Source organism: Grampus griseus (genome assembly GCF_964374135.1).
Source record: "Grampus griseus genome assembly, chromosome: 5".
Taxonomy (NCBI): Eukaryota; Metazoa; Chordata; class Mammalia; order Artiodactyla; family Delphinidae; genus Grampus; species Grampus griseus.
In genome coordinates, this window is record NC_138998.1 from 132,130,109 (window position 1) to 132,200,809 (window position 70,701).

Sequence of the window (70,701 nt, forward strand, 5' to 3'; positions counted from 1 at the left end):
ATGTGGGATCTTTTAGTTGCAGCATGTGGACTTAGTTGCGGCATGAGAACTCTTAATTGCATCATGAGAACGCTTAGCTGTGTCATGCATGTGGGATCTAGTGCCCCAACCAGGGATCGAACCCAGGCCCCCTGCATTGGGAGCGCAGAATGTTACCCACTGGACCACCAGGGAAGTACTTGGGGTTTTTTTTATTGCTGAATAATTTCCGTTATACAGTTAGACCAGTTTCTTTATCCATCCATAAATTGATGGGTATTTGGGTTGTTCCCATTTTGGGGCTGTTACGAAGAGTGCATTAGTGCCTCCTTTTTTAAAATATTTATTTATGTATGTATTTGGTTGCACTGCGTCTTAGTTGCAGCATGTGGGCTCCTTAGTAGCAGCAGGCGGGCTCCTTAGTGTGACATGCATGTGGGATCTAGTTCCCTGAACCCGGGCCCCCTACATTGGGAGCGCAGAGTCCCATCCGCTGCGCCACCAGGGAAGTCCCAGAGCCCACTTTTGATTCACACACAACCACTTCCCAGAAGGCACCCCACAATGCGCTGGTGGTCGTGTCCCTCATAGGTTGACCCAGACTAACACTCCTCCCCAATGACTTAGGCTCCAAGACCACTGTTCAGATCCCCTCGGTCCTAACCCCTTCACACACCCGGCCCTTAAGGTGAATCAGGACCCCCACTGATCTTTCTTCCATCAGCCTCAGTTAAGCTTCCCCACCCTCCATGCATCAGATGGGCTCCAGTAACACTGAACTTCAAAGCAAAACAGTAGAGTCCCAGTCACTCTCTCTCGGAGCCTCCTTGGCGTCTCAGTAAATCTGCATCTCCCAGGTTGAGGCATCTCCTAATTTCCCCCACTGACTGCATCTAAGCCCCAGGTCCTTGTCCAGCCCTAACGGTCCTGCCAAGGTCCTCTCACTACCATTAGCATAATCCTCGGGAGTTTGCCTTGCATCTCTGTACCTTGCAACCTGACCTCAAAGTGGACCTCAAAAGAAATTCCAATTTCCACTACAAAAGGAGAAACTGATCCAGCCCCTAATCTAGTGCTGGTTTGGCTTCACTAATCTTAAGATCCAGCCTCCTGCCCTGGCCCACGGGAGCCCTGTCACACATCTGTAATGTGACCTTGTGACTTCAAGAGAAGACCATCTCAGGATGAGAGAACCTGGGACTGTCCCCCAAAACTGGAGAGATCTTAGTCTTGACTTCTGCAAATCGTTTGACCAGAGCACAAGATAAGGCAATCACTCATCCCTGTTTACCCGGGACTTTCCCAGTTTCAGCACTTGAACTTCCCTCTTCTGAGGAAATGCCCCATCCCTGACTAACCAGGACGGTGGGTGCCCCTGCAGAGCCTGGTACATTTCAGCCACAACATCGGCTAAAGACTGAGATGCAATGAAGCTTTGGGAAGGGGCACGCAATCCAGGCCGTGAGGAGGACAGCAGGAGATCAGCTGGGGTCACGTGGTGCCAGGAGGTTAATTGCCCTAATGCATGTTAGGATCCCTATTTCAGAGACCAGCAAACTGTGGACTGGGCTGACTTGCAAGGCTAGTGAGTAACAAACCCTTGAAGGGAAGAATGCAGAGTCCAGCAATGGGCAGCACCCAGCATCATTTTGAGCTGTTTTTTGTTTGTTTTTTGTTTGTTTTGGCCGCACTGCACAGCTTATGGGATCTTAGTTCCCCAAGCAGGGATTGAACCCAGGTGCTCAGCAGTGAAAGCACGGAGTCCTAACCACTGGACTGCCAGGGAATTCCCTGTTGTTGTTTTTTTTAATTGAGATAAAACTCATATAACATAAAATTAGCCATTTTAAAGTATATTATAATTTCAGTGGCATTTTGTATATTCACAATGTTGTACAACCACCACCTATACCTAATTCCAAAATATTTTCATCACCCCGAAAGGAAACCCCGTACCCGTTAAGCAGTCACACCACACCCCTCCTCCCCGAGGTCTCCGGCAACCACCAATCTACATTCTGTGTCTTTGGATTTGCCTGTTCCGGACATTGCATATAAATGGAATCGCACAGTATGTGACCCTTTGTGCCCGGCTTTTTTCACTTAGCATAATGTTTTCAAGGTTCATCCATGTTGTAGCACGTGTCAGTACTTTGTTCCATTTCACAGCTGAACACTATTCCATTATATGCATAGACGTTTATTTATCCATAGTTGTTATGTTGTTATTGAAGGTCTGAGCTGAGCTCAAACTTGCCCTGAGCCCCTCCGGGGAACAAGGTCGACCTCAACAAACACCTGTTCTGGCTGTTGTTTTTAACCTCACAAGTAGGATATTAATAGGTTCTCATTGTAAAGCAAACAAAACTCAAAACAATACTCATTAAGCGATGAAACACCCGTGCTCTGAATGCCTTCCAGCAGTTATGAAGCGCGACTAGGTCTGCATACCGGGCACGGAGAGAGCTTGGTGATCACTCTCACGTGTTCGGCATCTTTAATCCCTCCTCCACTGGTTCCTTCTCCACATCTATAAACATCCTCAGGTCTTCCTCTACGTAAGAAAAATGACACAAATTTCCTGCAGCCCTACCACTTCCTGGGCTCACCACCGTACCTCAGCACCACACTTTTCTCGGCTTCCTCACACCCACTCATTGGTGAATCCCTCTCAGTTTGGCTTCCCTGCCTGCTGCTCTCTGAAAGCCACTGCTGTCCCCGGCAACCACACCCCAAGATTTGGTCCAATCTCTCCCATCTTTTTGCTCTGCAGCGGTGGACCCTGTCGACCAGCCCCCTCCTACTGAGAACTCTCTTTGCTTTCCTCCTCCTCTGCCTTATTTGAATTCCCATCTTATTCTGCTATTTGATTGCAAGATCCTGGAGGCAGAGTCTATGTTATCATTTTATGTCCTTTGGAATGTCACATGCCTAGTCAGTTCATCAGTATTTGTTGATGTGAAGTCGCTTGAGCTGTTTGTTACATCTATTTCCAGAAGGAGACAGAGTCCACCCATCCTTCTCTAAACTACCCTGCATCTCAGCGACATGATTAAAAACCTCTCTATCACTCTTCTATGGGACATTAGAATGTACCAAGTATGTATATACAATGGAAGGGTACTCAGCCATAAAAATGAACGAAATAATGCCATTTGCAGCAACATGGTTGCACCTAGAGATTATCAGACTAAGTGAAGTAAGTCAGAAATATGTGGAATCTAAGATATGGCACAAATGAACTTATCTACAAAACAGAAACAGACTCACAGACATAGAGATCATACTTGTGGTTGCCAAGGGGGAGGGGAGGTGGGGGGTATGAATTGGGAGTTTGGGATTAGCAGATGCAAGCCATTACATATAGAATGGATAAACAACAAGGTCCTACTGTATAGCACAGGGAAATATATTCAATATCCTGGGATAAACCATAATGGAAAAGAATATAAAAGAGAATGTATTTATGTGTATAAATGAGTCAGTTTGTTGTACAGCAGAAATTAAAACAACATTGTAAGTCAGCTATATTTCAATTTTAAAAATTAAAAAAAAAAGAATGTACCAAGGAGACTCGTTCACCAGGGTCTGATTCCTCGGCACCCTGAGAGGGGGTTTCAGCACATGCAAGAGCACATGACCTTGATCTGAGAAGGACGTATTTGATTTTTGTGCAGTACTGGATGTATTCAAAAGGCTTCGAGGAATAGTCTCCTAAGTTTCTTGATGTTTGCCATGCTTACTATTACTTTCACACTTAGCTAAGTAACCTTTGATACTGTGTGGTTATAACATAATAACCACATGTCACTTTGTCTTCTCAATCAACGGTGAAAAATCCGAAGGGCTTTAACCACTGGTAAAAGTGTCTTCTCACATCAACCGCATAGCAGCACACCGTATGACGTGAACCAGATGGCTATTTTCACTAAGCGAGTTGTGTACAAATTACAAGGCAATTGCAAAATTGCCTGGGCTCCGCTGAGTGTAGGCTAGCCAAAAAACATTGCTCTGGGAAGCTAACTCTCCTCTATCGTCTCTTTTCTGTTATTCTTAAGCAACCCCGGGGCTGATTCCAGGATCTGAATGATGATGCCATTAGGAAAGTCCAATCTGTGTTTACCTAAGCATGTTCAGGGCCTTCCCAGCTGCAATCATGCTTTCTTCCTTTGCCATCTGTCCTTTCCCCAGCTTTAGTGGAACATGCTCCTAGGAGGGCAGGTCCTGCCCAGTGGGCGTGTGGGGCAGGGAACTGGCCACCAGTATCAAGGGTTTGGGCGCACCTCCAGGCCACGACGCTTCTCTCCTCTCCTGGCAGGAGCCCTCCCTGCCCTGAGAGTCTACCTTCCCCAGGGGACCTCAGCCCAGGCCACTTCACCACCCTACAACACCACCTCTGGGAAACTCGCTCTCCTCTCCTTCTGGCCCCCAACGGGGGTGACTCCTCTGAGTGAACTACCAGCTGAGAAACTCGAATCCCCTCCTTTACGAGGCATCGCTCTCATTCGACTCCTCTCCCCTCCTGGGAGAATTGTTGAAATCCTCAATAATTCCCAGGCTTTGCTCTGCCATTGTTGTTGGCGAAACTGACCCCAGAGTTACACTGAGAAATCTGTCCTGGGGGTCCCCCACGCCAGCCCGGAACCTTGGCATCTTTTCAGGGCCCCACCCCCTTCCAGGCAACAGTTAGGACTCTTCGGAATCCTACTGCTCACATACCACATCCCTGTGGGGTGGCCCTGCCAGCTCTAAGGGGAGATGCTCTATGTAAACAGTACCATTAACTGGCAACCAAGCCACCCAGTCTAAATCCTGTCCAGGGCCCGGAAGATAGAGGAGCAGCTATCTGCTCAGGGGCAGGCTGGGTAAGAAGGCAAGATCGCGAACGCTGACCGCGCTAAAGCCTTAGCCCGGGTCCACCCACCAACCGAGGTCGTGCCGCTGTTTATAAACACCAAAGCATCACCAGGGTCTGTGCATTTTTAGGTCCCTGGAAACAACACCTCAGAACATGGGCTCCATCTGAATGGTGTGTGATGGCAGGTGAAAGAGGAGGCAAAATCATTCCCGTAGAAGATGATGTGAGAGTGAAGGTGAGGAACCGAAGACCATCAATGGGAAAGGTATGAGAAACAAACAGGGGATTTAATCATGGAACACCTTATGAAAGTAAGCTATACAAAGCAAATTTCCTGCAGAGAAACCAAAACCAGTCCTACAGACATCATGGCTACAATGGAATACTATTCGTCCATTAAAAAGAAGGAGAGCCTGCCACTGATGACAACATAGGTGAACTTTGAGGACATCATGCTAAGTGAGATAAGTCAGAGAGAGAAAGAGAAATACTGTATGATCTCACTCACCAGTAGAATCTAAAAACAAAAAACAATACAAAGAAGAAAAAAGACCTCATAGATACTGAGAGGAGATTGGTGGTTGCCAGAGGCAGGGGGTGTGGCTGGGGGCAAAATGGGTTAAAGGGGGTCAAAAGGTACACACTTCCAGGTATAAGAAGAATAAGTCCTGAGGATGTAATGTACAGCATGGTAACTATAGTTAACCGTACTGTATTGTACATTTGAATGTTACTAAGAGAGTAACTCTTAAAATTCTCATCACATACACAAACAAAAATTTGTAACCATGTGTGGTGATGAGTGCTAACTAAGCCTATGGTGGTGACCATTCTGCAATATATACATATAACAAATCATTATGTTATACACCTAAGAGTAACACAATGTTATATGTCAATTATGTCTCAGTTTAAAAAAAATTACTTTCAATACCTATGCCTTCTTTCAGAAGCACAAACACATTCAAAAACACTGCCTATCAGAAAAATAAAATAATATAATGAAAGAAAAGTTCTCTTCTACAATCACGGCAATAACACATCAAAAGATGAGAAGCAGGAACTTCCCTGGTGGCTGAGTGGTTAAGAATCCACCTGCCAATGCAGGGGACATGGGTTCGAGCCCTGGTCTGGGAAGATCCCACATGCTGCGGAGCAACTAAGCCCGTGTGCCACAACTCCTGAGCCCGCGTGCCACAGCTACTGAAGCCCGCGCACCTAGAGCCCGTGCTCTGCAACAAGAGAAGCCACAGCAATTAGACGCCTGCGCACGGCAACCAAGAGTAGCCCCTGCTCGACGCAACTAGAGAAAAGCCCGCGCACAGCAATGAAGACCCAACGCAGCCAAAAATAAATAAATAAATTTTAAAAAATAAAATAAAAAGAAGTTCTTTAAAAAAAGAAAAAGATGAAATGCTGAGGCATAAACTTAGCAAGAACTAGAAGGGATTATTTTGAGGAATATAAAAGAAGATGAATAAATAGAAAGGTCCACTTGGTTGTAAAATATGTCAATTCTCACCGCGTGATTTTCTAAATTCAGGACTATCCCAATTAAAATGTCAACAGGAAGAAAAGGACTGAGATCCTAACTTTATTCTTTACATAAATATGAATTACAATTAAATAAATATGAAACGAAGTCCTAGAAGAAAACATGAATGGATCTGTTAACAATGTTAAACTACAGAATCTCTTTCCTTCTAAGGAAAAAAAAATTCAGAAGCAGAAAGGGAAGTAATTATCACTTTAATTACATTAAATAATTGATTAATCGTTTTTTTTGGAAGATAACACATCCACAGTTCACAAAATTCAAAAAGAACATTTGTCTTTTTTAAAGGGTATATATACACACAAAAGCAATGCATGTTCATGTATTGAACCATCATTAGTGTTTTCCTGTGTATCTTTACGGAATATAGAGTACATGCACAACCATATTTTTTAAATAAGAACGGGAGTGCACTAAACACACTCTCATGCCCCTAAGATTTTTCACTTGCTCCAAACAAGAGATCAACCTCTATCTGTCAATTTGGTTCTGACTCATTCATTTCCAGTTGTATAATATTTCATTGTTCTGCATAAAAAGTATTAATTTCTATATGGGAAAAATGACCACAAACCAATTCAAAAGACAAACTACGATCTGGGGGACATATTTGCAACACACATGACTAAAGAGGGCTAATAGCACTAATACAAATCAACTTTAAAAGGGACAATAACCCACCCAAAGAGAGGCTAAAGATGCGATCAGACAGTTCATAGAAAAGGACACTCAAATGTTCTTAAACAAAAGGTAGTCAACCTATTCATGGTCAAAAGATACAAATCTCACAAGTTTTTTTTTTCCTACCACATGGGCAAAAATCACCCAGTTTAAAACCTTGGTGCTGGTGAGGCTGTAGGAAAAGAATGTGCCCAGTAGAACTGCCCACAGGTGATGTGAAAACCCTTCCTGTCCATGGGGCCCCCAGGCCTGGTTTCTGGCTCTTCAAGGATTCTGCTTCCTGATACCCTTTCAGACACTTGTTTTCTACTTGAACTAGCTAGGGTGGGTTCTGTTGTTTCCAATCTAGACCCTGACTTCCAATGTAGAGTAAGAAGGTAAGAAGGGGATACCAATTTCCTCTTTACAAGTTGGTTGACAAGATTCCCCAAGATACCAGGTACTGATGCGTGGTCACTGGGAGTGGTTATCAGCACAGAAGCGCAACCTTTTACCTGGAAACCTTGGGCCAGTCATATTTTGCAGTATGGGGTTTTAGAAAGGTGACATGCTGCAGGTGATATCATGTAGCCCCTGCGGCAGTGTATGGGCCAGCACCCTGTAATCATACCATTGATCATCCTCAAGGGAAACGTGTAACGTTCGCATTTTATGGCATAATTAAAGGGTATATATAGCTTCATGTTAACTCAGGTCATAAGTTACGAAAGCTTGTGATTTTCAGACTGTTTGGATTTTGGAGTTGTGGATTGGAACTGTGCACCTGTATTGTATCTACTATATTTTCCCATGGCCGAATTATTTTGTTCTGTGATACTTGGTTTTTTTAAATCCTTCAACACCAGCCTGAAATATGACACATCCAATTCTCAGTGGAGACAACTCTGGCTTCTTGGCACATTTTCACTTCTTATCAGCCCCAGTGACCTTTGGCCAGGCAGGTGGAGTGAGGCCCAGTTTGCACGTGACATCACTGTGTTGTTGGTATTGCCAAGTCCAAAGTGACACTGGAGTCTCCCCAGTGTGGAATCACCTTAGGAGATCAGAGCCACTAGCATTGAATTGGGATCATTTTCTATATGGGTCCTGGTCTCATTTCCAAGGGAGAAATTCCTAATTCACATTAAGGATGGAATATCTTTACAGTTAAAATTCTCTCTCACTGAGGTTTTCTAAAAGGTAGAATTTGACTCCTGGAATATATAGATTGATCTGATGCCTCGATAATCATCGACTAACCATTTTGCAACCCTATTTTAAGATCTTACACATGACATGCAATTTTTTTGTTTCTTTTTTTGCAGCTTGATTGAGGTATAATTGATATGCTTTTTGCTGTACACATTTGAAATATACCTTTGGATGTGTTTTTACATATGTGAAACCATCACCACAATCAAAATAACGGATATCCATCACCTCCAAAGTTTCTTCATTGTGCACAGTTTTTAAGTAAGGCATGTTGAGATTATCAAGAAATTTAAAGTTTTCCCCCTTAGCAAACGCTTGCTTGTAAGGGACAAATCCAGGTGTTTGTCTTTATGATCTGGTTTATTTTCAAAAAGCAAACAAAACAAAAAGTGCCCAGATTTCAATGGTACCAACAAGAAACCATATAACTAACTCTACACTTTTTGTAATCCTATATCTGCCAGTTCAAAACGAATCCAGTGTAATGTAAGGTGGTACCCTGGACTTGACTCCAGGAACAGAAAAAGAACATTAATGTGGAAACTGGAGAAATCCAAATAAAGTCTGGGGTTTAGTTAATATTAAGGTGTCAGTTTGGTTTCTGGGTTTTGACAAATGTAAGATATTAACCTTAGGAGAAACTGAAAACAGGATAAGTGACATACAGAATACTCTGTACTATCTTTGCATCTTTTCTGTAAATCTAAAATTATCCAAAATATACACTGTATATAAAATGAATCCAGTGATAGTTACTCAGAAACCACGTTTTAAACATAAAAGATTTCATTGTACCTCTTGGACTTTCCTGGTGGCACAGTGGTTAAGAATCTGCCTGCCAATGCAGGGGACACAGGTTCGAGCCCTGGTCCGGGAAGATCCCACATACCGCGGAACAACTAAGCCTGTGCGCCACAACTACTGAGCCTTCATGCCACAACTACTGAAGCCCACACGCCTAAAGCCCGTGCTCTGCAACAAGAGAAGCCACCGCAATGAGAAGCCCGCACACCACAATGAAGAGCAGGCCCCACTCGCTGCAACTAGAGAAAGCCTGTGTGCAGCAAACGAAGACCCAACGCAGCCAAAAACAAATAAATTTATAAAGAAAAAAAAATACTTGCATATGGAGGAGGGATACTTTGGGAGCATGGGATTAACAGATGCACACTACCATATATAAAATAGTATACACCACCATATAGTGTATTTATTATTCTAGGCTGCCTTAAAATTCTACAGAACGAGGTATGGAATTTTTTTTTTCTTATTGAGTTCTAGAAATCAGCTGATGTTTCATAGGTCCTGCCCAAGCTAAGCCAATATGCTGATCCAGGTGACGCATTATTACATCAAACACCAGCTTTTCCTGGAAGTCTCAACTCTGGCACAAGCCTTTTTAAGGGGAATGTGTACCCAGAAAGAATTGTTAGTGTTGAGGAAGGAGATAAATGAAGAAGCCTGTTGTTCCCAGTAACGCTTTCTCTTCCCTACCAGTACAGTAAGTCCCCTACATACGAACGAGTTCCATTCCGAGAGCACATTTTTAAGTCCAATTTGTTCGTAAGTCCAACAAAGTTAGCCTAGGTACCCAAATAACACAGTTGGCTGTATACCCACTGCATTTACTCTTGCTTCCAGACATCCTGCGCTTGAAACAAAGATACTGTACTACTGTACACTATACAGTACTGTAAAGTACACAAAAGCACAACCACTTGTAGAGGAGGCACGCACGTGACAAGGTACACCAGACACATGAACTTACGTGATTGGACATGCAAATGCACATTCGCATCTTTGAAAGTTTGCAACTTGAAGGTCCGTAGGTAGGGGACTTACTGTAGACTTAATGACTGGCCAGCACTACCCACATCATGGCCCAATGAATGCTCTTTTGCAAACAGAAAGTCATAGCCTATTTCACAAATGAGTGTATACAGATTACTGGAGAAATGCAGCCAATCCTTTCCACTCTCACCTGCTGTAACCCCAAGCTCTAGAAAACTAGGTTAATTCTTCTATCCCTTCTTTTTTTAAGGTAGGCTTTTACACCCACCAAGTTAACGGTGCACTGAGTTTAACAAGAAGAGGGTGAACGCCAGTCTTAGGAGGCAGAGTCCTGCAAGGTCCACAGCTTTCAGATTTTGAGAGAGAGGGAGTGTGGTGTAGTGGCCAGCCTGGGGATGCCAGGATTTAGAGGTGTGGGTGTGCTAGGTGAGGGGGCGTGCAAGGCTGAATTGGTGCAAGAGCCCAAAGCAGAGGTGCTAAGAGCAGCTACCCACCTGTCTGGTGTCATTCCGTGCAGCTCCTCTGGTGTGTTCAGTAATGGCCCCCGAAAGTGTCCACATTCTAATCCCCACAACCTGTGAATATGTTACCTTACTTGACAAGATGGACTTTGCAGGAGTGATTAGATTAAAGATCTTGAGATGGGGAGATTTTCCTCCGTTATATATGTGGACCCAACGTAATCATAAGGGTCCTTATAAGGGATAGAGGGGGCAGGAGTGTCAGAAAAGAAGATGTGTCCATTGATGGATGAATGGATAAGGAAAACTGCAGTATATATACAACAGAATATTATTCAGCCATGAAAAAAGAAGGAAATCCTGCCATGTGTGACAAGGATGGGCCTTGAGGGTATGATGTTAAGTGAAATAAGTCAAACAGAGAAAGACAATTACCATATGATCTCACATATATATGGAATCTAAAAAGAAAAAAAAGGAAAAAAGGAAGAAAGAAAGAAAAAGCTGAACTCATAAATACAGAGAACAGATTGGTGGTTTTCAGAGGCAGGGGGTGGGGTGAAATTTGTGAAGGTGGTCAGAAGGTACAAACATCCAGTTATAAAATAATTAAGTCCTGATTATATAATGTACAGCATGGTGACTATAGTTAATAATACTGTATTGCAGACTTGAAAGTTGCTAAGAGAGCAGAACTTAAAACTTCTCATTACAATGAAAAAAATTTTGTAACTCTGTGTGGTGATGGATGTTAACTAGACTTACTGTAGAGATCATTTTGCAATATATACAAATATTGAATATTATGTGGTACACCTGAAACTAATATAATGTTATATATCAATTATATCTCAAATTTATTTTTTTATGAAAAAGAAATTTTTTAATTTTTGGCCACACGGCAAGGCTTGTGGGATCTCTCAGTTCCCTGACCAGGGATTGAATCAGGCCCCAGCAGTGAAAGCCCGGAATCCTAAACACTAGACCACCAGGGAACTCCCGCAAATTTTAAAAAAAGAAAAAGAGATGTGATGACAGAAGCAGAGATTGGAGAAAGAAAGGTTGAAGGCACTACATTGTCGGCTTTAAAGAAGAGGAAGCGTCCACAAGTCAAGGAATTCAGGCAGACTCTACAAGCAGGAAAAGGCAAGGACACAGATTCTCCCCTAGAGCCTCCAGAAGTAAGGCAGCCCTGTCAACCTATTTTGGAATTCTGGCCTCTAGACTGTAAGAAAATAAATAAATAAATAAATAAATATATTTATTTATATTTATATATATATAATTATATATAATATATATATAAATATAATTTTTTTCTTCGTTGCTGCATGTGGGTTTTTTTGGTTTTTGAATTTTATTTTATTTTTTTTTATACAGCAGGTTCTTATTAGTTATCCATTTTATACATATTAGTGTATACATGTCAATCCCAATCTCCCAATTCATCACACCACCACCCACCACCCCACCCCCACTGCTTTCCCCCCTTGGTGTCCATACGTCTGTTCTCTACATCTGTGTCTCAATTTCTGCCCTGCAAACCCGTTCATCTGTACCATTTTTCTAGGTTCCACATATATGCATTAATATACGATATTTGTTTTTCTCTTTCTGACTGACTTACTTCACTCTGTACTACAGTCTCTAGATCCATCCACGTCTCTACAAATGACCCAATTACGTTCCTTGTTATGGCTGAGTAATATTCCACTGTATATATGTACCACATCTTCTATATCCATTCATCTGTCGATGGGCATTTAGGTTGCTTCCATGACCTGGCTATTGTAAATAGTGCTGCAATGAACATTGGGGTGCATGTGTCTTTTTTTGTGTGTGTGTGTGGTACACAGCCCTCTCACTGTTGTGGCCTCTCCCATTACAGAGCACAGACTCTGGACGCGCAGGCTCAGCAGTCATGGCTCACGGGCCTAGCCGCTCTGCGGCATGTGGGATCCTCCCAGACCAGGGCACAAAGCTGTGTCCCCTGCATCGGCAGGTGGACTCTCAACCATTGTGCCACCAGGGTAGCCCCATGTGTCTTTTTGAATTATGGTTTTCTCTGGGTATATGCCCAGTAGTAGGATTGCTGGGTCATATGATAATTCTATTTTTAGTTTTTCTGAGGAACCTCCATACTGTTCTCCATAGTGGCTGTATCAATTTACATTCCCACCAACAGTGCAAGAGGGTTCCCTTTTCTTCACACCCTCTCCAGCATTTGTTGTCTGTAGATTTTCTGATGATGCCCATTCTAACTGGTGTGAGGTGATACCTCATTGTACTTTTGATTTGCATTTCTCTAATAATTAGTGATGTTGAGCAGCTTTTCATGTGCTTCTTGGCCATCTGTATGTCTTCTTTGGAGAAATGCCTATTTAGGTCTTCTGCCCATTTTTGGATTGGGTTGTTTGTTTTTTTAATATTGATCTGCATGAGCTGTTTATATATTTTGGAGATTAATCCTTTGTCCGTTGATTCGTTTGCAAATATTTTCTCCCATTCTGAAGGCTGTCTTTTGGTCTTGTTTATGGTTTCCTTTGCAGTGCAAAAGCTTTGAAGTTTCCTTAGGTCCCATTTGTTTATTTTTGGTTTTATTTCCATTACTCTAGGAGGTGGATCAAAAAAGATCTTGCTGTGATTTATGTCAAAGAGTGTTCTTCCTATGTTTTCCTCTAAGAGTTTTATAGTGTCCGGTCTTACATTTAGGTCTCTAATCCATTTGGAGTTTATTTTTGTGTATGGTGTTAGGGAGTGTTCTAATTTCATTCTTTTACATGTAGCTGTCCAGTTTTCCCAGCACCACTAATTGAAGACACTGTCTTTTCTCCATTGTATATCCTTGCCTCCTTTGTCATAGATTAGTTGACCATAGGTGTGTGGGTTTATCTCTGGGCTTTCTCTCCTGTTCCATTGATCTATATTTCTGTTTTTGTGCCAGTACCATATTGTCTTGATTACTGTAGCTTCGTAGTATAGTCTGAAGTCAGGGAGTCTGATTCCTCCAGCTCCGTTTTCTTCCCTCAAGACTGCTTTGGCTATTCGGGGTCTTTTTTGTCTCCATACAAATTTTAAGATTTTTTGTTCTAGTTCTGTACAAAATGCCATCGGTAATTTGATAGGGATTGCATTGAATCTGTAGATTTCTTTGGGTAGTATAGTCATTTTCACAATATTGATTCTTTCAATCCAAGAACATGGTATATCTCTCCATCTGTTGGTACCATCTTTAATTTCTTTCATCAGTGTCTTATACTTTTATGCATAAGGTCTTTTGTCTCCCTAGGTAGGTTTATTCCTAGGTATTTTATTCTTCTTGTTGCAATGGTAAATGGGAGTGTTTCCTTAATTTCTCTTTCAGATTTTTCATCATTAGTGTATAGGAATGCAAGAGATTTCTGTGCATTAATTTTGTACCCTGCAACTTTACCAAATTCATTGATTAGCTCTAGTAGTTTTCTGGTAGCATCTTTAGGATTCTCTATTTATAGTATCATGTCATCTGCAAACAGTGACAGTATTACTTCTTCTTTTCCAATTTGGATTCCTTTTATTTCTTTTTCTTCTCTGATTGGCGTGGCTAGGACTTCCAAAGCTATGTTGAATAAAAGCGGTGAGAGTGGGCAGCCTTGTCTTGTTCCTGCTCTCAGAGGAAATGCTTTCAGTTTTTCACCATTGAGAATGATGTTTGCTGTGGGTTTGTCATATATGGCCTTTATGATGTTGCGGTAGGTTCCCTCTATGCCCACTTTCTGGAGAGTTTTTATCATAAATTGGTGTTGAATTTTCTCAAAAGCTTTTTCTGCATCTATTGAGATGATCATATGGTTTTCATTCTTCAGTTTGTTAATATGGTGTATCACATTGATTGATTTGCATTTATTGAAGAATCCTTGCATCCCAGGGATAAATCCCACTTGATCATGGTGTATGATACTTTTAATGTGCTGTTGGATTCTGTTTGCTAGTATTTTTTTGAGGATTTTTGCATCTATATTCATCAGTGATATTGGTCTGTAATTTTTTTTGTGTGTGTAGTATCTTTGTCTGGTTTTGGTATCAGGGTGATGGTGGCCTCATAGAATGAGTTTGGGAGTCTTCCTTCCTCTACAATTTTTTGGAAGAGTTTGAGAAGGATGGGTGTTAGCTCTTCTCTAAATATTTGATAGAATTCACCTGTGAAGCCATTTGGTCCTGGACTTCTGTTTGTTGGAAGATTTTTTAATCACAGTTTCAATTTCATTACTTGTGATTGGTCTGTTCATATATTCTATTTCTTCCTGGTTCAGTCTTGGAGGGCTATACTTTTCTAAGAATTTGTCCCTTTCCTCCAGGTTGTCCATTTTATTGGCATAGAGTTGCTTGTAGCAGTCTCTTAGGATGCTTTGTATTTCTGCGGTGTCTGTTGTAATTTCTCCTTTTTCATTTCTAACTTTATTGAACTGAGTCCTCTACCTCTTTTTCTTGGTGAGTCTGGCTAATGTTTTATTAATTTTGTTTATCTTCTCAAAGAATCAGCTTTCAGTTTTATTGATCTTTGATATTGTTTTCTTTGTTTCTATTTCATTTATTTCTGCTCTGATTTTTATGATTTCTTTCCTTCTGCTAACTTTGGGTTTTGTTTGTTCTTCTTTCTCTAGTTCCTTTAGGTGTAAGTTTAGATTATTTATTTGAGATTTTTCTTGTTTCTTGAGGTAGGCTTGTATTGCTATAGACTTCCCTCTTAGAACTGTTGTTGCTGCATCCCATAGGTTTTGGGTCATCGTGTTTTCATTGTCATTTGTTTCTAGGTATTTTTTTTATTTCCTCTTTGATTTCTTCAGTGATCTCTTGGTTATTTAGTACCGTATTGTTTAGCCTCTATGTGTTTGTGTTTTTTACGTTTTCTTCTTTGTAATTGATTTCTAATCTCATAGCATTGTGGTCAGAAAAGATACTTGATATGATTTCAATTTTCTTAAAATTACTGAGGCTTGATTTGTGACCCAAGATGTGATCTATCCTGAAGAATGTTCCATGCGCACTTGAGAAGAAAGTGTAATCTGCTGTTTTTGGATGGAATGTCCTATAAATATCAATTAAATCTATCTGGTCTATTGTGTCATATAAAGCTTGTGTTTCCTTATTAATTTTCTGTTTGGAAGATCTGTCCATTGGTGTAAGTGAGGTGTTAAAGTCCCCCACTATTATTGTATTACTGTCGATTTCCTCTTTTATAGCTGTTAACAGTTGTCTTATGTATTGAGGTGCTTCTATGTTGGGTGCATATATATTTATATTGTTATCTCTTCTTCTTGGACTGATTCGTTGATCATTATGTAGTGTCCTTCCTTGCCTCTTGTAACATTCTTTATTTTAAAGTCTATTTTATTTGATATGAGTATTGCTACTCCAGCTTTCTTTTGAATTCCATTTGCATGGAATATCTTTTTCCATCCCCTCACTTTCAGTCTGTATGTGTCCCTAAGTCTGAAGTGGGTCTCTTGTAGACAGCATGGGTCTTGTTTTTGTATCCATTCAGCAAGCCTGTGTCTTTTGGTTGGAGCATTTAATCCATTCATGTTTAAGGTAATTATCAATATGTATGTTTCTATTACCATTTTCTTAATTGTTTTGGGTTTGTTTTTGTAGGTCCTCTTCTTCTCTTGTATTTCCCACTTAGAGAATTTCCTTTAGCAGTTGTTGTAGAGCTGGTTTGGTGGTGCTGAATTCTCTTAGCTTTTGTTTGTCTGTAAAGCTTTTGATTTCTCCATCAAATCTGAATGAGATCCTTGCCAGGTAGAGTCATCTTGGTTGTAGCTTCTTCCCTTTCATCACTTTAAGTATATCATGCCACTCCCTTCTAGCTTGTAGAGTTTCTGCTGAGAAATCAGCTCTTAACCTTATGGGAGTTTCCTTGTATGTTATTTGTCATTTTTCCCTTGCTGCTCTCAAGAGTTTTTCTTTAATTTTTGCCAATTTGATTACTATGTGTCTCGCCCTGTTTCTCCTTGGGTTTATCCTGTATGGGATTCTCTGCACTTCCTGGACTTGGGTGGCTATTTCCTTTCCCATGTTACGGAAGTTTTCGACTATAATCTCTTCAAATATTTTCTCGGGTCCTTTCTCTCTCTGTTCTCCTTCTGGGACCCCTATAATGCGAATGTTGTTGCGTTTAATGTTGTCCCAGAGGTCCCTTAGGCTGACTTCATTTCTTTTCATTCTTTTTTCTTTATTCTTTTCCACAGCAGTGAATTCCACCATTCTGTCTTCCAGGTCACTTATCCGTTCTTCTGCCTCAGTTATTCTGCTATTGATTCCTTCTAGTGTATTTTTCATTTCAGTTTTTGTATTGTTCATCTCTGTTTGTTAGTTCTTTAATTCTTCTAGATCTTTGTTAAACATTTCTTGCATCTTCTCGATCTTTGCCTCCATCCTTTTCCTAGGTCCTGGATCATCTTCACTATCATTATTCTGAATTCTTTTTCTGGAAGGTTGCCTATCTCCACTTCATTTAGTTGTTTTTCTGGGGTTTTATCTTGTTCCTTCATCTGGTACATAGCCCTCTCCCTTTTCATCTTGTCTACCTTTCTGTGAATGTGGTTTTTGTTCCACAGGCTGCAGGATTATAGTTCTTGTTGCTTCTGCTCTCTGCCCTCAGGTGGATGAGGCTATCTCCGGGTTTTCTTTAGTTGCAGCAAGCGGGGGCTACTCCTCCTTGCGGTGCACGGGCTTCTCATTGCAGTGGCTTCTCTTGTTGCAGAGCATGGACTCTAGACGTGCAGGCTTCAGTAGCTGTGGCTCACGGGCCCTAGAGCGCAGGCTCAGTAGTTGTGGCGCACAGGCTTAGTTGCTCCATGGCATGTGGGATCTTCCCGGACCAGGGCTCGAACCCATGTCCCCTTCATTGGCTGGCAGATTCTTAACCACTGCACCACCAGGGAAGCCCAAAATAATATATTTTTATTTTAAGCCATAAAGTTTGTGATAATTTGTTACAGCAGCAATGGGAAACGCATGAAGCCCCCAAGAAGAGGGGGTCCCAGGCAGGCCTCCACAGGGCACACGGACAGGAGGGTCCCTTGGTTCAACCATCTGAGAGCTGAGGGTTCCCAGCCTGGGTCTGAGCATCACTGGGAATCTTTGATGGAAGGAATGAAGGCCCCCAGATTTGTCTCAACAATTCACAAAGCCCCAGAGAAGTCATTAATTTGCTCCCAGTAAGGCTTTTCAGGTGGTTTAAAACATCAAATTTCTTTACTTGTGGGTGGAATTGTACTCCTGCCATGTGGCAATATGGTTCTGCCATCAGCAATGCTGACTAGCAACTTCTGAGTGACCGTAAAACAGGAACTGCATTATCCGGGACTTAGTTATGCGGGGAGATTATGTTCTGACAGTACAAGCACAGACTTTTCAAAATGTGACTCTTGCTATTCCGTAAACAATATCTCCATAAAGTGAGAGGATCATCCCTCAGACTGAGGCCAGGCAACTTATTCAGTTCAGTTCCTAACACCTGTTTTATGAGCTTTCTTATACACATTGTCATAGCCAGAGATCAAGACCCCTTGTCTTAGCTCGGGATGCCATAACAAAATACCATAGACTGGGTGGTTTAAACAACTGAAATTATTTTCTCACAGTTATGGGGCTGGAAGTCTGTGACCAGGGCGCCAGCATGGTCAGGTTCTGGTTAGAGCTCTCTTCCAGGTGTGAAATGTGAAATAACATGGAGTTATTTATGTCAAGGGTTTTTTTTTTTTTTTTTTTTTTTTTTTTTTGCGGTACACGGGCCTCTCACTGTTGTGGCCTCTCCCGTTGTGTAGCACAGGCTCCGGACGCGCAGGCCCAGCGGCCATGGCTCACGGGCCCAGCCGCTCCGCGGCATGTGGGATCTTCCCGGACCGGGGCACGAACCCGTGTCCCCTGCATCGGCAGGCAGACTCTCAACCACTGCGCCACCAGGGAAGCCCGTCAAGAGGTTTTTTAATGGAGGCAGGAGGCCATTAAGGAGGTTGGCCTTTACACACATCCTCACCAGGTGGAACCATAAACTTTTGAATTGGGCAAACAATATAAATATGCTAACGACTCTGCAAGAACACCTGAAACTTGTCACAGTGGAGAACTCTTGTTTAGCCAAGACTAGCTTCTGCCTCCACTTCTAATTAAACTTCTTTGTAATGCAATCTTCCTTCTTTGCCTTTAAAAGTCCTTGACTTTCAGTCTCTAGCGGGAATCTGTATGCTCTGAATTGCCAGTCTTTGATCCCAAATAAACACTTTTTGCTGGATTATTGACTCCTAGGTTTATTTAGGTTGACACTGGCTTGCAGAAAAGTCGCTAATCCCATCAGGGGGGCCATGTCCTCATGACCTCATCTAACCCTAATTAGTTTCCAAAGGCCCCACCTCCAAATTCCATCACAGGGGGCGGGGGGGGGCGGGGGCTAGGGCTTTGACATATGAATTTGGGGAGGACATTCAGTCCATAACACCCCTCCAAACACACACACAGGGAAGGATGATCCTTGTTTCTCCCAGACAAACAAACATACAGTATACATCTGACAAGAGGTTCCAGTACACATGTTCCAAACACAAAGAGTAACAGTAATCAAATTAGAATGATGTTTGAAAAAAAATTCAAGTATATGTTTTAAAACAAGGGAAATCTCAGTAAACAAGGAAAAGAATATATCTGAAAGGATATTCTATAAATGCTTGCAAAGAAAAAGAGTTAGAATAATATGTTCGTTTTGTTTTGTTTTTTTTAGTTTTCATTCTAAAACTTTAGTCAAACACCAGGCAAAATACAAAACTCACTAGTTTATAAATATCAGTTGGAATAAATTGTTTACTCACCCTGAAGTCTTTTATTATTTGTGGAAGTCTTTCAAAATCTGTATTTGCCTTTGGCAAGCAATTTTAAGGAGGCTGTGATTATTAAAATTTGGGCAAAAGAGTCCTTTTAGCAATTTGTGTTTTAAAAGCCTCTTTTCCTTTTTTCTTTTTTTTTAGTTTTTTTTCCCAAAAGATGTATTACAAGGACAATAAGCATTTATGAGTGTGAAATAATGAATTCTAAAATAAGTAAGAATAAAGTAAAGAACAAAACCTTTTGGTGACTCAGTTATAGGCCAGCTAGGTGGAATAATACGTGTTTTTAACTTTTAAGATACATAACATAAAATTCTTTTGATTATATGGGACTAATTTCCCTCATGAGAAATTACTGAAGAACCGGAGTCTGAGAGGGAACTCCTGGTGGTTCTTGGAGGTGAAATTTTTCATGATTTTTGGCTCAGAGAAGGTGTCTAGTGATGGAGGCTTGACTCAGGCTAAGTAACAGGGCTGTGAGGGAGGCTGGGACCTGGGGTTTTCTGGAAGGGGGAGAGCTCATAAGGCTGAAAAGTCCCCAGATATACCAAGGGTGCTCAGAAGGTGCTGAGCAAAACAATCACTGCCCTGACCTCATAGGCTTATAATGAGGTGGAGGGATGACCTAGGGCAGGGTCTCTTACAGGAGGGTGTAGGCTTGACTCCCGCTTTGCTAATGGTGCTTGTGGTGACTCATCAGAAGCTCTGCCTGCCACTTCCCAGCTGCACTGAGCTACTGCCTAGTCTGAGTCTGTCTGTTAATGAACCACTCTTACTCATGTACAACCTGCCAGGTTTTTCCTGGAAGTCTACAGGACCCAGATGGCAAATTTAAACCCAGAAGGATAATGATATGATCTTAATCTCTACAGAAAACAGGACTCCTTTTGAGTTCCTCTGAATTAATCACACAAATCCTGCCCTGAGAACCCGTGAAGACACCTCCCGCCTGCCCCTGGCAGTTCCCACTGGCAGCTTCCTGAAGCCCTGGGCCCCTTCCCTGGAACTCTAGGGGCTTTCCCAGGGGACTCGCCAGGGGCAGGAATATTAAAGCTTCGGTATTTACCTAACATGTAGCCATAGTGTCTGTTTCTATAGGGGTTAAAAGGACCTGTAAATTTCCTTCTCTCTGCCTACTCTCTCTCTTCTCCCTGCCGTACTTCTGGATATTAACCATCCCCTGTTTTACAGAGGAATGAAATGCAGAATGTCATGTTTTGAAATAGTTACTCTTGCAAGGGTCCTTCATAGGGAGGACTAGAGGAGAAAATAGTATGATTTTTTGAATGGGGCTTTACGGTGCCCCACTGGGGAAGCACAAATGCAACACTTGCATGGAATTGAAAGGAGGGCGGTATGGCCTGTGATAGACACAGTGAGGAGACAGGACCCTGTCCCTAGAGACCTGCGGTGAATGTGTCCTTTGACTTATATGCCAGTCCCTCCGACCTTGCTGCTCGAATTTCTTAGAACACCCCATCAAGGCCCCACTTAGCAATGCTCAGGGCCTATTTTGGGTTCAGAGCTCTTGCTGCTCTGTTTGAATCGATGGGGGTCACTCATCTACCTACACTTTGGGGGCGCCCATCTCCGCAGAGATCAACGGTGACATGAGATGGTGTTGAACAGCAGAAGATGGTAATCTGGGACAGCGACACAATTCTCAGGAAGTGGAAGTTCAGACAAGAAATGGAGTTTTAGAATTGAGATTGTGGGTTTGGGGAGTGGGGGAGTTGTGAGAGGTGAAGGAAGGAAGAGGGGTATATGGGTGGGGTGAACTGCATCAGAAAAGAACTAGCACATTCATGGCTTTCGTGAAGTACATCTTCAAAGACTCATGGATGGTGGGGGGATAAATTAGGAGAGTGGGATTAACAGATATGCACTACCATACAGACAACAGATAAACAGAAAGGATTTACTGTATAGCACTGAGAACTATATTCGATATCTTGTAATAACCTATAATGGAAAAGAATAGAAAAAAAGAATATATATACACACTATATATATACATATATATATATATATCTGAATCACTTTGCTGTACACCTGAAACTAACACAATATTGTAAATCAACTATACTTCGATTTAAAAAATCCTTAAAGACTCACAGATGGAACAGCAGGGTCCTGTTGGAGAGCCTCAGAAAGTATGATGGGGCGAGCAAAGCCGGGCCTCATTTTAGGGGGAAACAGAAATGTCAAGATAAGAAGTTTGGCGTGAGTTGCAAGGGGCTTTGGCGCTAGACAGGGCTGGCTAGGAGCTCACCACACCATGTATCAGCTGTGCAGTTTGGGGTATGATCAGTCAGATTTTGATCAGAGAAGCAGAACCACTGTGGAATTTGTGTGTGTGTGTGTGTGTGTGTGTGTGTGTGTGTGTGTGTGTGAGATAGGGATTTGACCCTAAGAAATCATGGGAGTCGGCTACACAGTCTATGTGAGACCCTTTTTTTCTATGGCTGGTGCTGGAGCCTGAAGTTCTCAGGGCAGGAGGTGGGGAAGAGAAGGTGGACGAGCGGAAGAGGATGCAGGGACAAGCCGGAACCGTGAGTCTCTCACCACCTCCAAGCCTCCAGCAGGGTGTCCTGCAGGAAAAGCTGGTGTCCTTTGCCGGGGAGCTAAACATGCACCTGGCCCAGGAGACAGGGAAGCTGTAGCAGAGGATCTGGCAGGTGCTGGAAGAGTCTCAGGCCTGGCTGCTTCCCCGCCCTCCAGGCTGCGAGCAGATAAGCCACAGTGTTGTGAATTGCAGCAATGTCCCACTCCCTGCCCCAGTCTCCCGAGAGTAGAGGAATGTGGCTGCACCTTCACTTCTTTTTTTTTTTTTTAATTTCTCTTATTTATTTTTGGCTGCGTTGGGTCTGCTGCGTGCAGGCTTTCTCTAGTTGCAGCGAGCTGGGGCTACTCTTCGTTGCGGTGCACGGGCTTCTCATTGCGGTGGCTTCTCTTTTTGTAGAGCACAGGCTCTAGGCACACGGGCTTCAGTAGTTGTGGCACGTAGGCTCAGTAGTTGTGGCACACGGGCTTAGTTGCTCTGCGGCATGTGGGATCTTCCCAGACCAGGGCTTGAACCCGTGTCCCCTGCATTGGCAGGTGGATTCTTAACCACTGTGCCACCAGGGAAGCCCCTGCACCTTCACTTCTACCTTCCAAATCCTGTAAAAAAAAAAAAAACCCTTGGCCCATGCTAACTCAGAACTATGCAAGAAGGGAATTCTAGGAAATGCAGTTATGACTTAGCTAAATTGATACCCTACAAATCCACCGCAGGGCGAGTTACTAAATGCTCTGAGCCTGGGTCTCCTCATCTGTGAAACAGCAGTCATGAGGGCCCTAAGTGTGAGGGCTGAGTGGTGTAACACATGCAGAAGTACCCCTGGCCATCAACCAATGTTGACTTCTTTCTCCACCCCTCATCCACCCTCCTGAGGAAGGGGAGGGGAGCATCTCTAGATTATTTGCATGAAGATCAACTAGTCAGAAGGCAGCAAATTAACGGAAAGGAATGGGGTGATTCAGGTTTTGTAAGGCTTAAGTTTATGTTTATATAAATTTGTAAAAGACTACACAATTAAGAGCATAAAATTAGATACAAAAGTATTCATTTAGGGCTTCCCTGGTGGCGCAGTGGTTGAGAGTCCGCCTGCCGATGCAGGGGACACAGGTTCGTGCCCCGGTCCGGGAAGATCCCACATGCCGCGGAGCGGCTGGGCCTGTGAGCCATGGCCGCTGAGCCTGTGCGTCTGGAGCCTGTGCTACACAACGGGAGAGGCCACAACAGTGAGAGGCCCACGTACCGCAAAAAAATTAAAAAATAAAAGTATTCACTTAGAATGAGAAAATAAATCACAAGTTACAAATTTTTAAAAGCTGCCCAATACCACTAACATTGCAAAATTCAGAAAAATAAAATATTTGTCTTAGCTCACTGCCTGACAAACCTCTCTAATATTCTTTACCTACATATTTGATTGTGTAATCTTTGCGTCTACATACAACCTTTTCAAATCTGCTCTAGGGAATTCCCTGGCAGGCCAGTGGTTAGGACTCTGTACTTCTGTTGCAGGGGGCATGGGTTTGATCCTTGGTCCAGGAACTAAGGTCTTACAAGCCACTCAGCACAGCCAATAAAATAAAATAATATTAATAAATTTAAAAATACATAAAATATGCTGTAGAGAAAGAATAGAAAGTTAATTCAAACTTTCCTCTAGAATGATTTATCAAAATGTTTCTTCTTATTGACAATTTAGAAAAGTGTCTTTTAACTTCACAGTCTGCTGTTGCTATATCATGTCAAGACATTTCTCGAAAACACCAGAGTCACCCCAACACAGCCATACAGGAGAAGTGTGTTAAAGGAGAAGTCGAAGAGGAAAGAGACAGAGGTCTGAATGACTGTGGTTAAAATCTCTTACTTGGCAGATTTCACAAAAGCATATGACCATGTGAACACAGTGTGGGGAGCCCCTTCCATGGCCGTGGAAGAGGTTGTGTTAAGGAGAGTCCCTTTCACACTTTTACTGAGGTGTAAGCTTTCAGTGGTTTCTCAGTGAATCTGCCTCCAAAGGGGAGCAGTTACAGAAGGGAACCCACTTACAAAGATTATTTGCAATAAACGGAGCTACTGCATGGGCTCTGAGGGGGATAGATGGAACCAGACAAAGGGCAGTGGGTGCTAGACATCCTTCATCAAAAATGCCAGTGAGACTGTCTTCCTGTTCTCTTCAGACTGAGGATTCCGTAGAAAGCAGAGTCATCTATCCACGACTTCACAGTCTCTCAGCCAGGAGGAAGAGGAAAAGGAAAGGCCAACCACAGAGAGAAGTGGCCTTTCTATGGAGAGCTGCCCTGGAATCGGGGGACAGTTACTTGCTTTGGGGATACTCTGCCTGAGGTGACCGCAGGATGCCCACCCAAGTGGCAAACTGGGAAGGGCTCCTTTTAGTACTCTGCCAGGAACTGTAAGGAAAATGTAAACCCCCTACGTTTTAGCAGAGAAGAGCTCTGGAAGGAGATTCTCCAGCTGAGGAGAAATACTCTGGGGGTTTTCAGGTACCCCTCGAGGACCACAGGCTTCATTGCCGCTGCCCCTGAGAATTCTACATCAAGGGAGATCATAAGCCCTCCCTAGCCTGGGCTGAGACACATGAACTTGTGTCCTTTTCTTTAACTTGACTTTTTTTTTTTCCTGATCATAAAAGTAAAATATGCCCATTGGGGGAAAAAGAGACAAGCATTAAACAAACAAACAAACAAAACCTGTTACCATTCATAATCCCACACCCTATTTCACATTGGCGTTTAGGCATATTCCCTCCAGTCTTTCTCAATACGTCATTTTTGCAAGGACTCTGCTTTTTTTCACAACATACGAACATGCCTTTGTCTTAAAAAACTCACTCAAAGTACCATTCAAATACTGCTAGATATTTCATCACATGTGTGAGCAACAGTGGCTGTAGAACTCCAAAGAGTTCTACAGTAAGGAAATAAAATGCAGAAAGTCCAAAAGTAAAGCTGGATGTTGCCAAACACTACGTGGCCAACTAGCCCAGCAGGGCCCCCCAGCGGGACCGACAACCCTCTTCCTTCACTCTTGGTCTCCCCGCCCCGTCCCATCCCCTCAACTCCCTCCCTTTTTTGCCCCCCTTCCTTCCCTGCTGAACTTGCTTTATGGCTCATCCTGGGAGAACAGCAGAGACTCAAATCCTTGCTGGCATCAAACTGGAAACAGCGCAGACTCGGCCTGAGGGCAGGCCTCCCACACACACCCCCGCAGCCCCAGAGCCTGCGGTTACTTCCTCATACACTCCTTCACAGCCTGAAACTGGGCCAAACCCACAGGCCGTTTTGAAATGTAGGACATTTCTCTCCCACTCCGCGATACTGGGCGCCCATTAGCCCCGAAGCCCCACTCCTTCCTTCTCGCAGGCTCTTTCAATCCACTATACCCTTAAAACCTATTTTCAAAAAAGGGTTCAAAGCTGAGTAGGTACTTTAGTGACTAATAAGCAAGCAAAAGCTTCAGCTCAAGGGAGGAATGCTCCAACTGTGCAACCCCTGGAATCAGGGAGCAGTGGGAGAAGACGGGGTGGGGTGAGGATGGAGGGCTCCGCGCGAGGCCCACCGAGGGCCTTGGGTTTCGAGGGGGTCGCGAGGCCCCCGAAGGTGGCGTCTGGCAGGGTTCCCTCTCCCCCCCCCCCCCGCCCCCGCCGTCCTCTGTGCCAGGCGCAGGCCTCGCTTCGGGAGACCCCAGCTCGGGCGGCCGCAGAGGTCGGGATCGGGCCGCGCTGGGCGCTTCGGCCGCGGGTAGACGGGGTGGGGTGGGGGGGCCGGGAGGCCCCGGGCCGCGGTTCCCGGGAGCGCCGGCGCGAATGGGGGGCGCCGGGAAAATCCCCGCGGCGGGCGGGGCGCAGGAACTTGGCGGCCTCGCTGGGCGGGGCGCGGGCGCCGGGAGGGGCTGGCCTGGGCGCGGCGGCCGAGCCGGGCTCTCCTGCCGCCCGGGACGCGCCGCCGCCGCCGCCGCTCTGGAAGAGGCAGGCCCCAGCGCCCTGCGCTCGCCATGGCCACCTAGGCGGCGACGTGAGCGGCTTGGCGACCCCGCGCCGGGGCCGGGCCGCGCCCAGAGTGCCGCTGAGGCCGCAGCGCCCAGAGCCCCGGGCCATGCGGCCGCCGCCTCTGTTACTGCTGCCGCTGCTGTTACTGCTCAGTAGCTGCGGCGCAGCGACGCCCCCGGCAGGTAAGCGGGGCCTGGGCCCCCCACCCACCCAGAGGCCGGCCGGAACCGTTGTCGCACGGGTGGGTGTCAGCGGGGAGCCCGGAGTAGGTGGGGTGCCCACGGGAACCCCGATAGGTTGGGGGTAAACGGGGGTGACCCTAGCGGCTGGGATCCGCAGGGAACCTGGATCGGTTGAGGGGCTACAGGGCTGCCCCGATCGGGCGGGGTCCGCGGGGAGCCCGAAGTGGGTGTGGGGTGGTAGGGGAGAATTCCGGGCAGTCTCGGGGCGTGGAGCTGGCGCAGCGGGAGGAGCCGCTGGACGCCGTTCGCCTCTCCCGGCGCCCTGGACATCGCTGGCAGGAAGGAGGGGCCCAAGCTGCCCCTGCCTGAATCTGGACACACTCTAGCTCCTTCTCTCCCACCCCCGCGCCGCCGCCCAAACTCCAGCGCGGCCCGACTCCGAATGTCTCAAAATGAACAAAGGAAAAACCGAATCCAGGGCTCGAGGAAAGGCCGCCTCTGCGGGCCACAGAGTCTTCTCCTGGGCCGCCTGAACGTAGCCCCGTCTGGCACGTCCTCCCCAGTGGCCTGAGCTGGAAGCAGGTCCCAGGCCTGCCTTCCTGGCAGCTGCGTGCCGTGGAGGCCAGCCACCGGCAGGGACCTCCGTCTTGGAGGTTGTGACTGTAACTCAGTCTTACTGTGGCCGGGTGTGTTTGATATCGGTGTGAAACCCCGATGGGGAACGGTTAGATGGGGGGGAAGGGGGCGGGGCGGGGCTGCGCTCAGGGCGGGACCCAGAAATGTCGCGTTGCGGGTAAGGAGGTCGGTCAGCTGAACCAGACTGTTAATCCCAGCTCCGTTCCCATCTGGACGGCCCTTTACCTGAGATCGGCCATCTGCTTACCTCTGACATTAACTGACCATACTTATGAGCGAAAGAGAAAAACTACAAAAAAAAGAGAGAGAAAGAAAGAGAAAACAATGACAAAGGTGGATGTGTGAGAACATTCTGTGCATGTGCACGTGTTTGTGTTTTGCTGGGTTCTTTCCTGTAGAAAAGCCGGTATCATAGATTGGGTAACACTTAAGAAGTCTCAAGAATTTAGAAATTTCCTCCCACTTGAATTCTCAAGGTGTTGTTTGCGTTTGTTTCTTTTATCAGCATCCCTTGCTAAAGCCCTTAAATGCCGTAGATCCTGGCTGAGGGGAGCCTTGCATATGGGGATGTGTGCTCCTGGTTAAATGGCTGTTTCCCCTGGGAGTCGGACAGATGGGTTTGAATCTCGACTCCGCTCCTCCCCAGCTTCAAGCCTTGAACAACCTATGTCTGCCCCTTCCCTGCTTCCTTCACATGAGATTTGGGCACTCGTAAAATGTTAGTAATTGCCCAAGGTGGTCCTAGGTCCATCTTTCTAGTGATTATCTTTGATTGTATTCTGCAAAAGTTTGGGTCTCTGTGATGCATTGGAAATAAACTGGTCCTTCACCACAGATTCTTTGCAAAGCAGCACCACATTATACTAATCTGTTTTTTGTGACTATTTGAAATTTTGCATAATAAACAATTGAAAACTAACCAGGATATTTTTAAGAGAAACTCTTTGCTGGTCAAAACACAAAGTGAAAAGATTAACGATTATATAGTAAACGGGTAGTAAGTAGAAAAATTTCCAGACTTCTCCATAATTTACAGGTGTCCTTCAGTAGTCACGTAATTGCTTTTATGGTCAGAGGGGGGAAAAATACAAGTACTGGAAACAAAATTTTTAAAGGGGCACTTGCAATATCTACCCCTTCGAGTTGTTAGAAGGATAACATATGTAAAATACCGGACCTGACCCAATCTGTAGTAGGTGGTGCTTTAGATAGAAGCTAATCAAAGCATTAAAGTGCAGTAAGTCAACCCACTCTTTAGTAATTTAATTACCCGAATGTTGAAGAATTAAGGCTTCTATTTGTAATTGTCAGAGCTGCTGCTTATTGTCTAGCAGATTGGAATGTCCTTAGGCCACAAAATTTTCTCACCATGACTTGCTGGCTTGAACATCCAAAACTTCTGAGAGCTTAGAGACCACTGAGAAAAACCATAAATCCCCGACCACATAAAAACCATTGCAGATAAATGTGTATTAAGTAACTCCTGTTTGTCCATAATCTCAACAGTGGAAACTACTATGTAACTGAAATGTTTGGGGGCAAACTCTATAAATGATAGTAATGTCCACCATTTATTGGGCTACTCTTTTAACTCAGACAAGCTGTTAAGTGCTTTCTATGCATGATCTCTCCTAATTTCCTCACCCATATTTTGAAGTGGATAAGAGCCCCATTTTACTCCCTGGGAAACCAAACCATCCTTTATAGGAAGAGACAAATGGTCTAGGTAAATAAGCTGATGTCCAGTATTTACAGATGAGAGCAGCTTCCTGGTTATGGGTGAGGATTCAGGGAATGTCTTTTTGACTTCTCCTCATCTGCAGGGAGGTGAGATCATTGATGTTCATAATAATGACCCATCCATGGGAAGATTCTGAAGGGTGTTCGATTGTCAAGATTAAATGATTAGGGCTTCCCTGGTGGCGCAGTGGTTGAGAGTCCGCCTGCCGATGCAGGGGACGCGGGTTCGTGCCCCGGTCCGGGAAGATCCCACATGCCGCGGAGCGGCTGGGCCCGTAAGCCATGGCCGCTAAGCCTGCGCGTCCGGAGCCTGTGCTCCGCAACGGGAGAGGCCACAGCAGTGAGAGGCCCGCGTAACGCAAAAAAAAAAAAAAAAGATTAAATGATTAATTTTGATGTTAGCAGTACTTTATTATCTGTGTGTGATGTGTGTTTATCAAACTATGCTGTTAAGACCCAGGAGAGACTATTCTTAAAAATGTATAAAATCTCAAACACCTGGATCCAGGGTGGATCGGAGGTGGCCGGTTGGGGCAGGAAGGTGGAACAGAAGGAGCTGTGGTTGTGAGGTACAGAGGACACACTTGGCACCTCCCTAGGTTATCTCTTCTTACCATTGACAGTTAGTGAACCATTGCCCCAAAGACCGTGGAGAAACAAGTAGACTGGGGCTTTGTACACGCTACTTAGGACTGTGAGCTTTTATCTTGTAGGAGCTGGGGTGTCATTAAAGGCCTGGTGTCCACCTCCAGGGACTGTATTAGTTTCCTGTTGTTGCTGGAACGAATGACTAACAACTTGGCACCTCAAACATGTTCGTCGCCTAACTAATTGGCCATCAGGCGATTTTGCTGTAAAAGATAAAATAACTGGTTGATAGTTTGGTTTCAAGCGGTTGAAATGTGTCAGCAGCGTTTCTTCCAGTTAGTGAAGTTACTGATGACTTTATCGAGCTGACCGATGATGATGATTTTGTTTCTGATTTTGAAACACACTACCCTGGAAGAGAAAGAGACCAACGGCCTTAAAGGTGCAGCGTTGAACCAATGTTTCCCATAGAACTAAACGTTTCTCAAGGGACACGTGACAGTATGCCAAGACCACACAATAGCGTAGAGGCTTTCACAACGCAGTACAAAGCTCAGTTACAAACATGCATCCCAGTGTTCAGAAACTGACACCCCGCTTAATGCAATATGAAATCTTAGTGAAAAAGAGAAAGCATGAAACAAGTCAATAGGAAAAAAACAAAACAACGTATAATATGATGAACGAAAGACTTTGAAGACAAGGGCTTTGTAAAGCCCACAAAATAAAATCAGTTGTTTGCGCAGTATTGCCATGCATCTACACACATTTTCAATGGATTCAAATATTTTGTATTTTGCAATAAAGTCTTCTAAGTTTTGTCATCACTTTTCATGTTTCATTATGTCTTATGCACTGTCTCTCTTTTATTTTTTCATTATTTTACTTTTTAGAGCTAAATCGCCTGATGGCAAATTAGTTATTTGGCAAAAATGTTTGCAGTGAAAATGCTGTGGCAAAAATGTCTACGGCAAAGAAGCTTATGGTGAAGATGCCTAGAACCAAATTTAGTGTCTTACAGTTCAGGAGGTCAGCAGTCAGATGCAGCTTTCACTGGGCTAAAATCAAGGTGTTGTAGCGATGTGCTCCTTTCTGAGGGTTCTAGGGGAAGAATCACTTCCTTGCCTTTTCCAGCTTCTAGACAAACATACTTATGGTGACATCGGGTCCACCCAAATACTCCAGGATAATCTGTTTTTAGGTCTTCTGATTTGGACCCTAAATTTCTTTTTTTTTTTTAATTTTTTTAACATCTTTATTGGAGTATAATTGCTTTACAATGGTGCGTTAGTTTCTGCTGTATAACAAAGTGAATCAGCCATACATATACATACATCCCCATATCTCCTCCCTCTTGCGTCTCCCTCCCTCCCACCCTCCCTATCCCACCCCTCTAGGTGGTCACAAAGCACCCAGCTGATCTCCCTGCACTATGCAGCTGCTTCCCACTAGCTATCTGTTTTACATTTGGTAGTGTATATATGTCCATGCCACTCTCTCACTTCGCCCCAGCTTACCCTTCCCCCTCCCCGTGTCCTCAAATCCATTCTCTACATCTGTGTCTTTATTCCTGTCCTGCCCATAGGTTCTTCAGAAACTTTTTTTTTTTTTTAGATTCCATATATATATGTTAGCATATGGTATTTGTTTTTCTCTTTCTGACTTCCTTCACTCTGTATGACAGTCTCTAGGTCCATCCACCTCACTACAAATAACTCAGTTTCGTTTCTTTTTATGGATGAGTAATACTTCAATGTATATATGTGCCACATCTTCTTTATCCATTCATCTGTCGATGGACACTTAGGTTGCTCCCATGTCCTGGCTATTGTAAATAGAGCTGCAGTGAACATTGTGGTACATGACTCTTTTTGAATTATAGTTTTCTCAGGGTATATGCCCAGTAGTGGGATTGCTGGGTCATATGGTAGTTCTATTTTTAGTTTTTTTGAGAAACCTCCATGCTGTTCTCCATAGTGGCTGTATCAGTTTACATTCCCACCAACAGTGCAAGAGGGTTCCCTTTTCTCCACACCCTCTCCAGCATTTATTGTTTGTAGATTTTTTGATGATGGCCATTCTGACCGGTGTGAGGTGATACCTCATTGTAGTTTTGATTTGCATGTCTCTAATGATTAGTGATGTTGAGCATCCTTTCATGTGTTTGTTGGCAATCTGTATATCTTCTTTGGAGAAATGTCTGTTTAGGTCTTCTGCCCATTTTTGGATTGGGTTGTTTGTTTGTTTGGGGTTTTTTTAAAACTAAATTTATTTATTTTACTTATTTATTATTTTTTAGCTGTGCTGGGTCTTCGTTGCTTCATGTGGGCTTTCTCTAGTTGCGGTGAGCAGGGGCTACTCTTCGTTGCAGTGTGCAGGCTTCTCATTGCGGTGGCTTCTCTTGTTGCAGAGCACAGGCTCTAGGCAGACGGGCTTCAGTAGTTGTGGCACGCAGGCTCTATAGAGCAGGCTCGGTAATTGTGGCACACGGGCTTAGTTGCTCCGCGGCATGTGGGATCTTCCCAGACCAGGGCTCGAACCTGTGTCCCCTGCATTGGCAGGCAGATTCTTAAGCACTGTGCCAACAGGGAAGCCCCAGTTGTTTGATATTGAGCTGCATGAGCTGCTTGTATATTTTGGAGGTTAATCCTTTGTCAGTTGCTTCGTTTGAAAATATTTTCTCCCATTCTGAGGGTTGTCTTTTTGTCTTGTTTATGGTTTCCTTTGCTGTGCAAGCTTTTAAGTTTCATTAGGTCCCATTTGTTTATTTTTGTTTTTATTTCCATTTCTCTAGGAGGCGGGTCAAAAAGGATCTTGCTGTGATTTATGTAATAGAGTGTTCTGCCTATGTTTTCCTCTAAGAGTTTTATAGTGTCTGGCCTTACATTTAGTTCTTTAATCCATTTGGAGTTTAGTCTTGTGTATGGCATTAGGGAGTGTTCTAATTTCATTCTTTTACATGAAGCTGTCCAGTTATCCCAGACCCACTTATTGAAGAGACTGTCTTTTCTCCATTGTATATTCTTGCCTCCTTTATCAAAGATAAGGTGACCATATGTGCGTGGCTTTATCTCTGGGCTTTCTCTCCTGTTCCATTGATCTATATTTCTATTTTTGTGCCAGTACCTTATTGTCTTGATTACTGTAGCTTTGTAGTATAGTCTGAAGTCAGGGAGCCTGATTCCTCCAGGTCCGTTTTTCTTTCTCAGGATTGCTTTGGCTACTCGGGGTCTTTTGTGTTTCCATACAAATTGTGAAATTTTTTGTTCTAGTTCTGTGAAAAATGCCATTGGTAGTTTAATAGAGATTGCATTGAATCTGTAGATTGCTTTAGGTAGTATAGTCATCTTCACAATGTTGATTCTTCCAATCCAAGAACATGGTATATCTCTCCATCTGTTTGTATCACCTTTAATTTCTTTTGTCAGTGTCTTATAGTTTTCTGCATACAGGTCTTTTGTCTCCTTAGGTAGGTTTATTCCTAGGTATTTTATTCTTTTTGTTGCAATGGTAAATAGGAGTGTTTCCTTAATTTCTGTTTCAGATTTTTCATCATTAGTGTATAGGAATGCAAGAGATTTCTGTGCATTAATTTTGTATCCTTCTACTTTACCAAATTCATTAATTAGCTCTAGTAGTTTTCTGGTATCATCTTTAGGATTCTCTATGTATAGTATCATGTCATCTGCAAACAGTGACAGTTTTACTTCGAATATGTTGAATAATAGTGGTGAGAGTGGGCAGCCTTGTCTTGTTCCTGATCTTAGTGGAAATGCTTTCAGTTTTTCACCATTGAGAGCAATGTTGACTGTGGGTTTGTCATATATGGCCTTTATTATGTTGAGGTAAGTTCCCTCTATGCCTACTTTCTGGAGGGTTTTTATCATAAATGGGTGTTAAATTTTGTCAAAAGCTTTTTCTGCATCTATTGACATGATCATATGGTTTTTCTCCTTCAATTTGTTAATATGGTTTATCACATTGATTGATTTGCATATATTGAAAAATCCTTGCATTCCTGGGATAAACCCCACTTGATCATGGTGTATGATCCTTTAAATGTGCTGTTGGATACTGTTTGCTAGTATTTTGTTGAGGACTTTTGCATCTATGTTCATCAGTGATATTGGCCTGTAGTTTTCTTTTTTTGTGGCATCTTTGTCTGGTTTGGATATCAGGGTGATGGTGACCTTGTAGAATAAGTTTGGGAGTATTTCCTCCCTCTGCTATATTTTGGAAGAGTTTGAGAAGGATAGGTGTTAGCTCTTCTCTAAATGTTTGATAGAATTTGCCTGTGAAGCCATCTGGTCCTGGGCTTTTGTTTGTTGGAAGATTTTTAATCACAGTTTCAATTTCAGTGCTTGTGATTGGTCTGTTTATATTTTCTATTTCTTCCTGGTTCAGGTTGTCCATTTCTTCCAGGTTGTCCATTTTATTGGCATATAGTTGTTTGTAGTAAGCTCTCATGATCCTTTGTATTTTTGCAGTGTCAGTTGTTACTTCCCCTTTTTCATTTCTAATTCTATTGATTTGAGTCTTCTTCCTTTTTTTCTTGATGAGTCTGGCTAATGGTTTATCAATTTCGTTTATCTTCTCAAAGAACCAGCTTTTAGTTTTATTGATCTTTGCTATTGTTTCCTTCATTTCATTTTCACTTCTTTCTGATCTGATCTTTATGATTTCTTTCCTTCTGCTAACTTTGGGGGTTTTTTTGTTCTTTCTCTAATTGCTTTAGGTGTAAGTTTACATTGTTTATTTGAGATGTTTCTTGTTTCTTGAGGTAGGATTGTATTGCTATACACTTCCCTCTTAGAACTGCTTTTGCTGCATCTCATAGGTTTTGGGTCGTCATGTTTTCATTGTCATTTGTTTCTAGGTATTTTTTGATTTCCTCTTTGATTTCTTCAGTGATCTCTTGTTTATTTAGTAGTGTACTGTTTAGTCTCCATGTGTTTGGTTTTTTTACAGACTTTTTCCTGTAATTGATATCTAGTCTCATAGTGTTGTGGTCAGAAAAGATACTTGATACAATTTTCAGTTTTCTTAAATTTTCCAAGGCTTGATTTGTGACCCAAGATATGATCTATCCTGGAGAATGTTCCATGAGCACTTGAGAAGAAAGTGTAATCTGCTGTTTTTGGATAGAATGTCCTTTGAATATCAATTAAGTCCATGTTGTTTAATGTATCATTTAAAGCTCGTGTTTCCTTATTTATTTTCATTTTGGATGATCTGTCCATTGGTGAAAGTGGGGTGTTAAAGTTCCCTACTATGATTGTGTTACTGTCGATTTCTCCTTTTATGGCTGTTAGTATTTGCCTTATGTATTGAGGTGCTCCTATGTTGGGTGCATAAATATTTACAATTGTTATAACTTCTTCTTGGATTGATCCCTTGATCATTATGTAGTGTCCTTCTTTGTCTCTTGTATTAGTCTTTATTTTAAAGTCTATTTTGTCTGGTATGAGTATTGCTACTCCAGCTTTCTTTTGATTTCCATTTGCATGGAATATCTTTTTCCATCCCCTCACTTTCAGTCTGTATGTGTCCCTAGGTCTGAAGTGGGTCTCTTGTAGACAGCGTATGTATGGGTCTTGTTTCTGTATCCATTCAGCCAGTCTGTGTCTTTTGGTGGGAGCATTGAATCCATTTACATTTAAGGTAGTTATTGATATGAATGTTCCTATTACCATTTTCTTAATTCTTTTGGGCTTGTTATTGTAAGTCTTTTCCTTCTCTTGTGTTTCCTGCCTAGAGAAGTTTCTGTAGCATTTGTTGTAGAGCTGGTTTGGTGGTGCTGAATTCTCTTCGCTTTTGCTTGTCTGTAAAGATTTTAATTTCTCTATTGAATCTGAATGAGATCCTTGCTGGGTAGAGTAATCTTGGTTGTAGGTTTTTCCCTTTCATCATTTTAAATATGTCCTGTCTCTCCCTTCTGGCTTGCAGAGTTTCTGCTGAAAGATCAGCTGTTAACCTTATGGGGATTCCCTTGTATGTTAATTGTTGCTTTTCCCTTGCTGCTTTTAATCTTTTTTCTTTGAATTTAATTTTTGATAATTGTATTAATATGTGTCTTGGTGTGTTTCTCCTTGGATTTATCCTGTATGGGACTCTCTGCATTTCCTGGACTTTATTGACTATTTCCTTACCCATCTTAGGGAAGTTTTCAACTATAATCTCTTCAAATATTTTCTCAGTCCCTTTTTTTTTCTCTTCTTCTTCTGGGACCCCTGTAATTCGAATGTTGGTGCATTTAATGTTGTCCCAGTGGTCTCTGAGATTGTCCTCAACTCTTTTCATTCTTTTTTCTTTATCCTGCCCTGTGGTAGTCATTTCCAGTATTTTATCTTCCAGGTCACTTATCTGTTCTTCTGCCTCAGTTATTCTGCTATTAATTCCTCCTAGAGAATTTTTAATTTCATTGATTGTGTTGTTCATCATTGTTTGTTTGCTCTTTAGTTCTTCTAGGTCCTTGTTAAATGGTTTTTGTATTTTCTCCATTCTATTTCCAAGATTTTGGATCATCTTTAATATCATTACTGTGAATTCTTTTTCAGGTAGACAGCCTATTTTCTCTTCATTTGTTAGGTCTGGTGGGTTTTTCCCTTGCTTCTTCATCTGCTGTGTATTTCTCTGTCTTGTCATTTTGCCTAACTTACTGTGTTTGGGGTCTCCTTTTCACAGGCTGCAGGTTCGTAGTTCCTGTTGTTTTTGGTGTCTGTCCCCAGTGGCTAAGGTTGGTTCAGTGGGTTGTGTAGGCTTCCTGGTGGAGGCGAGTGGCACCTATGTTTTGGTGGATGTGGCTGGATCTTGTCTTTCTGGTGGGCAGGCCCACGTCTGGTTGTGTGTTTTGGGGTGCCTGTGATCCTATTATGATTTTAGGCAGCCTGTCTGCTAATGGGTGGGGTTGTGTTCCTGTCTTGCTAGTTGTTTGGCATGGGGTGTCCAGCACTGTAGCTTGCTGGTAGTTGAGTGGAGCTGGGTCTTAGCGTTGAGATGGAGATCTCTGGGAGAGCTTTCGCTGTTTGATATTACTTGGAGCTGGGAGGTCTCTGGTGAACCAGTGTCCTGAGCTTGGCTCTCCCACCTCAGAGGCTCAGGCCTGACACCTGGCCGAGCACCAAGACCCTGTCAGCCACACGGCTGTGCACGCCCTGTGTCCTCCTCAGAACCCTAAGTTTCATCCCCTCCCAAAGATATCTGTGTCCTGTGAATACATTAGGACACAGACATCTTTGGGAGGGGCCACTGTTCTGCCTACAGCAGGGTCAGACCATTGAATGCAGTGATCAGCATGGGGCTGGGCCCTCTGTTGCTGATCACTGAAGGCAGGGTCTGGGTATCGGGTTGTGGCTCGCCACCTGCAGAAGCAGCCATCCATCAGATCACCCTGAAATGGGCACGTCTTAAAAATCACACTTAGGCAGCAGTGTCTGGTTTGCCTTTCATTCGTGGTCCTGCATTTGCCCCTCACTCCATCTCTGGGAGAGATGGTATCATTTCATTATTCATGGGAAAACTGAGGCTCAGGTGGGGTCGTGGTAGGATCCCATGGCTCTAGGTGGCAGGATCAGGATTCCAGCCAAAGCCCTTTGTCCAGAAATTCTCTTCCCTTCCCACAGAGCCTTTGTCAACACTGTTGACAGAAGGTGCTATGGCCCTAAATATATTGACCCTTTAGAGCCATCCAGATAAGTCCATGGTCCAGAGTTATACCCACTCCCTGCCTCAGCCACTGAGACCAGAGAAAAGGCAGGACTTACACATAAAGCAAGGAAGAGAAAGAGAGATTGAGATTAGCGTGGGTTTCGGGTGGACAAATGCAACCCTGAGGACACAGAAACTGGCTACATAATCCCTGAAGCAACTCAGGCCGCTGGGCTGCAAGCCACTCGCTCCCCAGATCCTGCGTGCCTGGTCCTCCAGGCACTAGGGATGAAACAGCCCCCAAGTGTGGCAACACCCAGCCCTCCTGGAGCTCGCTGCTCTAGTGTTGGGGGAGACTGTCAGTGAGCTGCTAGCAAGGAGGAGAGGAAACGATCACGTGGTGCTCGCACTGTTCTCAGCACCGCATGTGAAATTAACCCACTCATTCCTCATAATAACCCTTTGAAGTCTGCACTGTTTTCGTTTCCATTTCGCAGGGGAGGCAACCAGGCACAGAGAGGGAAACAGCTTGCTCAAGGTCCCGCAAAGCACGCGTGGCTTTGAACCCAGGCAGTCAAGTTCTGGAATCCATGCCTCTCACCACCGGGGTGTAAACAAAGGACGCAGGTGGTGGGAGAGCTAGGAGAAAAGGAAAGCAGGGATCGGGAGTGGCCTGCCCTGGGCTTCGTAGGCAGGAAGCTGCTCTGATAAGGTGGCATCTGAGCAGAGACATGAAGGGAGCGGGGGAGAGAGCCTGGCACAGGGGGAGAGAAGGCTCCAGAGAAGGGCAGCAGCAAGGGCAAGGCGAGGTGGGAGGGTTCCCGGCGCTTCCCAGGAACAAGGAGGAGGCCACGGGAGGCTGTGGAGGGACGGGCCTCCTGAGAGGCGTGCAGGGCCGGGGTTGAAGCTGTTGGTGTTAATGAGTGGGCAGCCTCTGGTACTTCACTGTGAAATCTACAGCCGTAAGACTCATTTTCTTCTCTGAATGTGGTGAGACAGGGGAGTCCAAGAAACTCAAATACGAGAGCAAAACTGCAGGTCCTCTTTCCACACCTCAGTAAAATGAAAGTTGAAGAAAGTGGAAGACTCATCTGGAGACCCCAGCTTTTCCAGAAGCCTTTCTTCTGGTCCACGTGCCAGTTGGGGTGGAAGACTTCACTGGTCCCCTGTCGCTCCCTTTCTCAGCTGAATGTTTAGACGGGGGAGAGGGTGCCAGGAGAAGGGCGGAGGGAGGGGGAACGCCTCTGGCCCCTCCCCAGAGATGGGGAGATGGGGAGGAGCCCTGGGGCAGGCCGAATAAGGGTCCCCAAAGGTGTCCACATCCTCATCCCCGGAACCTGTGACCACGTCATCTTACATGGCAAAAGGGGTTTGGCAGACGTGATTAAATTAGGGGTCCTGAGCTGGGGAGATTATCCTGGATTGTCGGGCTCTGTGGGCCCAGTGCAATCACAAGGGTCCTTGGAAGATGGGAGAGGGAGGCAAGAGAGTCAGAACCAAAGAGACGGCAGCACAAGAAAGACTCAGCCCAGCATTGCCGGAGGCAGAGGCCATGAGCCAAAGAATGTGAGCAGCTTCTAGGCAAGGAAAAAGGCAAGCTTCCAGAAGGAACAGAGCCCTGCCGACACCTTGACATGGGCCCAGTGAGACCTACTGCAAACTTCTGACCTCCAGAGCTGTAAGAGCATAAATCTGGGTTGTTTTAAGACACTACATTTGGGTCATTTCTTTCAACATCAGTAGGAAACTGGGGACTTCCCTGGTGGTGCAGTGGTTAAGAATCCACCTGCCAGTGCAGGGGACACGGGTTTGAGCCCTGGACCGGGAAGATCCCACATGCCGCAGAGCAGCTAAGCCCGTGCACCACAACTACTGAAGCCCGCGCGCCTAGAGCCCGTGCTCCGCAACAAGAGAAGCCACCGCAATGAGAAGCCCACGCACCACAACAAAGAGCAGACCCAGCTCGCCACAACTAGGAGAAAGCCCGCATGCAATGAAAATCCAATACAGCCAAAAATTAATTAATTTTTTAAAACTAGGAAACTAATATAGACAGTAGAAGGCCTCCGGTATGCTCTGATGGGTGCCCAGCCCCAACCAAGCACTCACCCCTGAGAGCCTGCACATCCCTCCCTGGAAGCAGAACTTCATTTCTCAGCTCAGCTTTGGCATCCACTGGGCTATAGCAGCCACAGTGAGCGGGATGGGCCTGACCAGGAGACCAGCCTCCCGCCATGCTGCGCCTTTGGCCCAGCTTCCATGAGGCCTGGTATGAGTTGGCAGCAGTGCTGGTGAGCTGCTTGAATTAAGATCTAGAATGGAGGTCAGCCCAAGGACATAGCTGTGAAGACAGTGGACATTCTGTAAGTAAACAAGTGGCCACAGACTCTAGGTAATGTACCTTTCAGAAGAGAGCAGCGGGCCAGGCTATCAGCTGATCCGGGCATCCTTCTTTAAGCTTGGATGCATTTACTGAAATTGTGTGGTTTGAGTTTCCTGCTTTGAATTCTGGAACGGCATGTTTTTCAAACTTCACTTTCCACCTCTGGGTGTTTCTCATTAATGGTTTTTTGTTTTTTTTTTTGTCTGCTGCGTCGGGTCTTTGTTGCTGTGCGTGGGCTTTCTCTAGTTGCAGCGAGTGGGGGCTACTCTTTGTTGCACAGGCTTCTCATTGCAGTGGCTTGAGCACGGGCTCTAGGCATGCAGGCTTCAGTAGTTGCCGCACATGGGCCCTACAGCTCACGGGCTTCAGTAGTTGTGGCGTACAGGCTTAGTTGCTCTGTGGCATGTGGGATCCTCCCGGACCGGGGATCGAACCCACGTCCCCTGCGTTGGCAGGCGGATACTTTACCACTGCGCCACCAGGGAAGTCCCCATTAATCTTTAAATCTCAGAGAAAGTCTATCATTACGGTCTGTTTTCTAACTAGAGCAAAGGCTCCCGTGCGGGCAGCCTCTAGCCCAATCCTGTAAAGCACCTGTTTGGAGTTGTGTCTCCCAGGTCACCCCGAAAAGGGGGATTCAGATCTTGGTGGCAGTTCCCTGGGGAATGTGTTATTCTATCGTTTGTAGTTCTCAAACTTCAGTGTGCATGAGAATCAGCTGGGAAGCTTGTTGAAATGCAGAACTCCTGGTCTGGGGCGGAGCCTGGGAATCTGCATTTTAACTTCAGTGCTTGTGATGTTGGGGGGGGTCTTTGAGAAACACAGCGACTCTGATGAAGCTCAGAAGACAAGTCCTCACCCTCCCAGGTGTCTGTGGGCTTTGCACGCCTGGTTTGGGGTATGTTTCTGTGTGTGTGTGTGTGTGTGTGTGTGTGCGCGCGCGCGCGCACCCATGTTTGTGGACGTTTACCAAACACTCCTTTGGTATAAGTCTGGGTCTAATGCATGTCAAGTAGTCATCAAGTTAATTTTCTCCACGGCCTTCTGCAGTCTACTGTTACTTATTCCTTACTCCTGACGAAGAAACAGAAGCCCGGGCTGTTAAGTTACCCACACTTACTAAACGTAAAACAGGCATTCTGGTTCAGCCAGACCCCATACCCAGGACCCATTCATAAGGACTGGAACCTGCAAGTGGAAAGGCATCCCCAAGCCCCCCTTTTTCCCACGGTCTGTGTCAGTGGTGCCGTCTTTAGTCAAAGGCTAAAGGAGTAGGGGAGAACGGGTAATACCAAAAACCGAGGCGTAATGGGAAGGAAATCCAAAAGAGGGGATATATGTATATGTATGGCTGATTCATTTTGCTGTTCAGTAGAAACTAACACAGCATTGTAAAGCAACTATACTCCAATAGCAATTAGTTAAAAAAAAAAAAAAAAAAACCAAGGTGTAGGAATGGTCTGGTAGAGTGCATTGGAATATTTTTGTAATCGATTTTTCTCCTCTTGACCCTCCCTTTCTCTCCCGCCTCTCCTCCCTTCTCTTATTCTCTGTCCCTGTCAAGACACCCCCTTCCAGCTGCCTGCTCCTCGAAACCTGAAGGTTCACCTGTACAACGCCCAGCAGGCTCTGAGCTGGGAGCCTGTGTCCCTGAACAATGACGCAAGGCTGGTGGTCTACCAGGTGCAGTATAAATAGTAAGCGACATTTCTGTTGGCATTCTTACTGGGAGCTGGGGTTGGGAGGTTGTTACGGAACCTGAGGCCAGCTGCCTGTTCTTGCCTCTTGGCAGGATTGTATGCAAATCCATGGGAAGCAGATAGTTCTCTTGTACTTTTTACATCTCCAAGGACAGAGATTTCACAACACCCCATGTATCTGAAGGCTGAAAGGACACTGGCCATCAGAGAACTCAGCTGTCTAACCACATGACTGCTTAGTTTGGTGAAAGTTGATTCATCAGTTTCAAGAGAAGATGTATAAAAAGCCTTCCTATCTTGAAAGGGCAAGAGGCATCTTTTGGTCTTCATCTCTTTCAAGTGTCAAAATCTGGTTTATTTAGGCTTGTGGGCCAAATTTGGTCTAATAAGGAAGTTATTCATCTAATGAACTATTAATTCTCAGTTTCTAAGCTGGTGTTCCATTTTGCATTTTTTTCTGGCCCCTCATTCTGTCTCTCACCTTCTTTTCAAGCTTTTTTACAGTTTGCCATCACTTGATTTGCAGTATAGACACATAGGGGAAGAAGAAAGGCAAAATCCAAGTCCTTGTTTACCCTGTTAAATGAATTAAGTGGAGACTAAGTTAAAATTATTGTGGGAATTCCCTTGCGGTCCAGTGGTTAGGACTCCACTCTTCCAATACACAGGGCGTGAGTTCAATCCCTGGTCGGGGAACAAAGATCCTGCATGCCACACGGTGCACACACACACAAAATTATCGGCTAAGTCATTTTTAGATTACTAAATAAGCAAAATTTTAAAAAATAGGAATGCTAGGGGCTTCCCTGGTGGCGCAGTGGTTGAGAGTCCACCTGCCGATGCAGGGGACACGGGTTCGTGCCCCGGTCCAGGAAGATCCCACATGCCGCGGAGCGGCTGGGCCCGTGAGCCATGGCCGCTGAGCCTGCGAGTCCGGAGCCTGTGCTCCGCAACGGGAGAGGCCACAACGGTGAGAGACCCGCATACCGCAAAAAAAAAAAAAAAAAAAAAAAGGAATGCTCAGTGCTTTTGAGAATGTGGCTGGTGGATGCAGTGCTGGATCAGGATCAATTATGAGCACAGCCCCCTTAGAAAATAATTCTACTCTTCACTTACAGTCTTAGGGATGTCCATGTTACTTTCATCCTAGGCAGACAATACGACACCCCCATCAGGAAAAAAAAACAAACTTTTATTCATGAAGATATACTGATACATTGAAGTGTCTATTCATGTCCATTAGCAGGAAGGTGGCAAACTCTGTCAAGTTTTAACTTATGGATGAACCGTTAGGTGACCAGTAAAATGGGTAGTTATGTGTCACATGACAGCAGGTGCAACTGTATGCGACATGGAATGAGTCTGTGGTCAAGAGCAGGCAGGCAATGTAGAAAAATTACAGATGGTTAATTTGTTAGAGGAGTAGTTTCCAGATGACTTCGTTTTCATCGTGAACTATCCATTGTAACAATACTTGCTTAACAAAAATAAATTCTGAACTGGGATTTGAGTACTATCTCTGGATTGCATTTATCTATTTCTTAAGTAATTATAAATTATAAACATGATCATCTGTAATAAAAGGACCAGTCCATGAGGACCGGCTACATAATTTGCAGGGCCCGGTGCAAAATGAAAACATAGGGCCCCTTGTGCAAAAACTATTGGGAATTTCAGGATGGTAAAGCAGAGCTTCAAACCAGGTGCCCTCCTAGGAGTACAGCTTTGTGCCACTGCGCAGGTCACGTGCCCGTGAAGCTGGCCCTGCTCGGCATTGAGTAAATATGGTATCCTAGAGCCACACAAGAAGATTTCAGTAAGGGGAAGTTACAGCTGATCTGTTGACTAGCATTCCTTAGCCTTGACTGGGGAAGTACATTTGTGGGTTGACAGAGCACCTCTAAATATTAGAAGTATTTGTTAAAGCCTTTGACAGTTTCACATCACAGACCAACCTGTTTCACTGTGTTTTCTATTCGGAAAGCATTTTGTAGATATTTTATCAGGTTAGAGGTTGGTTTGGGATGTGATGTGTTGAATGTGAATGTCCCTATTTGTAAAAGCTGAGGGGGTCACTGAAAACTCAAACAGAAGCTAATTTTGTTTTCTTTTCCAATTATAGATTTGATCATGGAAGAGGGCCTTTGCTTTTTTTGTTGGTTTGTTTCTAGGTACTTTCACATGTTTAGGACATTTTAGTTACATTAAATAATTTAATTTTGAGGGGGCTCAAAATTAAATTTAAAAAATTTTAAAAAAAAATTTAAAAATGGGACTTAAAAGTTTCCATTCTGTTTCTCTCCAGTAAAACATCACTATAATTATAAATAAACGTGCCTCTGTTTTTTGACAGTCACAGTAGCAAAGCCAAAATTACATAGAGCACTTTGTGGGCAAATTTTAAGTTTAAATCAGAAGTTGCAGATCACGTGGCCTAAAGTCTGTGTTTGGTCACAGTGTTTAATTTTTTTTTTTCCAATTAGTGCCAACATTTAAACATCTGGAGAGTTCACTTAAAAAAAAAAAAAGAACCGAATTTCTGTTTTTTCTTGAAAATAAAAACAGGCAGACAGCAGGGCCCTTTCTTGGTCACACCCCACTTGCCCAGTCTTCCCAATGCATTTTTTAAATTTCATTGTTTTATAATTTTAATAGCAATACATTTTCTTTATAGAAAATGTGGAAAATCCAGAAAAGTAAAAAGAATAAAATTAAAACAACCTGCTGTCCAAGAAAAATCACTATTCTCATTTTAGTGTATTTCTCTCTAGACATTTTTTTCTAAATACGTGCAGTTGTTTGCAAATGTGCCAGCATGTGTGTGAGACTGAAACAAAACTGGGGTTATGCTTCTGGGTCCTGTTTCCTTTTTTTCTTTCCTTTTAACTTAATGTAGTTAAGCATGTAGCCACTTTTTTCATACAGTTATTTCTGTGTGAACATTTTTATTCTATGTTCTGTTATATGATGTATCACTCAGGATTTTTTAAACTTTTCCTCACTCATGAGTGGTATAAATAGTTGACAGTTTGTGACTGTTATAAGTAATGTCCTCAAACATAAACTGTGTCGGATTTTCTTACATTTCTGGACAATGACTTGCTGGGTTCAAAGGGAAAAAACTTCATCATTTTTGGAAGTGATGTAACAGAGGCTGGACAGTGAAATCATTGGTTGCCCAGGTGTTTAACAGACATTTAGATGGTGGTTACTAGGCACCAGGCCCTGATCCAGGCACTTTCCTGGTGTCCACTGTTTCAACTGTCAGGACAACCCTGAGAGTCAGATGCTATAGTTCATCCCATCTTATAGATAAGAAGACTGAGGAACAGAGAAGTGAAGTAACTGGGATTTGAATCCAGGTAATCTGGCCCCAGAGTCCATGTGTTTAATCATTATGCTGTTCTCCCTCTCATGATGAGGTTGCTTTCAAAATTAGGTAAAAGGGACAGAGGCCATCCACATGAGTACATTGCCAGGAGCCAGGACTACTTGCTGGGTAAGGCTCAGACTGGCTGATTCAACATAAGCCTGGGCAAGAGGGTGGGAGTCCAGACATGGGGCAGTGCCATGCTCGTGAGGCTGTGTCCATTTCATTATCCATTTAAATGGGGCCCACAGCACCTTATTTTTGTCCTCTGCAATTAGATGGGGAGGCCACCTTCCAGAACTCCACTTCCCCCCACCCCCGCAAACTGCTGACCTTCATGTGTCAGCTCTCATTTAAATTTGGATGGCTTGTGCCCTTTTAAACACCTTTTTTGAGAAACACTTTTAAAAAGTAGTTCTGAAATTCAGCGGATTTCTGTGTATTGATTTTGTAACCTGCAACTTCACCAAATCCAATGATGAGCTCTAGTAGTTTTCTGGTAGCGTCTTTAGGATTTTCTATGTATAGTATCATGTTATCTGCAAACAGTGACAGTTTAACTTCTTTTCGAATTTGGATTCCTTTTCTTTCTTTTTCTTCTCTGATTGGCTAGGACTTCCAAAACTATGTTGAATAAAAGTAGCGAGAGTGGACCTCCTTGCCTTGTTCCTGACCTTAGAGGAAATGCTTTCAGCTTTTCACCCTTGAGTCTGATGTTAGCTGTAGGTTTGTCATATATGGCCTTTATTATGTTGAGGTAGGTTCCCTCTGTGCCCACTTTCTGGAGAGTTTTTATCATACATGGGTGTTGAATTTTCTCAAAAGCTTTTTCTACATCTATTGAAATGATCATGTGGTTTTTATTCTTCAATTTGTTGATATGGTGTATCACTCTGATTGATTTGCGTATATTGAAAAACCCTTGCATCCCTGGGATAAATCCGAAAGGGGCAAGCTTGGAGGTGAGGGGAGGAGATGGAACATGGGTGGTCAGTTCTCTGGCAAATCAGGGAGAGGGCCTTTTGCCCCAGTTCAACAGCTGGGATTGGCAGGGAGAAGGTTATAGTACCTTTAAGTATCTGTATAACTTAAAAAAAAAACACTTACCCCCTTGTGAAGCACAGCACCCCCAGACTGAGAGGGGCTGCCTGTGGTTTGTGGTGCCTTCCCCATTAGGGCCTGTGGCCCCAGGGCGTGGAGTATGGTGGGCGTCTTCTGTGGAATCCCTGGCCACATGTGGCTTTCATCTGGTCACCCGCCACATTAGCAGAAGATAAGTCTCCAGGCAGGGTCAGAGGTGCACTTAGAAGCACATGTGTTGTGTGAGAGCTGGTGGCCGTGACCCCCTCAGCCTCATTTCTCCTGTCTCCCCTGGCCTTGCTTTCCAGGCCAGAGTTGCTGTCCAGGGCACAGCCTGTCCCTAGAGGGGACGTGCCTGCTGCCGCACTACTGAGGCTTCTAGAGCTACCTCCCTGCCTTTTCTCAAGTCAGTCTCCTAAGGACAGAGCTCAGAGTCAGCGAGTAGAATCCCACGTGGGCAGGTGGCATTGGGACTCTGGGGAATGCATTCTCACTTACAAGGATGCATGGCCTTACATTTGGCAAAGTTTTCATGTGGCCAAGACTCTCTTTAAATGGGCAGCTATGGGGTAAAAACAAACTCTACACCAGCAGGAAGTATGGGTATGGTTTGTATGAACACAGTATCATACATGTAACACCTGTAACAGCCTAAGACATAGGCTACAGAGGCTGAGTTTGAAGCATTAAAATCAACTGTAGAACAAAACGGCAGAAAATGTTTGCAAATCATATATCTGATAAGGGACTTGTATCCAGAATGTATAAAGAACTCTTACAACTCAAAATTAAAAGGCAAATAACCCAATTAAAATATAGACAAAGGATTTGGGTAGACAGTTCTCCAAAGAAGATACGCAAATAGCCGATAAGCACGTGAAAAGATACTCAACATCATTAGTCACCAGGGAAAATACAGCCACTTGGATGGCTACAATAAAAAAGGCATGGGCTTCCCTGGTGGTGCTGTGGTTAAGAATCCGCCTGCCAATGCAGGGAACACGGGTTCGAGCCCTGGTCCAGGAAGATCCCACATGCCGCGGAGCAACTAAGCCTGTGCGCCACAACTACTGAGCCTGCGCTCTAGAGCCTGCAAGCCACAACTACTGAGCCTGTGTACTACAACTACTGAAGCCCACGCGCCTAGAGCCCTTGCTCCGCAACAAGAGAAGCCACCGCAATGAGAAGCCTGCACACCGCAATGAAGAGTAGCCCCTGCTCACCGCAACTAGAGAAAGCCCGTGTGCAGCAATGAAGACCCAATGCAGCCAAAAATAAATTAAATAAATAAATTTATTTAAAAAATAAAATAAAATAAAAAAGGCATAATAACAAGTGTTGGTGACGATAGGAGAAATTGGAACCCTCATACATTGTGGGTGGGAATGTAAAATGGTGCAGCTACTTCGGAAATCAGTTAAAAATAGAGTTACCATATGACCCGGCAAGTCCACTCCTAGGTATACACCCCACAGAACTGAACATAAGTTCACAAAGAAATTTACATGCGAATATTCTTAGCATTATTCACAATAGCCAAAAAGTGGAGACAACCCAGGTGCCCATCAGCAGATCAGTGGATAAACTAAATGTGGTATGTACATACAATGGGACATTATCTGGTCATAAGAAGGGATGAAGTACTGATACATGCTACAACATGTATCACGCTTGAAAACATACTAAGTAAAACAGGCTAAGTGAAGGGCACTCGTCACAAAAGACCACATAGTTCATGATTGTATTTCTATGAAATGTCCAGAACAGGCAACTCCATAGAGGTAGAAAGTATATCAGTGGTACCGTGCTTGGGGGGTGGAGGAAGTGGAGAGCGACTGCTGTAGGTGCAGGGGTTTTTAGGGGATGATGAACGTGTCCTGAAATGGATTGTGCTGAGGCTGCACACCCGTGTGAATTTACTGAAATCCATTTTAAATGGGGGTAGTGGTACCACTTTAAATGGGGGTAGTGTATGGTATGTGAGCAATGTCTCAATCAAAAACATCGAATTAAAATCTCATCTCTGGGGCTTCCCTGGTGGCGCAGTGGTTGAGAGTCCGCCTGCCGATGCAGGGGACGTGGGTTCGTGCCCCGGTCCGGGAAGATCCCACATGCCGCGGAGCGGCTGGGCCCGTGAGCCATGGCCGCTGAGCCTGCGCGTCTGGAGCCTGTGCTCCGCAACAGGAGAGGCCACAGCAGTGAGAGGCCTGCGTACCGCAAAAAAAAAATAATAATAAAATAAAATATAAATAAATAAAAACTCATCTCTGGGGAAACTGTTAATATGTGATCAAAGAGAGACTTGTGCAAAGTAAAATCCTTCTTCTCTTTGCAGCAGCACGAGTAGTACCTGGTATGACGTCAACAGAAAAGACAGCAGGGTGGATTGTACGAACCTCACCGGGACAGAGTGCAACTTTACCGCAAACAGCCTCTCGGAGGGCTTCCCACGGCATTTCAACATCACTTTACGCCTCCGAGCTAAGCTGGGGGACCTCGTCTCTGCCTGGGTAGAGGCGCCTTGGTTCGAACACTATCGGAATGGTAAGACGACTTGGGTACAAACTTCCTTTAACGTTTGCAGGTTTTCTTCACTTTCCTCTTCGCTGAGCGGTACTGACTCCACGCCCCTCCGTCCTGCCTCTCACCCTAAATAACCAGCACCCAGGTGGGTATGATCGTCAAACCCGAGTACTGACCACGGAAGCTGGGGCTAGGGGAGGGTGATTTGCTAGGCCTGGGAGTTGTCAAACCGCAGCCTGCAGGTCAAAATCCTGCCCACCAACTGGTTTTTGTAAAGTTTTATTGGAAAGAAAATGTGTTATATATGTACAATGGAATGCTACTCAGCCATAAAAAAGAATGAAATAATGCCATTTGCAGCAACATGGTTGGACCTAGAGATTATCATATAAGTGAAATAAGTCAGAGGAAGAAATATTGTATGATATCACTTACATGGGGAATCTAAAAAAATGATACAAATGAACTTACTTACAAAACAGAAACAGACTCACAGACATAGAGAAAAAACTTATGGTTACCCAAGTGGAAAGGGGGGGAGGGATAAATTTGGAGTATGGGATTAAGATATACACACTACTATATATAAAATAAACAACAAGGACCTACTGTATAGCACAGGGAACTTGTAATAACCTATAATGGAAAAGAATCTGAAAAAGAATACATGTATAACTGAATCACTTTGCTGTACACCTGAAACTAACACAATACTGTAAATCAACTATACTTCAATTTAAAAAAAAAAAGTTTTATCGGAATGCAGTTTCCCCATCTTTTCATATACCATCTATGGCTGCTTCCAAGCTGCAACAGGCGAGCTGAGTAGTCGCAACAGGGGCTGCGTGACCAGTCAGAGCGTCAACTCACTCTGGTGCTTTACTGAGAAAGTTTGCTAACCTCTGTGCTGGAGGGAATACTAGCACATTGGCTTCACTGATCTCTGTTACATGGCACAACTTCTTTTACGTTCAGGAAGGATTTTAGTTCAGCCTTGAACAGTACCTGGCACATAGGAGAAAATATCTGTGGAATGATTGAATGAACAGATATGCTCCCAGATGTTGGAAGGGAGCATGAGAGTCGTCAGACACTAGTTTATAGATGTGTTCCTTCAATTATTCATTTTTCACATGGTCAGCCATGCCTAATGTTTCTCCGGTGTCTATGCAAACACAAAGTATGGAACTTCGTGGGATCCTGATTCAAATTAAACAGAGGTATAAGACAATTGGGGAAATGTGATCACTGTCTAGATCTTTGATGATTTATAAAGCAATTGTTGCTAATAGACTTTAGGTGTTGTAATGGTATTTTGTTATTTTTTTTAAAAAGGCGGGAGTCTGGTCTTTTCAAGATACATACTGAAGTATTTACAGATGCAATGATGTAATGTCTGAGATTCCTTCAGAATAATCCAGAGAGTGGGAGGGGCAAGGTGGTCCTTACAAGGTGGATGGGCACAGGAGAAACAAAACTGGTCAGGACTTGATGGTTGCTTTAAAGTTGGGTGATGAGTACATGAGCTTTGTTTACAGTCTTCTCTACTTTCTATATGTTTGAAATTTTCTGTAATAGAAGCTAAGAAAGGGACTTTCCTGGTGGTGCAGTGGTTAAGACTCCACACTCCCAGTGCAGGGGGCCCGGGTTTGATCCCTGGTCAGGGAACTAGATCCTACATGCATGCCGCAACTAAGAGTTCACATACCGCAACTAAGACCCAGCACAACCAAGATAAATAAATAAATTTTTTTTAAATTATTTTTTAAAAAAAGGTTTTTGCTAGCAATTTGAGGATGGTATGAGAAGACAGTGCAGTCCCTGCTGGCTGGTCTTCTGTGGACAAGTTATTTGTCCTTGAGTGGAGAACCATCACACATCTGAGCTATCAAGCATTACCTAAGTGGGAATTAGTGGAGAAAAAAGTAATGGCGGTATCAGAAGCAGGACCTGTCATCAAGTTGCTGGTCCAGAGTCAGCCAGCTGCTGCTCTCTCTCCTCCCGGCCAGAGTTGGGCAGCCATGTCCTCGGTTAGTTACTGGTGGGGAGTCACTGGTAAACTTCAAGACAGTGGTGTTCTCAGAGCCCATCGCTGCTTTCAGCACTTGCGGTCAAGTCAGGATGGGTAACCAACTTGAAGATGCTTTACTGAGGGTAGAGGGATGAGATGGTGCCTGAAGGGGGCAGGCTTTGGCATCACATAAACTTGGGTTCAAATCCCAACACTGCCACTTACCGGCTGTTACTCTGGGCAAGTAATGTCCCTCTGGGCTTCAGTTTCCCCCTCTGGGAAATGGGGATGGCCCTCTGTGGTTGTTACATAGATCTGTGTGGACACGGATATAAAGTCCGTGTTGCCAGGTTTAGAGTGATCGCTCAGTCTGTGGACACTGCTATCAGTAATGACCCATAGATCCACTGAGCCCTCCTTCAGGGCCCAGAGAAAAGGCAGACTGTCCGCCTTCGAGAGACAGACTCATCACGTTGGTATCAGATTCTCCATCTGGCACGCCCTTCAGAAGGGCAGGTCTTTCGGTGCTGACCTTTCAGCGGTTAAGTGATTAGTCATCCAGGCTCCCATGCCCACTCCGGTGGGTAAGTCACAGAAAAGTCTAGAGAATCTGCTCAGCGGGGCCCTGGGCCTGCAGGTCCACATGTTGTTCCATGCTCCAGTCACTTCGCTTTCAAAAGCGTAGCTTGAAGACGTGAGTGCCAGCATCTGTGAGCGGGTTTAATGAGAGCTTTTTGTTACACACAGCTAATCCACTAACATCGCTGTGGCTTGAGGTGGGCCAGGCCCGACCCTGTATCTGTCTGGACTTAGTTCCTCCACCAGAACAAAGGAGATCAGAGGGCATGAGTGCAAACCCTGCAGGGACCAGTTACTTTTACAGAGAGAGAAAGGTGACCAGAACACATGCCTAACCCTCCCCAACCTGGGAGAGCCCAGGGCGGAGTGTGGAAGTGAGAGAGAGAAATCCAGCCCCACTTTGGTGAACGCAGAACTGGTCACCGTGATATGATCATCTGTGTGTATAGAAGGTGCAGAAACAGGCCTCTTAGAACTTGGAGGACACAACCTGTATTTTGATCTGAGTTCCTCTGGTTAATTATACAATTTAAATGCTCAGCTGATAAATGCCGTAATCTTCCTTCTAAGAGCATATCATGAGCCATAGTCCTTGGCTGTCCTGTGACTTATATGAAAAGCCTTAACAAATAGACGTATGCTGCTAATATTTCTCAGTTATTATATTTAATCACTGTATTAGAAAAAGCTAGAAAGATACACGTATTTAAAAGTTTTTAAACACCACTTTTGGTGGGCTAACAAAATCTTTTCCCTCTCTGCATGAAAATGTGACCTTTGGTTAACCTTCCAGCTCTCTGGAAACCTGATAAAGGTGGCATATGAACCACGTTATTTTTTTTTCTTTTCCTTTTTTTATTGGGGTATAGTTGTTTTACAATGTTGTGTTAGTTTCTACTACACAGCGAAGTGAATTAGAGTTCCCCATGCTATACAGGAGGTTCTTATTTGTTATCTATTTTATACATATTAGTGTATATATGTCAATCCCAATCTCCCAATTCATCACACCATCACCCTGCCACTTCCCCGCTTGGTGTCCATCCGTTTGTTCTCTACATCTGTATTTCTGCCTTGCTAACCGGTTCATCTGTACCATTTTCTAGGTTCCACATATATGTGTTAATACACGATATTTGTTTTTCTCTTTCTGACTTACTAGCATTGCTTATGGTCAGAAGGACCTCTGGTTGGTAAATAGCACTTCAACCAGGCCAGTCTTAACCACCTGGTAGGAAACCATGTCTGGGGCATTGCTGAGTGAAGGGGTTCTTGTAACTTGGGCATGTCCCTTGTGGGGACTCTGGAAACTCTTCTTGTGGAATTGTGATGAGAAATACTGGCTCTTGTGGTTTAGCCAGGGAGTGCCCTGTACCTGCCCGATCCTTGCACCTGAGCTGTCTCCTGGGGGTGGGCAGGCGCGGCCATGTGGACAACTGTGAGGACCCCTCCTTCCGTGAAGGCCAGAAACCCCTGGGGCCACTCTGTAGCTCCACTGGGCTACCTGCCCCAGAGCCTTCCAAGTAAATCTGGTGCCCAGAACAGCCTCTGGTAGTCTGAATGCAATCTCATGGCATATATAAATATATGCATGTGTGTACCATACTAAATATAATTACATGTACAATATACATATTCTGTATATATATATATGATGTACATGTGTATGTATATATATGTATCTACGTATATACATAGACTGATGGATTGATTTTGTTTGTAATTCTATTTCAGCCACCATCGGGCCTCCAGAAGACATCTGGGTGACCCCAGAAGAAGGTTCCCTTATCATCAGCTTTTCTTCTCCCTTTGATGTCCCTGCCTCCGTGGCCTTTTTTTGGTATTATGTCTACTACTGGGAAAAGGGAGGAAGCAAACAGGCAAGAGCATTTTTCCTCTTTGTTTTTGATTTTCATTTCTTTGGAGTTTCTGGATAGCAAAAGAAAGTCTACTTTAAAGTGGCCAAGGACACCAGGGTATCCCAGTATCCCCTTAGGGGCTGAGCCTTAGTGGTTCTGATCTTTCTCTTCAGGACCTCTGCTTCTACTCACTGTGCTGAGACTCCCCTCCCACCAGACCCATCTGCAGGGCCCTCTCTGCCTGGTATCACATGGTCCCCATGGTCTGGGTCTGGACTCAGCCGGTGCCCATGGTGCCTTTGCCACACTCCGGAGTTTGGGGAGCTTCTGTGGGCCTGTTTCTACAGCCATGAACTTACTACTGCAGTCTGCAAGGTTTAACTATATGAATTCTCTGGTTTGCATGGTTTGCAAAGAGGGCAATATGAATAGGTGAAAAGTCTACTGGAAGGAGAGAGAGTGTTCTAGGGAGAAGAGCCAGTAGGTTGGAAAAGGCTCGGCACATTTGGGGAACTGCACGTGCTCGGATCCTTTAGAAATGCAGGCCACGTGAGGGGCTGGGGCAGGGTAAGGTTGACAAAGGTGGGTCAGACCAAAAGGGGTCTGGTCAGCCCTGGGTAGCACAAGAAAAAACTGACGGCCTTTAATCACCTCCAGTATCTGATTATCCAAGCTACATTCTTTTTCCTCTATTTTTTGGCCACGCCACACGGCATGCGGAATCTTAGTTCCCCAACCAGGGATCGAACCCACACCTCCTGCAGTGGAAGCGTGGAGTCGTAACCACTGGACCACCAGGGAAGTCCCTCCAAGCTACATTTAGTGATGTTTTACTACCTGTGTAAATTCGTGATTTCCTAAGTTCAACATTATTATAATTTTTTATAAGAATAAGAGCTTATGTTTATCCAGAGCTTTCTTTGTGTCTGGCACCTGGCCCAGGCACTTTAGATACATCATCTCATTTAACCTTTACACCCACCTGTTTCACAGAGAGGGAAACCAAGTGGTTAAGTAACTAGCCCAAGGCCAGCAACTGACAGCAAAGCAGAGGAGACATCTAGCCTCAAGGTCCATGCTCTTAATTGCTGTTTCTCTCCCACATAGTTGATGTTTGCACTTGCTCTTCATTTCTTTGTGGTGAGTGTAAAAACACCGAGGAAGGCAAAACTCACTGAAGAACAGACTCTTAGCAAATAGGGAAGAAAGAAATAATCGTTTCCAGGGACCGGAAATCCTGAGGTCAAGGTCTGGTCAACTGGAATAGAGAACGCCTGGAAGAATGCAGAAGGGATTCCCCTTTCTCCCTTTCAGCCAGAGCATGTATACTTTGGACTTTCATGAACAAAAGATTCTGGGGCTAAAGTAACTCTGAAAGCCACCTGTACGATCTCCTTTCCAGCTGTGAGTCTGTATGTCAGGGGTCCCCAAGTCCAACCCCTAGATTTGCTCGAAGGATGCATGGGACTCAGTGTATAGTTGTACTCGAGGCTGTGATTTATTCCAGAGAAAAGACACAAAACAAACTCAGCAAAGGGAAGAGGCACATGGGGCAAAGTCTAAAGGAATCCAGGCATAAGCTTCCGAGTCTTCCCCTGGAAGTCACCCAGGACACACTTAACAACAAGAGTGACGTGACAGCACGTGTGAAATCTTATCTACCAGAGAAGCTCGTTAGAGGCTCAGTGCCCAGGGCTTTTACTGGGGGCTGGTCACACAGGCACCCTCTGCCCAACATAGACACCAAAACTCCAGACTCCCAGAGGGAGAGCAGGTGTTCAGCATAAAGAGCATTGTTTATACAGGAAACCACCCTTATCAGTCAGGGAATGGCGGAAACACTGCTCAAATCCAAGTCCCAGATGCCAGCCTTGGGTCAGCCTTGCAAGCAAGCCTTTCTAAGGACAGCGGTCTCAGGCCTGCATGGTAGCTCTTCTCCGCAGTCTGTGATTCTAACTTTTGGAATAGCCAACTGGCTGCCAAAATAAACTACTCAAAAAGAATGTTGTCCTTAAAATTGCTTTCTGTGACATCAGGAGTAAAACTGTTTCTCCTCTGCCATGGCAGTCATCATTTCAAATCGGAGGGAAAAAAAATTAAAACTCATCTCTAATCCTACTATTCAAATATGATATGATCATTTTGTATTTTTAAAAATAAGATCATGGGACTTCCCTGGCGGCCCAGTGGTTAAGACTCCGCACTTCCACTGCACAGGGCGCGGGTTCAATCCCTGGTCGGGGAACTTAGGTCCCGCAGCGTGGCCAAATAAATAAATAAATAATAAGATGATGTTCTATATACTGTTGAAAAATCTGCCTTTTTTCAGTCAACATATGTAAGCAGCTTCACCTCCACGTTCCGGAGTGTGTGTGATATTCCACCATTTCAAATGGCTATAGTATATTCTACTGTAGTATCTCAAAATCAGAAAGCAGTCCTGGGGCTTCCCTGGTGGCGCAGTGGTTGAGAGTCCGCCTGCCGATGCAGGGGACACAGGTTCGTGCCCCGGTCCGGGAAGATCCCACATGCTGCGGAGCGGCGAGGCCCGTGAGCCATGGCCGCTGAGCCTGTGCGTCCAGAGCCTGTGCTCCGCAACAGGAGAGGCCACAACAGTGAGAGGCCCGCCTACCGCAAAAAAAAAAAAAAAAAAAAAAATCCGCCTGTCAATGCAGGGGACACAGGTTCGATCCCTGGTCCGGGAAGGTCCCACATGCATACCTCGGAGCTACAGAGGCCACACACCGCAACTACTGAAGCCCGCACGCCTAGAGCCCACGCTCCGCAACAAGAGAAGCCACCGCAATGAGAAGCCCGCGCACCGCGCAAAGAGTAGACCCCGCCCGCCGCAACTAGAGAAAGCCCGCACGCAGCAATGAAGACCCACAGCAGACAAAAAAAAAAAAAAAATGAAAGCAGTCCTTTATGAGAAATCCTATATAGCCGTAATATAGTGGGGTTTTTTCTCCTTTCCCTGTGGAACAGTGACAGTTTGTCTGAGGTGAGAGTGAGGAACCATTGACTGACCATGTGGAGGTGACAAGACCCGAGGGAGGGTAGCAGCAGGGAGGGAAGGAGGGGACAGAATCCGCTAAGAATTTGGGACCCAACTCTTTCCTGATGACATAAATCACTCAGATCATTTTGACCAAAACTATAAAAGGAGTCAGCACATTTCAGTGAAAACCAGAAGCAGATTGGGAACCAAAGGAACATTATCTCCTAGAATGACATTTTTCCTTTATCTGTTGACTAACTTCAAGTATCTAGATGAGATTAACCATGAAATACAAAATGTTCATTTGAAAGGAGAAAATTTCGTCCTAGAAACTGGGATGTGGACCCTCCATTGCTGTGATGGGGCTTCGGCTGGGCCCTCGGGCCTCACAGCCAGAAACACAGCTCTAATGCCATCAGCATCTTTCTTGACGTTCCTCACCAATTTTCACATAGAAAATTTGTCTGCTATAAGCATATGTGATACATATAAAATTGGTATTGTTTGTTTAGAAACAGAATTACCTTCTTCTTTGGTTATTGTGTTCAGTGTGAATTTGAGGAAACATTGGAGAAGATGGAAGGGGCTTGACCATATCTATGTGGGTGATTTTCAGGTGTGGTTCTTGGTGTATTTTACGTAGGTGACACACCGTTTCAGGAGCAACTTCATCACGTTGAATGATTTAAAACCCTTAAGAGTATACTGTTTCCAACTCAAGGCAGAACTGTTTTTGGCAAAAGAAAACATCTCTAGACCTGGGCATTTAAGCAACATATCTTGCTCCGAAACAACAGTGGATGGTAATGTATGCTTTCTTAAGTCCTTTCTGAGATGGGAACAGAACACTCCTAAAATAGTGCAATCAGGGATTCCTTATTAGGTGGAGGGTGGTGAGAGTGCGGAGACCCAGAGAGAAGGGGCTAGGACAGCACTTCACTGTAGACATAACAAGCTCGTGCTGAAGTCTCCAGTAGCAAGAGCTGCCAGACAGCTAACACTTGCTTTGTTTTAGGCTTGCCTTTACTAGCTATTAATTAAAGCATACAGGGCTGGGTGAAGGAGGGGCAGTATCCATCCAGTTTACTGGGACTCTATTTATTGCAGTGGTGGCTGAGAACTCTATTTATTGCAGTGGTGGCTGAGAAATTACCCGATGTTTGTATCGTATGTAGGATGGTCATCTTGTTCACTTTTATGTCACCTGTTTAGCCGCTACCAAGCTTCAACAAGTCATCCTGATCTCTATGGGAACCTTTTTGTTGCTGTCAGTGCTGGTGGGGGCCTGTCTCTTCCTGGTACTGAAATACAGAGGCCTGGTTAAATACTGGTTTCACTCTGCACCAAGCATCCCATCACAAATAGAAGAGGTATGTGTGTACACATTTAAAAGGGTGACATGTTAGCCTTTCATGCCCCCCTGGTAACGCCTAAGAGTAGAGCAGTGGACAAAGCCATGACACTGAGATTTGTGTTAAAAGCAGCACTTGGTTCTTTGTACACCCATGTTCATAGCAGCATTATTCACAACGGCCAAAAGGTAGAAAGAACCCAAGTGTCCATCGACAGATGAATGTATAAATAAAATGTGGTGGGAGTTCCCTGGCAGTCCAGTGGTTATGACTCGGCGCTTTCACTGCTCTGGCCTCGGGTTCAATCCCTGGTCAGGGAACTACGATCCTGCAAGCCACAGGTGCAGCCAGAAAAACAAGAGAGAGATGTGGTGTATACATATGAATGGAATATTACTCAGCCTTAAAAAGGAAGGGAATTCTGAGACATGCTACAACATGGATGAACCTTGAGGACATTATGATAAGGGAAATAAATTAGTCACAAAAAGACAAATACTACATGATTCCACTTATATGAGGTGCTTAGAGTACTCACATTCACAGAACCAGAATGTAGAATAGTGGTTGCCAGGGTCCGGAGGGAGGGAGGAAATGGGCAGTGAGTGTTTAACGGGGACAGTTTCAGTTTTGCAAAATGAAAAATGTTCTAGGGACTTCCCTGGTGGTCCAGTGGTTAAGACTCCACACTCCCAATGCAGGGGGCCTGGGTTCAATCCCTGGTCAGGGAACTAGATCCCACATGCTGCAACTAAGACCCGGCACAGCCAAATAAATAAATTAATTAATTAAAAAGTTCTAGAGACAGATGGTGGTGATCATTGCCCAACAATGTGAATAGACTTTACACTACTGAGCTGTACACTTAAAAATGGTTAAGATGGTAAATTTTATGTTATGTGTATTTTACCACAATTAAAAAAAAATTGGGGGACAACTTCCCTGGTGGTCCAGTGGCTAAGACTCGGCACTCCCAATGCAGGGGGTCAGGGTTAAATCCCCCGGGTTCAGGGACCTAGATCCCACATGCCGCCACGAAGATCCCACATGCGGCAACTAAGACCCGGCACAGCCAAATACATTAATTAATTAATTAGTTAAATAAAGTAAAAAATTTTTTTTAAATTTTTTTAATGGCACGAGGTTGGCCAAAAGGTGGCCTGGTCTGGCCCGGACAGGAGATCGGCCGCAGTAGTTCCCTCTGGAGACAACACGAGAGTCCCGGGCTTTTGGAGCCTGGCTGGAGGGGACATGGACCAGTGGGGACAGCAGTCAAGAGCATGAGCTTTGGGTCAGACAGTGTGCAGGCAGGAGGATTCTAGAGTAAACACCCAGAGCCGTGAGTTCAAAGCCTTGCATGCCGAGTACACAGGGGATGTTACTAGTATTTTAAAGGATTTAAGAAAGAAAAGTGGAGTGGGTAGGTCTTATGGAAAGTCCTGTTTTCCTGCCCAGCTCCAGCGACCCCCTGAGGCTCTGCGAGGGAACCAGGCCCTCTGAGGAGACAGCCGGGACATTCTTGGGATCAGAAGCTAGCTGATACAAGCATATTTGGAACCACTTGCTTCTGGGGGTTCATCATTCTGCAGTAAGATCAGGGTCAAAGTACTGGAAACAGAACCTTATGTTGTTGTATCTAGTCTGTAAAGACAGAGTGGTGCTTCTAGAAAGAGCTATAGTCACTTGTTTCCCTTCATCTGTCATGAGGTGTTTAAAGTACACAGACGTTATGCGAAGCACATGTTAAATTCCCTACTGGAACCTCCATACAAATGCTGCAGGATTCCACTTCTATCAAGAATCTAAATAGAATAATAGTCAAACTCATCGAAGCAGAGAGTAGCACAGTGGTTATCAGGGGCCAGGCGGCAGGGGGAGCGGGGAGTTGCTTTCAAATGGTATAAAGTTTCAGTTATGCAAGATGAATAAGTTCTGGTTTCTGCTGTACAACATTGTGCCTGTAGGTAGTACTGTGTTGTGCACTTAAAACTGTGTGAAGAAGGTAGAACTCATGTTAGGTGTTCTTACCACAAAAAAAAAAAAAAAAAAAACCTTCCCTGGTTAATACTGTCACAACGTAACAGGTCTCAACTCAGAATTTTACTTGCATCAATAATTTCTGTCTCGGGACTTTCCTGGTGGTCCAGTGGTTAAGGCTCTGAGCTTCCACTGCAGAGGGCACAGGTTCAATCCCTGGACAGGGAACTAAGATCCCGCATTCCACGTGGCACAGGCAAAAAATTTAAAAAACAAACGAACAAATAACTCTGTCTCACAGAACTAGCAGCAGGACCCTAGTAAGTGAATTTAGTACTAGTTGGTCCTTTGGTGCTTGAATCTAAAACATAAAGTGTTTCGGTTCACTTTTCTGAGAAAGTGTGAAAAGTCTATATCAAAGGTCACTGAAGTTACATGAGAATAATGAATCAGGTTTCACTTATATTTTTGAGGTTTCACAAGTGCGCGTGATTCGTGGTTATTCGTCTTCTCATCAGCCAGCTCTAAGCTGACCGTATTTCAGTATCTTTCAGCATTTCCAAGAGCCGGGCAGTTGGTTCTTGGTAACTTGTTAATTGATGGCTAAGCCCAGAGCCAAGGCAGGAGGGCCAGGGCAAGTTAAGGCCTGTGGACCGGCACTTTGCCTTGAGGACCTGCGCTTTCTGGTTCGCCCAGGGCTGCGTAGCACAGATCCTCTGCACCCCGTGTGTTGTGTGAAGTAGAACCAACCAGTGGGTGGAGTGGCTGAGAAAAATGCTCGTGAACTTTCCCTCTTTGCCCCCATGGTAGTTGAACAAGAGGCTCCATTTCCTCCTTCCCTGAAAAGTTAGAATTCCAGAGACATTTTAGGATTGATAATCCACAAGCCCTCATCCAGTGCAGCAAGTCAGAACTTGCTTTTCTGAGTTACGCTGCCCTTTCGTGCTTTCAGAGTATTCCCTGGGTTGGCCCTTGGATTCGTGTGAGTTATTGAGATGGGGGGTGAACAGGGGTCCGGTTTTAGAAGTTACTTCGTTGGTGGACAGAATTGAAAGTTACACCTGAATGAAATAGGATTATGCCAACTAAAACTAAAGTATGAAGTTCTGGTATTTGGAACTGCTAAACAAATTATGATAATGGTGTTCAACCTTTTCAAGTATTTAAAGGATCCAGCTCAGCCCATCTTAGACGCCTTGGACAAGGACAGCTCGCCAAAGGATGATGCCTGGGACTCTGTGTCCATCGTGTCGTTTCCAGAGAATAAGCAAGAAGACATTCTCCAAAACACTTTGAACCAAAGCACGGATCCAAGCCACCAGCCTGTGGAAGGAGGACCCTGAGACAGTGAAGCTGCGGATGTGCCTGTCAGGACTTGATGGAGCCCACGACTCCTTATTCCTGTCATGAAAAGACCCGGGGGTGCCTGGGGAGAGGTCCTGGGTCCCGTGGGAGAGAAAAACTTACTTTTTTTAAACTAAGAATTTCCTAAATCCAACAAGTTTCTAGACCGATTCTACATACCAAAAAAATTAAGGTTTCTCTTAAACACTAAAAAGGCCCATAATTATTTGTTATCAAAATGGCTGTGGCACCCCTCTGATATTTTGTACATTGTGGGTGGGGCCAGGCGGTCAGGAGACGGGGTCCTCTCCTGGCTATGGCAAGGAGCTTGGGCCCCTTGGGCAGGTCACCTAAGCTGTCCCAGCCTCTCCCTGTAACAAGGGACACTGAGTGTCCTGGCTTAAAATGTGATTAATCCTGTAAATAGTTTCCTATTAATTTAAGGGTCATTTTTTTCTTTTCAAGCTAGAAATAAAAGACTGTACAGTTAACTTTTTAAAAGTCTGTGAAGTTTTTCCTCTTCACCTTTATTTTGGTCTATTTTCTGCAAAGTTTCAACTTTTAAAAATGACTATATCTAAATTTTTGTTTTCTTAAATAACACCCAGTAGAGCTACCCAGCGACCTCATGGTCACGCAGCAAGAAATTTTGACCTGTGTCACTTGATTCCTTGAAAAGTTAGGAAGGGGATTCTCAGAAGCTGCATCAGCCCTGCATTTGTACGTGATATGTCACATGTGTTGAGCAAGGCGTGTAAAGAGAATTAGGCAATGGGCAATAGTGATGGCCACTGGGCCTGCAAGTCTTCTGATGATGCAAGTACTGATGGGTTATTTTGTTCAGAGGATATTAATTAAAAGTCCATTTATATGGGGGCTTCCCTGGTGGTCCAGTGGTTAAGACTCCACGCTCCCAATGCAGGGGGGCCTGGGTTCGATCCCTGGTCAGGGAACTTCATCCCACATGCTGCAACTAAAAGATCCTGCGTGCCACAACTAAGACCCGGCACAGCCAAATAAATAAATAAATAAATAAAAGGAAATATATTCTAAAAAATAAAATCCATATATATGACTCTTAACGTTTAGGAGATGGATGCGTAGCTTCACTCCTCCCCTCCAACACACACACAAAGTGACATGTTGCCGTAAGGTTGCCTGAGAAAGAAGCCCCTACTGGCAGCCTAACCTTGACAGTGGGAAGAGGCGATGCTGACAGGAGGTACATGAAGCTTCCAGCACTGGTCGATGGAACCACCTTCTGTGTCTCTGTTGGGGCCCTGTGCCTCTGGTGAGGAATTGGCTCTTGGGCTGACTTTCTAACCAATCAATCATTGTGCACCCTTCCATCCAGGGTGACATGAGAGAAAAGGACACCCACCCACCCCAGGCGAGTCCCCTTGTGAGATGTCTATTGATTAGGTGCACCTTGAGTTGGGACAGGTTTGGAGAAAGAGTTAGTAGAGGGAAATGGTAAAGACCTCCCTCAAATCATTTAGGAAATGGAAGATAGAAGAGCTTCCTCTGTTGGGCCACACGAAGCAGCCCAGCGAGGAGAGGAGGACATGTATACAGCAGGAAGAGAACCGGTTAAGAGTTTGAACCCAGCAGAAATGGGGACAGATCAGCTCTGTCAGGAATAAGCTCTTCTGTGCCACCCTCCATAAAAGGAGGTGCCAGCTAGTCGGGGGCAAGCAGGCTGGCCGTGGGGACCAGATTCTGATAAGGCTGAACTGGGTTCGGGGTGGAATCAGTCCAGTGTCCTGGGGCAGACTGGGGTTCAGGCTCAGAAAGGCCCTTCTTAATTGCAGGCAGCAGCTTCAGTGAGTGACAGACTCAGAGCCCAAGCCCAGGGCCAGCACTATTTCCAGGTGCCACTCAAGGGCCAAACTCTACAAGGTTATTGCTTTATAGGGGAGGGGCTACAGGGGCCAAACTCTACAAGGTCATTGCTTTATAGGGGAGGGGCTACAGGGGCCAAACTCTACAAGGTTACTGCTTTATAGGGGAGGGGCTACACTGACACCCAACTGGGTTCACCAAGCGTCCAACCGTGCTTCTCCTCTCGGGCCCGCGCCATCCTTCCTCAGTAAGCATCCCCAGGGGGCATGGGGCTGGCCTGTTATCCAGCCCCAGGGAGAAAGGACAGGAATTATTTGAGTAAGTAAGATACTCCTTCTTAATAGTATTTTCCAAAAAGAAACACCTGGTTCTACTTTATCAAATAAATGACTAAGCAATGGGATTAATACTTATACTAACTTGGGACATTAATTTCTAGTCAAGCTAAGTACATAATCATGTTTGAGCTGGAAAAAGTCTATAAATTACCTATAACAGGGCAAACTGCCGCCCACATGCCAAATCCAGCCTGCTCCCTGGTTTTGTACAGGCTGTAAGCTAAAAATAGTTTTTATATCTTTAAATGGTTGCAAAAATCAAAAGAAGAATAATATTTCATCACACATGAAAAGTATATGAAATTTACATTTGAGTGTCCATAAGTAAACTTTTATTGGGACCCTGTGGCTGCTTTTGCACTGCAAGGCAGAATTGAGTAGTTGCAAGAGACTGTTTGCCTACAAAGCCTAAAATATTTACTACCTGAACGCTTACAGAAAGAGTTTGATGACCCCTGATCTGTACAATGCAGTGTTCATTGTATAGGAGAAAACAGACTCACTTCCATTATTTAGGTTTATACAGTTACAGAAGGTCCCTACAAGACCCCACTTGATACCGAGACTGTTTAATTCAAGGTTCATATATTATACGGGAGGAGGGGTATTTGATTCTTGCGTGTATTCTATAAAGCACATTATGGACTATGTACCCTGGATACAATTTAGGAGTATGAAGATCAATGGAGGAAAGTAGGCCCTACATCAATAATAGGTCACCCAGAGATGATGGGTGAGTTGGATCAAGGACGCTGCCATTCCATAATGTACCGTTATGTGAATTAGATAAGACACCCATCTTTCAAGACACTTTGATTTGTGCCACGAATTTTCTTTTTAAGTGAACATGCCATCTCCTGCGCCTCAGTGTGAATAGCGCCCCCTGGGGGTTCTGCAGTGCTCAGCTTGCAGATTGCAGACAACTTCAGCGCTCTGGGACAGGAAGCTGCTGGGTGAAGCCCTCTTGTTCTGGATGGTGCCAAGGCCAGCAGGGCGAGGAGCTGAGGGACATGGCGGTGGAGAGGGGAGGCCCCCAGGGGGGAGTTGGAGGAGGGATAGGGTCAGAGAAGGGAGACTGTCTCCATATCTGTAGGTCACTGGCTGGTGTACTGTAACTGGAGAAACTGCTGCTGCCCTCTCACCAGAAACTACCAGCGTGGAGAACGGCACAGGTCCTAGCCCGTGATTGGGGCATCTGCCTTTGTGACTTTTATTTCATTTACCATCACTTATCTCTGTCCATAGTGTTTTTTAGAAGTCTGCATAGTCACAAGTTATGCTGCTTTCAACTACTGGGAAACAACTGTGTATCCCTAAGGTGCCCCAGGGCCCTCCAAAATAACTTTGCTTTATGCCAGAAAGACTGTATTTTAGGCGAGAACATCCTAAACCATCCCAACTGTTTGGTGAGAGTTCGAATCCACACAGGCATCTCCCCGTGGAGCAGTCAGACCTCCCACTCCTAAGTGCTCACAGGCTCTCCTAAGAAGCAACAGCTCTCTGATGGGGATACAGTAAAAGTGACCTCTTCCTCCTTGCTTCCAGCTTGTGGTGAGGGAAGATGGCCAGCTGCCTCGGGAGGGCACAGAAGCTGGTCAGAGTGGATACTTGGAGCAGCACTTGGCTCCGGGGAGGGATCTGGTCAGTGCCATTTGCCGACACTCTAGGAAGACTGAGATGCCACCTAAAATTTCAAACCGATAATGAAATACAGGCAGGAATGGCTTCTCCAGGCCCCCCATTTATTAAAAAAAGGGGGGAGGCAGACCCCCCCCAGGGTTTCTTTACGTACATACCCCTGGTTAAAACGTAATCGCTTGCAAAAGACATTAACTACTTTTCCCTTGTAATTAAATAGTGCTGTGAATAACAATTTATAATAAATATGAATTGGACTTGTTTCACTTTTGCATTCAAATGAATAGAACTATTTGATATTGTCCCTGTAGATAATAAGTGTACTTTTTGTAGTTGAGAGAATGAGAGAAGGCCTAAGCCCTCCAAGAGCTGATGAGTCCACATAGGACTCTGAGGCCCTTGCCAATGGGCAAGTAAAGGGCCTGGCATAAAATTCAATTAACCAATTAAACCGATATGCTTCTTTACTAGCTCCTTTCTGAAGTGTTGCTGTGAACCTTAGTATGACTGTGTGTAACTCCAGCTACCCCAAACACTTCTCAAGTGGCCAGCCCCATGCTACAACTAAAAGATGAACACAGCACCAATAGTTAGGGCCATGTGTACGTTTGTATAGGTTGTGCACTGCACAACCCCAGGGGTGCCATTTACATACACAGAATACAAATGTATTTGGTTCCTTTGAGATTTAGAATTTCCTCATGAAAAACTGTCAAAATTAATGGTAAGGGGGCTTCCCTGGTGGCGCGGTGGTTGACAGTCCGCCTGCCGATGCAGGGGACACGGGTTCTGCCCCGGTCCGGGAAGATGCCACATGCCGCGGAGTGGCTGGGCCCGTGAGCCATGGCCGCTGAGCCTGCGCGTCCGGAGCCTGTGCTCCACAACGGGAGAGGCCACGGCAGTGAGAGGCCCGCGTACCGCCAAAAAAAAAAAAAAAAAAAAAAAATTAATGGTAAGGTTTCCATGCTAACTTGCAAAATCAGTTTTAAAACTTATTACACACCAAAAAGCCACTAGTAGACTTTAGATGGTAACATGAATTTCTTTTTACTGTTTTCCAGCGATTTTCTAGAGAATATTCCTTTTCATAATGAAATAATGGGAATTCCCTGGCGGTCCAGTGGTTAGGACTCTGGGCCTCCCCTGCAGGGGGCACGGGTTCGATTGCTGGTCGGGGAACTAAGATCCCGCGAGCCATGCAGAGCGGCCAAAATAAATAAATAAAATAAAATTTGATGAAATAATGTCACAAATTTTGTATAAAATGAAAGCTCAGTGCTCTGGTCCAAGAGATACTGGGATGGAAGAGACTGAAAACAGGCAGATTTCAGGATAAGGTTATATACTCCCCCTCCCCCCACATCTGGGTTTTTCTTCAACCAGACAAGAAGCATTTATATATGTAAAGATTATAATTTGTTACACACAAATTGTATATCTCCTCTGTCATATCACAGGGCCACTTTAGTTCAAGTCTACATACTGCTGTTAGTAAAAATTACAACGAACATGTTCTGTTTGACTTATTAATCAGTCTCTCTCCACACAAGGTACTTTAATAATTATAAAGGAGAAAAATAGCTACTTTACAGTGGAGATACCTGGAGGACACCACCTTGGGCATCAAGGCAGGCAAAGTTAAAATCACCAGTACTGGGACAGATGTGTGCTTGCTTTGATGTCCTGAAAACATAAGCTCTGTGTTATTCCTGCCCAAACTGTATAACCAGAATCTACTCCTGATGGGACATCAGACAAACCAAAATTGAGGGGCATTCTACACAACAGCTGGTCTGCATTCTTCAAAAATACCTAGTCATGGGCTTCCCTGGTGGCACAGTGGCTAAGAATCCACCTGCCAATGCAGGGGACACAGGTTCGAGCCCTGGTCCAGGAAGATCCCACATGCCACAGAGCAACTAAGCCCGTGTGCCACAACTACTGAGCCTGTACTCTAGAGCTCGCAAACCACAACTACTGAGTCCACGTGCCACAACTACTGAAGCCCGTGCGCCTAGAGCCCGTGCTCCGCAACAAGAGAAGCCACAACAATGAGAAGCCCACACACTGCAATGAAGAGTAGCCCCTGCTCGCCGCAACTAGAGAAAGTCCACAGCAATGACGACCCAACACAGCCAAAAATAACAACAAACAAATAAATAAATGTATTTAAAAAAAAAAAAAAGAAAACCTAGTCATGAATGACAAAGGTTGAAGTTGTCCAAAGTTAAGAGCCACTAAAGGGCCATGACAACTAAATGCAATGTGTGATCACGGACTGGATTCTGGAACTGAAAATAACTTATTTTTCTTTACTATAAATCATACTAGTGGGGCACTTGGCAAAATTTGAATGAAGTGCTTAGTGCTGTATCAACGTTAACTTCCTGATTTTGGTATTGTACAGCAGTTGTGATTTGGGGAAATATACACGGAACTATTCAAGGGTAAAGAGCCATCCTGTCTGCAGCATATTGTCAAAGGTCTCAGAAAAAAAATAGACTAAAGCAAGTGCGGTAAAATGTCAACCTTTGGGGAATCTAAAGTTTATACAGGAATTCTCTGAGTTATTTTTGTAACTTTCCTGTAAGTCTGAAGTTATTTCAAAATAAAGTTATTCAATCTCTACGTTGATAACTTTCATAACAGGAAGTAAATACACTTAGCCTCATATTGAATCCCTTTTTGTCACCTGGACAAGGTGCTCCTAAATCAAAGATCTGGTGATCTCTGCACTGACATTATCCATGGGGCTCTAGAAGGTTTGCCCTGCCACACTGACATGTAGAAATTTAAAATATCCTATTTGCTGCAGCTTAAAGAATTGAAGAGGCATATACTATCATCTAAAAACCCTACGTAGCAGTTTGAATCGTGGCGCGACGAAGCCGTAGGCGGCAGGTTCTCGCTGGGTGGCTGACTAGTACTTTCTCTGCCTTGCTTGTTTGAGCTTCAGCAGAATTCGAAATGGCTGGCGGCAAGGCTGGGAAGGACTCCGGAAAGGCCAAGACAAAGGCGGTTTCCCGCTCGCAGAGAGGAAATACGGTGGGCCGTATTCATGGTCACCTGAAATCTAGGGCGACCAGCCATGGACGTGTGAGCGCGACTGCCGCTGTGTACAGCGCAGCCATTCTGGAGTACCTTACCGTGGAGGTACTTGAATTGGCAGGAAATGCATCAAAAGACCAGAAGGTAAAGCGTGTTACCCCTCGTCGCTTGCAACTTGCTATTCGTGGAGATGAAGACTTGGACTCTCTCATCAAGACTACGATTGCTGGTGGTGGTGTCATTCCACACATCCACAAATCTCTGGGAAGAAAGGACAACGGAAGACTGTCTAAAGGATGCCTGGATTCCTTATTATCTCAGGACTCCACATACTCTAACAGCTATCCAGTGCTGGTGATTCCAGTGGACTGTATCTCTGTGAAAAACACAATTTTGCCTTTTTGTAATTCTGTTTGAGCAAGTTGGAAGTTTAATTAGTTTTCCAATCAACCAAATTTCTGCATTCTAGTCTTAACCATATTTAAGTGTTACTGTGGCTTCAAAGAAGCTATTGATTCTGAAGCAGTGGGTTTTGATTGAGATGACTGTTTTTAAAAAACTGTTTGGATTTTAATTGTGATGTAGAAGTTACAGTAACAAACATTGGGTTTTGTACTGACATTATTTCCACTCCGGTGGATAAGCTCAATAAAGGTCATATCCCCCCCCAAAATAAAATAAAACAAAATAAATGTTTAAAAATTAAAAAATTAAAACCCTATGTAAAATGACTTAAGCTGTGTTAAATCTGCTACCAAAAAACAAAAAAAAAAGTACTGGCAGGTTCAAAACAAAAACCAACCGACTCCAGATTCTTTTTAAGGTGGCATGCCACCTTGTGACAAAAGGCCAAAAAGCCATCAAATGAGGAAGGAAAAACCACTGCAGGCAAAGCCACCAGGGAAAGAAGGACCCAGCTTTATTGATCACTTACTGTTTCCAGGCACCACGAGGCATTCCCTCATGTTAATTCTCAAACCACACCTACAGAGAGACAAACAGCCTCGGGGGTCACATAGCTAATAAATAGCAGTGGCAGAATTAGGGAAAAGCAAATCAACGTAAATTTATAGTCCCCCAATTATCCCAGCTCCAACACCAGAAATCTCCAGTAACAATGCAACTGGAAATACTCTTCCTCCTCTCTCCATCCTCATCTTTTCTATTCTGCATGTCAGGCTGGCCACTGGCTTTTCCCAAGATCACAACATCCACACCTAAGTTTCCCTCTCCTTTTAATTCCCTGCATTCTGTCTATTCTTCTGAAGTCACCAGAGCAGCAGTTTCCCCAAATTTTATTTCTCAACATGTTCCAGGAGATAAATTTCCAGGACTCAAGGATGGAAAACACCATAGAATTGACACTTCCTTCCTGAAAACATACAAGACATAGTGTATAAAAAGCTCTAAGAAAAAAACTTTACAGGAAAAAAAAATGTTTTAACCTAGTCCAGCCAAGGGTCTCCCAAGGTTCTCTGACCAGTGCACACTTTTTCCTAAAGCAACACCAAGGTTCTAGGGCTGCTCAGGAAATGCTGACTGTGAGAAGAGCAGGACTTCGCCCTCAGGAAGAAAGGGCCTGAGCTGTGATTCCGATCCATGGGCAAGTCACTTCACCTCTCCAGATAAAAGTTCCTACATCCAATTGTGAGGATGGAATGAGACAATACACAGCACATAGAAAGTTCTCGATACAAGTTAGCAATCAGCATTGAGCAGAAAAATGACATGACGAAATAGGGCCCTCCAGTGGGAAGATTTAGCTGACGGCAGAGTATTAAATGAGGAAAGAAATGATGGACCATGATAGGAATGATGATGAAAAAATGCTATGCTAAAGGAAGATCAGGTCAATCAGAGTTCTTTATAAACTGCGGTCAAACTTCATTATTTGCAAGTTCACTTACTCGATAAAACATTTATTTGTAACTCCCAAGTCAATACTCGTGGCACGCCCTGGTCATTTTCGGATATGCTTTGAGTGGTAATTGAGGTCGCCTGGCCCACAGATCCCCAGCTGAGGTGGAATGAGATGAAGCTCTGCCTTCTTGTTTCAGCTCTCATGCTGTAATGTGTCCTTTCCACAGCCTATTTTGTGCCACCTTTTTCACATTTTTATGTCTTGTTACTGATTTCACTGTGTAAAATGACCCCCAAGACTGGAATGCGCCTTACGGAAAAAATGCATGAGTTAGAAGCTTCCTTGGGGCATATGTTATAGTGCTGCTTTGAGCTCAAGCTTATGAATCAACTATATTAAACAAGGTTTGTTTTTTTCTTTTTACTAGTTATCCAATACACAGTTATATTCAAGTGTCTCCAATTGTTCCAATAATATCCTTTGCAGTTTGGGGGGGTTTCTTGTTTTGGTTTTTTTTTTAATACATCTTTATTGGAGTATAATTGCTTCACAATACCGAGTTAGTTTCTGTTGCACAACAAAGCGAATCAGCCATATGCATACGCATGTCCCCATATCCCCTGCCTCTCGAGCCTCCCTCCCACCCTCCCTATCCCACCCCTCTAGGTCATCGCAAAGCACAGACCAGATCTCCCTGTGCTATGCTGCTGCTTCCCACAAGCCAACTATTTTACATTCAGTAGTGTGTATGTCAATGCTACTCTCACTTCACCCCAGCCTCGCCCTCCCACCCCATATCATCAAGTCCATTCTCTATGTCTACCTCTTTATTCCTGCCCTGCAACTAGGTTCAGCAGTACCATTTTTTTTTAAGATTCCATATGTATGCGTTAGCATACGGTATTTGTTTTTCTCTTTCTGACTTACTTTACTCTGTATGACTGACTCTAGGTCATCCACCTCACTACAAATAACTCAATTTTGTTGCTTTTTATGGCTGAGTAATATTCCATTGTATACATGTGCCACATCTTCTTTATCCATTCATCTGTCGATGGACATTTAGGTTGGTTCCATGATCTGGCTATTGTAAATAGTGCTGCAATGAACATTGTGGTGCATGTCTCTTTTTGAATTATGGTTTTCTAAGGGTATATGCCAGGTAGTGGGATTGCTGGGCCACATGGTAATTCTATTTTTATATTTCTATTTTATGAAATTTCTCTCATCAGTGTTTTATAGTTTTCTGAGTACAAGTCTTTTGCCTCCTTAGGCAGGTTTATTCCTAGGTATTTTATTCTTTTTGTTCCAATGGTAAATGGGAGTGTTTCTTTAATTTCTATTTCTGATTTTTTGTTGTTGGTGTATAGGAATGCCAGAGATTTCTGTGCATTGATCTTGTATCCTGCAACCTTACCAAATTCATTGATTAGTTCTAGTAGTTTTCTGGTGGCACCTTTAGGATTTTCTATGTATATTATCATGTCATTGGCAAATAATGAGTTTTACTACTTCTCTTCCAATTTGTATTCCTTTTACTTCTGTTTCTTCTCTGATTGCCACGGCTAGGACTTCCAAAACTATGTTGAATAAGAGTAGCGAGAGTGGACATCCTTGTCTTGCTCCTGATCTTACAGGAAATGCTTTCAGTTTTTCGCCATTGAGTATGATGCTTGCTGTGGGTTTGTCATATATGGCCTTTATTATGTTGAGGGAGGTTCCCTCTATGCCCATTTTCTGGAGAGTTTTTATCATAAATGGGTGTTGAGTTTTGTCAAAAGCTTTTTCTGCATCTACTGAGATGATCATATGGTTTTTATTCCTTAATTTGTTACTGTGGTGTATCACATTGATTGAGTATACTTAAGAATCCTTGCATCCCGGGGATAAATCCCACTAGATCATGGTGTATGATCCTTTTAATGTGCTGTTGGATTCTGCTTGCTAGTTCAGGATTTTGTTCAGGATTTTTGCATCTATGTTCAGCAGTGGTATTGGTCTATAATTTTCTTTTTTTGTGGTATCTTTTTCTGGTTTTGGTATCAGGGTGATGGTGGCT

At 44.2% G+C, this 70,701-nt stretch overlaps 1 protein-coding gene and 1 pseudogene across 3 annotated transcripts; both read left to right on the plus strand.

Annotated features, from left to right (window-relative positions):
• Positions 1 to 25,885: 25,885 nt before the first annotated feature.
• On the plus strand, positions 25,886 to 60,416 carry IFNGR2 (interferon gamma receptor 2). 2 transcript variants are annotated; one of them, XM_082655574.1, is made up of 7 exons: positions 25,886 to 26,128; positions 40,687 to 40,819; positions 47,608 to 47,816; positions 52,120 to 52,265; positions 55,886 to 56,045; positions 56,455 to 56,612; positions 59,732 to 60,416. In XM_082655574.1, the coding sequence occupies exons 1-7, from the start codon at positions 26,053 to 26,055 to the stop codon at positions 59,912 to 59,914; spliced, it is 1,065 nt and encodes a 354-aa protein (XP_082511700.1). In that variant the 5' UTR covers positions 25,886 to 26,052; the 3' UTR covers positions 59,915 to 60,416. The 2 variants fall into 2 exon arrangements, with proteins under 2 accessions (XP_082511700.1, XP_082511701.1); XM_082655575.1 differs by having other exon boundaries at positions 40,687 to 40,805.
• A 6,196-nt stretch (positions 60,417 to 66,612) lies between these two features.
• LOC309822528 (histone H2A.Z-like) lies at positions 66,613 to 67,074 on the plus strand (annotated as a pseudogene). Its single transcript has one exon. The product of its transcript is annotated as a histone H2A.Z-like (transcript).
• The last annotated feature ends 3,627 nt before the right edge of the window (positions 67,075 to 70,701 follow it).

Bases quoted from the DNA above. Each gene is read 5' to 3' on its own strand.
- IFNGR2 (XM_082655574.1), top strand. From the start codon at position 26,053: ATGCGGCCGCCGCCTCTGTTACTGCTGCCGCTGCTGTTACTGCTCAGT. The intron at 56,046-56,454 runs GTAATGTATGCT...TCACCTGTTTAG, and splicing joins CTCCGAAACAACAGTGGATG to CCGCTACCAAGCTTCAACAA. The intron at 56,613-59,731 runs GTATGTGTGTAC...AACCTTTTCAAG, and splicing joins TCCCATCACAAATAGAAGAG to TATTTAAAGGATCCAGCTCA.